This window comes from Henckelia pumila, chromosome 1 (genome assembly GCF_033568475.1).
Source record: "Henckelia pumila isolate YLH828 chromosome 1, ASM3356847v2, whole genome shotgun sequence".
Taxonomy (NCBI): Eukaryota; Viridiplantae; Streptophyta; class Magnoliopsida; order Lamiales; family Gesneriaceae; genus Henckelia; species Henckelia pumila.
The window spans coordinates 119650995-119711942 of NC_133120.1; the positions used below are offsets into that span (position 1 = coordinate 119650995).

The 60948-nt window shown below is 36.7% G+C and overlaps 2 protein-coding genes and 1 long non-coding RNA gene across 4 annotated transcripts; 2 read left to right on the plus strand and 1 right to left on the minus strand.

The window, feature by feature from the left end:
* The first annotated feature begins 1122 nt into the window (after window positions 1–1122).
* LOC140877273 (GDT1-like protein 4) lies at window positions 1123–6796 on the plus strand. The gene is made up of 12 exons (XM_073280817.1): window positions 1123–1326; window positions 1407–1475; window positions 2015–2074; window positions 2177–2224; window positions 4622–4707; window positions 4828–4864; window positions 4935–4982; window positions 5595–5663; window positions 5746–5790; window positions 5874–5935; window positions 6329–6401; window positions 6486–6796. Exons 1-12 carry the CDS (start codon window positions 1306–1308, stop codon window positions 6558–6560), a joined length of 693 nt encoding a protein of 230 aa, XP_073136918.1. The 5' UTR covers window positions 1123–1305; the 3' UTR covers window positions 6561–6796.
* Window positions 6797–9539: 2743 nt separating this feature from the next.
* Window positions 9540–12879, minus strand: LOC140884052 (lysine histidine transporter-like 6). The gene is made up of 8 exons (XM_073290720.1): window positions 12738–12879; window positions 12431–12570; window positions 11347–11730; window positions 10841–11234; window positions 10665–10773; window positions 10436–10527; window positions 10245–10313; window positions 9540–9785 (listed from the first exon to the last, which is right to left on the minus strand). Exons 1-8 carry the CDS (start codon window positions 12765–12767, stop codon window positions 9687–9689), a joined length of 1317 nt encoding a protein of 438 aa, XP_073146821.1. The 5' UTR covers window positions 12768–12879; the 3' UTR covers window positions 9540–9686.
* Window positions 12880–36074: 23195 nt separating this feature from the next.
* On the plus strand, window positions 36075–39010 carry LOC140875915 (uncharacterized). 2 transcript variants are annotated; one of them, XR_012148611.1, is made up of 7 exons: window positions 36075–36409; window positions 36668–36844; window positions 36942–37014; window positions 37108–37178; window positions 38255–38358; window positions 38662–38776; window positions 38876–39010. It is a non-coding gene; the product is annotated as an uncharacterized lncRNA (long non-coding RNA). The 2 variants fall into 2 exon arrangements; XR_012148610.1 differs by having other exon boundaries at window positions 36678–36844.
* The last annotated feature ends 21938 nt before the right edge of the window (window positions 39011–60948 follow it).

The window sequence follows — 60948 nt, forward strand, 5'->3', positions numbered from 1 at the left end:
TTATTAATACCAAAAGCTTATTGTACATACATATTTATGCACAAAATTAATATTTATACTGAAGCACTCGTTCATTATTAATCAGTACATACATTAATATTTTGAGAATCACGAAAATTAACAATTTGTGTGCATTAATTTAATAAATTTGAGTACAAAAATATTTAATTTACTTATTGATTTATATATTTATGACATCAATTACCTCAAATTGAGTACAGAATCATGATATACATTTTCAGCTTTAGAGAGATGAAATATAACACAAAAAAGTTTTATACCAAGAAAATCTGTTTTTATACCAGATCTGAAATAGTCGGTACTGAAGTTTCATATATTTGTACCTGATTTTCAATTTTTTATACCTATTTTTTACTTCGAAAATGATTTGTGAGCCCAAGAAGTACAAACAAACTTTTCATCAAGTGCAGAAAAAATAAAATTCTCACGGACACTGACTGAATCCTAATCAAACATATGATATGGGAATTTTTTTTTACCAATTAACTCTTTTTTTAATTAATAAGTTGTCAAACTTTTGTATATTACTCGATCATACCGTTTATATTTAAATAATATTTTAATATTAAATTACATGTAATAAAGACTAAATATTTTTATTTTCTAATTAAATTTTTGAATAAAAATGGATATTAAATTACAGGTGAAATTAATTAAAGTAGCGATATATTTTTATTCAAAAAGTAAAAATGATTTTATTAAATTGAATAGATAAAGATAATATTAAAGTAGCTAGGTTTTAACCTAACATATGGTAATACCTCAATGATAGATCTAATATCCCATGATTTATCACGTCAACAATATATAATTAATTACGGCTATGTGTAAAAATACAAAAGTAAAATAAAAATGAATCCCATAAATATTATGGTTTGTGAGATAATTGAGTTGTAGATATTTGATTGATGACATGGAGCATGCGACCCGTAAATAATGAGGCCACCGTGGATGCCCTGATCTGCAGTTCGAGTTCCGGTTCCAAACCGTTGACCTTTCAACCGGGTTTGGACCGTTGACTAATGTCTGGCCGGTTTCCAGACCGGATCTTTTTTCTAACGCGCCTTGTGGGAGAGGGGCATTGGTACTGTTCGACTGGTACACCTGGGTAGGAAATCTAAAGAGTCTACAGATTCGAGTTCACCACCACTGAGTGAACTCGGATCTCAAGACTCCCAGGTACACCTACTAGTTTTCCTTCCCTCGTCCACCAATATATATATACGAGCATAAAAGATCCTTGATTTTTTCCAGAAATCTTCTGCCTTCCGGGTTTCACTCGAAATGGGTTCCTCTGTTGTTCAAGTAATACTGGGTTCTTGTCTCTGGTTCCGACGTTTTTGTTTAACTATGTGAATATTTTTCTGGTTTTTTTATTGCTTCAGGGATTCACGAAGTCGTTGGCGATGACCGTGTTATCTGAGATCGGGGACAAGACATTTTTTGCAGCTGCTGTAAGATTATATCTTTTTTCTAGTTTCTATTCGACAGCTATTATTGGAGTGATATTACTTTTTTATGATTGGCTGTTTTTGGAGAATTTGATTTTTTTAAGTATTTTGTCTATTGATATCGAAAATTCAATCTTGAAATAAGAGTTGATGTTGAGATCACTATCATTGTTATGATTTATTTATTTATTTATTTTTGGTGTGAATTTGTCTATCATTAGCTTGCATGTTGGTGGCAGCCTGAAGCAGAGGTGTTTGGGATTAATTTCAGTGACAGAAATTTTTACCGTAGTCGTGGAGTCTGCCCATTTCTTTATAATTTAATTGAGTGTATTAGTAATGTAATTGGACTGGCTTTGGATAAAAGCAATGGCGAATTTTAAATTTTTTCTTTCTGGAATAGAAGGAAATGACCCTTTGGAATAGACACTCTAAAGTTAGTTCTCCTTTGCAGAAAGTGTACCCTGGTTTAATGTAAACTGCCTTAGTTTTTGCATTAACCTTCAGTTTTTAAAATCTTGATGTTAGTATACTTGTTTCAGATCTTGGCCATGCGGCACCCCAGAAGACTTGTGTTGTCTGGATGCCTTGGAGCTTTGATTGTACGATTTTCTATACTTATCCTAGACTTCAACTCCTTAACCTTTTGTGCTTGTCCATTTTTCAAGTCCCTGAAGTGACCTGGAATATTTGTTGGTTTCTAGGTCATGACTGTTTTATCAGCTGTTGTTGGCTGGGCTGCTCCAAATCTGGTAAGCATTTTGAAATCCTATTTACCTTCTTTTTAAGAGAAATTGAAGTATAAATTCTAATTTTAGGTGTTTGAATGCAGAATAGTTGTATAAATGTCATAAAAGGAGACCACTATACACCACATGTTTCTGTGGTTCGGTATCAAATGTCTACATCTACAGGAAACCAGACCATAAGGCTAACACTATTATTACCCTAGTTTAAACACATTAACATTTTTATGTGATGTGAAAATTTCTTGAGATAACATTAAAGTTTTATTGAAGATGTATAATAGTTTTAATGTTTACATCTGATTCTAGAATATATGATTTGACTTCTATCCTGAGTTTAGTTACGTGTCCTTTAATGTATTGAAGACTTGAAGTACAACTAGTATTACAGCAAAGCATGTTGATATTTACCTTCTTTGCTCACATTTTCCTACAAAAGTTGTCTGTCAATCTTCATCGAGACGATTTATCCTTATAATCACTCTCCAGGTTATCGACTTGAGACGTTAAGCCAGTAAATATTCTAAGTGACAGTAAAAGGTATTGTGCCCTTGGGATTAACATCAGATTGACTTTATATTAAAAACATGCTCTGGAGTGTGATATCCTGACAACTGTGTTTCCCCTTCTGTGGGGATGAAGGATCCCCCAGGGAAAATCTTGGGTTCTGTTATGTTCAAGTGAGTGCCTGGCCCTTAAGTTTAACCTTTTAAGCTCTGATCCTTCGAGGATCACAAACAGAGCATCTGGTCATGATCATTATTCATTGTGCTCGACTATGGGTGCTTTTGTGGGCTGGTTGATTCCTTGATTCTATCCACTCTATGTTCCCATGTTTAGGCATCACAGTACTTGGCACATTCATGGATTTTCTTTGAGTGGTTGGGGATTTTGTCTTTATGGTCATAATCTTCCGTTTGGTGTTCATGCTGGCTTCATAATCATGGCATGTGTATGACACCATGGGAGTAAGTAATCTCTTTCCTTTTTTTGGGGACTGTTGACTATTCATTATGTTATATTTTTGTAATGGGCAAGAATTAAAGACAAACTACTGATATCAAGGATGATATGGTGGAAGGTTCAAAAATAAGGAATTGATTAGAAGGATTTTATTTAGTTTTCTTATTTAATATTGCATGCATTCTAGCCATGACTAGGGGGATTACAACAGATTTCTTGCTAGGGAAATTAATTGTCTTCCTTGTATTTAAATGACTATTGTTGCAAGGAATAAAGACATCCAGAATTCTAAATCAAATAGTGAATGTGAGATCGCGAGGTTCTCTCAAAACGGGCCTCGAAACCCTATCCAAAAACACATTGATCATCCCATAACATGATCCAACCTGGGACCATAACAAGTGGGTACCAGAGCCAGTCATCATAGGGGATTCCAAGCACTACAGCCACAATTTGAAGCTTTTGTGAAGCTGTATCAAGAGGGCACGACAGCCAATAAAATAAGGCAGCAAGCTCTTCTTGATCAATTGGAGGAGATATCCAAATGCTTGTCAACCATGCTATCGGAAGAAGATCAGGGCAAAGACAGCGGCGTTCAACAGGGTCCTACCGACCAGCATTCTGAAGGACATCAAGACAGCGAGGATGTCTTGTCGAAAGTACCTCAAATTTGAAGCTAGATTTTCCCCGGTGCAATAACCAATCAGACCTGATGAGAGATCTTAGTCATTGTGAAAAGTCTTTTCGACACCAACACGGACCGTAGAAAGACAAGGATTGGCTTCTTTCCACTTTGAGCGTGATCGTGAACCATGGTTCCTCAAATGGGAACGAGATCGTTTAAAGTTGAAGTGGGAAGAATTTAAGAATTACCGTCATTTGCGCTTAATCCTTGAAACACTCCTACAACAACAGTTGTTCTTGTAGTGGTGGAGAATTTTTCAGAATAACAAGAGAGCGTCAACAATTTGGAAGAACCTCGAATATCTCGTTCTAGTGCTTGAGGACAAGCACGATTTCGAAGGGGAGGCAGATGTAATGAGCAAGAATTTAATGACAAACTACCGATATCAAGGATGATATAGTGGAAGGTTAAAAAATAAGGAATTGATTAGAAGGATTTTATTTAGTTTCCTTATTTAATATTGCATGCATTCTAGCAATGAATAGGGGGATTACGTCAAATTTCTTGCTAGGGAAATTAATTGTCTTCCTTGTATTTAATTGACTATTGTTGCAAGGAATAAAGGCATCCAAAATTCTAAATCAAATAGTGAATGTAAGATCGCGAAGTTCTCTCAAAACGAGCCTCGAAACCCTATCCAAAAACACATTGATCATCCCATAACATGATCCAAACCTAGGACCATAACAATTTTATTGTTGATTATCATGATTCTAGGGTAAACATAAAAATGGTTTATACTCTTATCCATGCAGATCTCACGCAAATGGACTCATCATATCACGACCTTGTTGTTTTTGGGGTTTGGCTTGTGGTCTCTATGGGATGCATTCAATGATGGGTACTTGGTTGTTTTCCATATAATTTTGTTTTACTGCCCTGCAGCTTGATAAAAATTTGATGCTGTTCAATGTTTCCCTCATTAAGGGTGTTTTGTGGATGTTTTCACTTTCATTAACAGGGAGACCGGGGAATTTGATGAAGTTGAAAAAGAACTGGTTAGTTTGTTTTGTCTCATATTTGAAATTTTATTTGAAGTTCACTCATTTCACCTTAATGTTGTGGTAGGATGCTAATTTTAAAATCAATGGTGGAGCAACCAAAGAGCACGATAAGGTAAGGCAGCAAACCTTCTGCTTCAAGTTCCATAAATTACTGTATATTGGTTATATTTTAATGCTAAAGATCATCCTTCTTGGTGAGAGTGGATTATAACTGCAGTTCACTTGGTGAACCTGGTTGGGTAAGTGGTGGTTAATCGCTCTATAATTTAGCGTCATTTGTTTGAAAATACAAGTGCCCCAAACTAAATTTTCAAAAATATTTTATTATTCTAATATTATATTCGATCAATACGTTGGAAACACACAATACTCCAGAAACACATTATGTAGCAAAATTATACAATAAGATTCTTGACTTGTTTTGGAATTTTAGAGTATTTAAAGGCAGCATTTGTATATTCTATATTCTCGTCACATGCTTCACAAAATTGGAACTTATTATGTGAGTGGAAATGATTGTTGCAAAAAAAGGTATATAATCTCAATTATGTTCTCTAGTGATGAGGATACAATTTACATTTGGTTGACCAGATTCCTCCTTTATTATTTAAGGTTCTCTTCTAATTGAATTGAGATCTGACATTTTCTTTGATGTTGTGGGATCTGCCATTTCACATTTGATAATGGATTAATTCCAGGATATATTTCTTGTATTCTGTTCCAGGATGCTGATGATCTGAAGAAGCAGAATCGACCTTTGCTTACTCAATTTTTGTCGCCTATCTTGCTGAAGGTTCCTTACCAATTCTTTTATAAGCGGAATGTAAAAAAACAACATATTGATAATTAAATAATTCAATTTCTTTTTGCTGCAGGCATTTTCCATTACTTTCTTTGGGGAATGGGGTGATAAGAGTCAGGTATGTACATACTGAAGAGGCAATCTTTTGGTTACTTTGGACGGTAAGGAAACTTGTTTAACATTAACCACAACATTTTCCAGCTTGCTACGATAGGTTTGGCTGCAGATGAGAATCCGTTAGGTGTTGTTCTCGGTGGAATCCTGTAAGTTTGAATCAGATGCATCTCTTAGGGACTAAATCACACACATAATTCATGCTATGCGTTTTAGTGGCATTTGTGGACTCGAGCATAAATTTTTAGACTAATCGGTACATCCACCTCCCTTTTGCATGCAATGTTTCTTCACCTTTTTTTGTCATTTATTTCTAATAATTTGATACCTTTTTGAAGTTTACTTGTGCTCGAGTTTACTGTGACAAAAATAACCTTCATCTGCATAACTGATTGGAAAAAAGTACTTTAATCTCGTGTGGGCTTCCGGCCTACCATTTTATTTATTTTATTTTATTTTTTACTCTTTTGCTGGTAGTAAGATGGTAAAATTTACTTGCTTTGTATAGTAAATTATGTTTGATTTTGTTCATATTATGTCAGAGGACAAGCTCTGTGTACCACTGCTGCAGTCTTGGGAGGGAAGAGTCTGGCGACTCAAATATCCGAGAAAATAGTAAGTTTGTTGACATTTATCATACCCTATATGTAAGAAGACTCTCCTGGTGGCCTTTACTTCAAAACTATATATTTATTGTAGATCGCACTCTCTGGTGGCGTTCTTTTCATCGTTTTCGGAATCCAATCTTTTCTTTCAACCGTTGATTCATCGTGACTTCAAACAAAGGCCACAACGAACTTCTTTTATAAAGTGAAGCTGTTCTACAGACTTCCTTGCAGCTGTTTATTCAGAGACAGAAACTGCAGATAACTTATTGTCGTATAGAAATACATGATTTGAACTTCTAACTAGAATATACTTACGGAGCAGTCCTATCCACTAACCGAATCAATGAAGGCCTTATCAAAGGCAATGCATTCCTTTCTTTTCATTTGAGTGATTTGATCTTACTTGGCTGCTATTTCATTCCAACTTGGATAACTGAATGTGAGGCCTCTATCAGTTCCCCGTTTATGATTGTGTCCTACTTACTATTTACTTCATGGTGAAAAGGTGCACGCGTGTGAGCCTATCCGCTTCATGTCCTAGAAGCACAATTAGTTTCGGTCGTCTGTATGTTTCTTTAGTCATCCCTCCGTTGCATTTTCTTCTTCTCTCGTGTGACATTTGTTCTGATGCACATTACATGTATGATTGAAACCAGGAGTCGGAGCGCTAAATCGTTCTGCGTGCAAAGCCTTTAGGGTTCAAGAATTTACTGTGTTTAAATTTGCATATCTAAAGAGTACTCTAGCTAGCCTGTTGTTCATTGCCCTCCCCTGCTCATGCCCATGCCCACTATGTATGTTTCTTCCAGTGATATAATCTTTATATTGGGAAATTAGGTAACATCAGTAAGCCTTTCTCTTCTCTAGTGATTGGACGATCGGTAAGATCAGTTTCGTCTCACTGAGGCTTTTCCTTTGGCTAAGAGTATTTTTTTTTAAAAAAAAAACTAATTTAATTTATTAAACTGGAATTTAAAAAATAATCCTTTTTTAAAAGCTGAGCTCTAAATTCAGTTATATGCAATAATTAGAAAATTAGGGATAGTAAGATTAGAGTTATTTAAAAAATTAGGTCTAACAAATGCTTCTCAATATATATAATTTTACTAAAAACATCACGTAAATTAAACCAATGATGAAAATACTCATTTTTTCTTTATGACGTGAGAATCTGCAGTTGTTATTTTTTGGTGCGCATTGGGTAAACTCTTGGACTAACGTAATAGCCTGCAAAACTTGCTAGTCGGGTAAATTGTACTAGACAAGTCAGTTGGGTAAATTGTACTAGACAAGTCCAATAAGTCAATTTTGTGAAATGAATCTCTTATTCAATAAAACACGTAAATGTTTTTTTATATGTCAACAATATTATTTTTTATCGTAGATATATATTAGATCGGCCCGTTAGGAGACCTACTCTTGGTACAATAATGTCCGACTTTGATTGAATATTACTATATTAGCAACAAAAATGCAAGAAATATATAGTGAATCGACTCGGTTTATACTTAAAAGTCAAAAGTAATATTTTTCTATCGATTGATCAACTAAGAGATATGTTTTAAAAAATTGGCTTTGTAATATATTTCTTTCAGGGAATATAGTCAAAATGGTCCTGTAAGTTTGCCCATTTTGTGTTTTGGTCATGTAAGTATTTAATTTTGGGTTTTGATCCTATAAGTTAAGTTATAATTGGTTTTTAGTCATTTCTTCATAGAGTGCTGAAGTGACAGCAGAAAATGCTGACTCACCAGCTAAAAATTCTTGAGTGATATTGAGAAATAATGATGTGTCTATTATGACATCAACAATTGTTATGTTTTCAAAAACCGGACCGTACCGACCGGTTTAACCGGTTCTATCTGGAACCGGTCACTGATTTGATCTGAAACACTCCAAAAACTGTTTTAACAATTGAACCGGTATAACTGGTCAAGAACCAAAAAATTGGTTTTTCAATTTTTTTTTGAAAAATTAGTTTTTTATTTTAAAACCTTAATTTAATATTTTATTATATATATACATGATTATCTGAAATTTTTTCTTCGTTAAAAATATTATTTATTAATATTAGAGTTTATAATTTTTTTTAATATATTTATATAGCTATTTAATTTTCAAAATACGATAAAGATATATGTATTTCTATTTATATGAATTTTTTAGGTTTTTATAATTTAAAATATATTATTAATTAATAATTATATTATATTATATAAACGATTTTTCGATTCGACCATCCGGTTAAAACATTCCAACCAGTTAAACCGTTTTTTTAAGTTAGATCAGTTTGATCATCGGTCCGGTTATAAATTAAAAACATTGCTTAAATGAAAAAGGACTAAAAACCAAAATATAACTAAACTTATAGGACCAAAACCCAAAATTGAATACTTACAGGACCAAATCACAAAAAAAGTAAACTTACAGGACTATTTTGGCTATTATCCCTTTCTTTCATGACTTAAAATTGTAAATCTTTGGCCATAAAAAAATCAAGGGTTAATTGCATACATCACTATTATGAAATCTCGAAATTACTAAAAACTTCTTATGAAAAAAGAATGATCTATTAACTTCACGTGTTTTTAAATTTTGAACATTCACCCCTTGTCCGTATCTATTTTCAAGGGTGTTTGTGCTCAAAATTTAAAAACACAAAAAATTAATAATTATAGAGAATTTTTAGTAATTTCGTGATTTTACTGTTACATGAGTAATGTATGCACTTAGCACAAAATTCAAACTTACCCTCAAATTTGTTCGAGGACATCCAATCAATTCCCGATGCTTTAACTAAACGATAGTGGTCATTTGTCCAGGTTCATTTGGAGATTGGAATTGTTCCCCGTGCTAGTCAATTGTGTCGTTGTTGCACCAACTCAATAATTATATATGATATTATGTGTAAGAATAGAACGTTTGTCAAAAATTATAGTTACCGGTAATATTGTATATCAAATTTTTTAAATTGTATGATGTTTCAAACAGCAAGGTTGGATTGATCGTTCCCACAACATCATGTTACTAAAATAAGATCCTTATTATAATAATCAATTTTAGATATCTAAATATATACTTTTTTTCCATAAAATATGTTTCAACACACGGCTTTTGTTTTTATGGAAAAAGAAGCAGCAAAATAAAAACTTCAGACAAAAGTATATAGACTCCTTCCACCATTATTGCAATCCAACACATGCAAGATATTTATATCTATAATGATAAAAATATATTGGATTAATTGTTTACAGGGTTGCATAGGAATGAACACATAAAATCACTACTCACTCTACGAATAGAATTCATAAGTGGATGCATCAATTACAATATTTCTCAGGCCGCCGATGGTTGATGCCACCATGATGAACACTCCCACAACTATGCTTGCCTGAAGGAAAATTATTTGGAAAAAAAGAAAAGAAGACGAGAGAAAAGCGAAAACGAATTAAAAATTTAATTTTATGGGGTAGAAAAGTTATTATATCATAATTAAGAAGATCATGTATCCTAAAAGGATCTCATATCCGGTGAGATAAATGACTGACACATATTTACAATCAAATATAATAGTTTTGACATAAAATAAGATATTTTTTCATGAGTTGAGTTGTTGGGTAAAATTTTCATTTGCTAATTAAATGCAAAATATCACTCTATGTTAAGTATTTTTTTTATCCAAGACGCCATATTTATGCAAAAGAGAAAAGTATGTAAAACCGAGTATTTGTAGATTTAGCAAAAACTATAGCTGATGATAATAGTTTAAACATCACGTTTTGATTGCTCTCCAAATAGGACAACTATAACACTACAATCAAGTGGGTTGTTTACTTCTAATGTGACTTACCCAATTCGTAAACCAAGAACGGCTGAATCTCTGTGGTTTCTTCAACTTTAGCCATATTATACTAGGTAGCTGCAAAACATAAATCCAATGGTACTCTGAATTTATATCTAATCTATCCAACACATAAAAAATTTGGAGCTTCGACAAAAATAAAAGCATAAATAGAGTATTAATTTGGGGGGCTGGCTCACAAAGTAAGAAGTTGGAGCAAATCCAAATCCACCAAAGAAGCCAAGAAGATCACCAAAGAAAGGGAATGTCACACCAATGAAAAGGGTAAAAGCTGCAAATATTTTGCTCTTCTTCGTTAGTAAACATAACCACCACAAATCTAATGTATACGAAAATTCATGTTTCAAAGGATTATTATTCTTTAAAACCGTCGGCGGCGACACAATTAAACCATGATAAGATTCTCACCTACATAGGCAGAGCGGACAATGAGCCTAAGCACAAATCCAGAAGGGATGGTGCTAAATCTCTTCGAAATTGTTCTCTCAACCAAGTCGAATACCGGCATTGCATAAACCTGTAGGCACAATCTTTTTGTTAAAGTTTACTTACGCGTGAAAAACATAAAACATATAAAATTGTACCTGATAGCTTCCAATGACATGAACCACAACCATCAAGTTAGCAGAAGCAATGAGCCAGGCCGGTTTCTGAAGTGCGACGAGCACATTGTCAGCAACGTCTTGCCCGAAGGCCCAATATCCGATGAGTGCCACGGGGAAATAACAGATGCCATTGATGAAATAGGCCCAAACGGCTCCTTTCCACATTGGAACTCTGGAGGGCTTCTCAGGGGTGGATGGTATAGTGGCCTGGATTTCTAGCACCACCGCGTGTCCAGCATAGGCGAACGTAACCTGCCCTAAGGCGTTGAACACGCGGAACATGTAGTCGATGGAACTAGTTTTCTTGTACCCGTAGCTCACGTTCGGGACCCGGCCATGGCTCAGGCTACCTATCCAGGCTATGGTTGAGTAGCTGCAAGCAACCAAATGCATGCAAGAAATTAACTGAGTGAATAATATTGGACAAGTCTTTGGTCAAATTCATGCAAGTAAGAAAAAAGAAAGTGTGATTTACTTTGGTTTACCTTAGTGACATGATTGCAGCAGCCAATGAGACACCAGACACGGAATTGAAATCTGGCAATTGAGAGAGGAAGAAATGGAGACCTCCGAAGATGCAAATCCAGTAAGATTGCCTGATTGGGGTGCAATTAGAGCAGGCGATTTCCATGAACTTCTTGAGGCACTTTCCTCCGGTCACCATGTAAACGATGTCACATCCCACCTGTACAATGAGCTGCTGAGGCAGTACTATCCACGGCCCCAGCTTCGGCCCGAAGGCGTGTCGTCCCAGGTCGTAGTACCGGTCGAAACGGACACCAGGCTCGCTTTCGTGGAGCTGGATCATCTGCCACATGGTGTTCAAGGTGATGCACCAGGACAGTGCCAGGACCAGTGTTCCTGGACCCCTGTTTCCAAGTCATAGTTTAGCCAAATAAGTTGATGAAGCTATTAAAAATCGCAAAAACTCTTATCAAATAATCGCACGGGTTATTTTTGCGAGATAGATCTTTTATTTAACTTGGTTCATAAAAAAAATATTGCTTTCTATGTTAAATATTAGTCTTTAACAAACAACTATATAAGATCCATTATTTATAAGTATGAACTTCCAAATTCAATAGTTCCATTGTATATATCTATGTATTAAATGGAGCTACGGAGGACACAAAATATATCAAACCTCACTTCCTTTAACTCAAATAACATAACTCATCTGCTCTCTAAATTTTTTTTTTTTTTTAAAAAAAAAACACACACACACACACACACCATAACTCCATTAAAAAAACATATATATAACCTTAAAAAAAAAATTAAAAATACAAACTTAACGAGGAGTGATTAAATAGTTATTGTATAAAATCAACAATTTTAATGTTGACGCAAATCAAAACATGCATGTACGTTTAATTAATAAAGACCTCGATGAATCATTCACACAAAGTAGTCTTGATCAGTCAACACGGGAGAACAAATAATTATTACATTAAATAAAAAATTATTAAAATTTTATTTATACTTCTATGTGGGAAAAAAACCTTGATATATATAATATATATCACCACACAAGCTTATACATCCACTCAAGAGCAGAGAGCGTCGTACCATCCTAAGTAAGCCATGGCATACGGCAAACTGAGCACGCCCGCACCAACCATGGCCGTGACCGTATGAAACGTCGAGTACCACCATTTCGCCTCGCGCGAGGGACTCTTTCCTGCCCATGTTTCATCTGATGGAACTTCCTGTACGCACAATCCAAATTTAACATGTCCTGAAAAAACTATGTATATCTCATATCTAAAACTTTACTATTTTTCGACCTCGGGCGTCTCTGATAAATTACAAGCTTTAATTAAACCAAAAAATATAGAAAAAAACAAAACAATGAAAGATGATCGGGAAAGTTCACCTTGGGTTGCTGTGGAGTGGATGACACCATCTTTTTCGTTTTGCAACAGAAGCAAAGCACACCAAGAATGCAGGAGTTGAGTGCCTATATCATCTTTGTAGTGCTAAATTGTTTCATTTTAATCATTATTTTGGTGGAATATTATTAAAGGTGATTGGTGACCCTTGTATATTTCTATTGGATACTTGTTGCCTTTTTTTTTCGCCCAGTGAGTTTATTGGCATGTTGCATCATCAAAAAGCTAGCTTTATATTATTATTTAAAGAGATAATAAATAAAGTGGATGGTAAAATAAAACGCACTACGAGCTGATCATGCTCAGTCTTTGTTCATGAGTAATACATTTAATGATAATTTGGAAGGTATGATACGTTGGTGATTATTGGATGAAAATAAGATTATGAAATATATTATATAAATATTAAAAATAAAACCATTAAAATGTTATTAAATTCAATATCACTTATGCTTGTGCTAAATTTAAAACCTCTTATGGATTTTGTTTATTTTTTTCTATTTGTTTTTTAGAATTATATATTATAGATAGTTAATTTTGTATCTAACTATTTTTTTAAAATTTAATGTGAAAATGATATGAATCAAATGAATACGTGTAATACAGCACATATTTATAAAAGATAATGCGTTAAATAATCAGATAAAGATATAACATGTTTTTTTTTTTTTTTTAAAAAAGGGTTTAAAATATCATATGCAAAAGTTAATCTCTAACAAATGTTAATAAATTATCCTTATAAATCATGTTTATTATAAAAAAATCTCATACATTGAATTCAAAAGTAGATAGTAATTTCCATCTTTTTAAATGTCTCATAAATTTATTTTCTTATGAATAAAATTGAAAATAAATAAAACTAATCAAATTATACTGCAAATTAAAATTACAAAAATGTACAAAAGACACTTAAAATCCATATGTTCAATGCCCAGTTTCATTATATAGGCTGTAAAAAAAAAGGAAAAAAATTTGATCTTATATGTTTGTTTTGTTGCGATTTTCGTCTTCTATGCTATCAAATTTCTGTTATAGTCTCTCTTTTTTTGTTGTTGCAATTTTAGTCATTTTTCTGACACTGACATGGAACCAATGCAGTGAGATGTCACACTGATATTTATAGTGTCACATCAATACTTTCAATGAAAAATGACTAAAATTATATTTAAAAAACAAAAAATAGAAATAAAAGTGACATTCGACAATACAGATGACCAAAATCGCAAAGTGACAAAATTAAATAAAAAAAATGCAGTTTTCCCTAAAATATAAAGAATATTTATTGATGTTTTTTCAAGTGAACTTGTGGAAAATATTGTCATCTTAGAATTAAAAATTGAATAAACTCCCATATCGGGGTAATTTTTTTTAAATATTCTTAGTCAATTCAACCAAATAATTAAACACGGTACTTCCGATTTCCAATCTCAATTTCTAAAATAATCTTTTTCCTAAGTCCAACCTAGTTGTCACCACTAGGACCAATGTCAATAAATTTTTTTTCAGAAAAAATTAATTTAATAAAAGTACTACCATTATGTGTAAATTAAATAAGTTACTTTGTAATGATTTGATCGTTATTATACTCAATTTCAACTCCTAACCAGAGGTGACGCTACATAGAGGCAAGAGAGGACAATTGTCCTCCCTTAAATTTTGATGAGTAGAAATATCTTGAAGTTTTTAAAATTGTATACATAATTTCACCGTTGAAGAGTGAAATTTTTTTCTCCTTTGTTATTATAATTCATTTATGTTGCTCTTTATCGTTACTCCAACTACAGTCTTCGCTAATTAATCAAATAAAATATTAATATTTTAATGATAGTTTAGTTACTTATATTAAAGGGGATATGTTGTGTCCGAAAATACAACCAATTTTGATTTTGATGATAAAAAAAACTTGTTATATGTTTCTAACATATTTACTCAAGTGTGTAGTTGGTAAGATAAAAAATTGGAAGTTTTGAGAAGCCGTAACTCAAATTTAGTCAAACTGAAAATTTGGCGCTGTTGATTATTTCAAACATATTTCATAGCTCGATGGTCCAAATGACCAAAAGCCAAGATGGCTAAAAAGCAAACTCAAAACTCTACAAGTCATATAACAAAACAGATCGATTAGTTCAAATGTTATCTAGGCTAAATAGTGGTCGCAAGATCAAGTTTGATGCAATTTATACAGCGATCAGCTCAAAAATAAGCTCTGGTATTTTGGCTATATCTCTCAGGTCTTGATTGAAATGGAATGATTCAGTGTGTGTTACGAAGCAAGACAATATCTAAATCATATTGAGAAGTCAAAGTCTGAAGAGGATCTTAAGAAGCTGAAAATTAGATATTGAAGTTTAAGGTTCTACACTCAAATTCATCTGAGCTAAATTTCTGGCCCCAGATGAGTATTTTAAGCATATCTCTCGTACGAACTTGAAATCAAGTGATTCTTACTTCTTTGGAAAGATAAGACAAAGGACTACAACTTTTGTATTCATAAATTTGCTCAGAAATCAATGAATAAAGAGATATAGTCAAGTAAAGAGATCAGCCTGAATTTGATAAGCTTGAACGGACCAGCTTGAATAGACCATATGAGTTTGAATGATCAACTCGAAATTGGACCAGATCATATCAGTTAGATGACCAGCTCAAAATTGGACCAGACAAGATCAGACCAGATCAGTCAACAAGCTTATTCAAACCAGCCCGATGAACAGTTAAATCGGTACAACTTCAGAGAATTTCAGAAACTCAACTATATATGACCGTTTCAATGTCAGAAAATATCTAAAAACTTCCCAAACGATTGTATTCTTGAATCTAACGTTCATATAATTCTTGGAGGCCGTAAATATATATAAAAATTTGAGGATCATTTACAAGTTTTTGATGAGGATTAAAAGCATGAGCATATATATAAGAAAAAACAAACTAGAATGAGAGCAAGCCCAACAAAGTGAGGTGTGAGGAACAAGAAGAATGATGAGTTTTCAAAGTTAAATCCTCCACACCAAATCAAGTTTTTAGAACACTCTTCCATGTTCAAGTATTGAAGAATACATCATTTGAAGATGTTGAAGAATTTTGAAAATATTATAAAGGATTTTGATGAACTCCAAGACACGTTTTAAACGCTATCTTTTAAGAGATATTTTACGACTCTCTCAAGATACAATGGAGCTAATAAACTGATTCAAGACATGTAGTAACTCAGAAAATATTTTAAGATAATAATATGTAAAACATGATTAAGGGTTAGTAATTAACCAATTCCGAGGCTTAAACGGACTTCAGAATTAAGAATTGGGCTTTCAAAGTTTTGGCCAGTTCGGACGGTCCGAAGAGGACTTCGGACGATCCGAACTCAGCAGTCCGGGAGCTCCGATCGTGGTATTGATGACTTCAAGGTTAAGGAAGTTTCGGACGATCCAAACCCTAGATCAGACGGTCCGAACTCTTCAGCCAACAATGCACGATGACTAAGCCTTGAGTTTTGACAAGTGTCGGACGTAGAGCAGTTCGGACGGTCCGAACCCGACGTGTCTTGCATGCATGCATTAAGCTGAAACGGACGCTCCGAACCCGAGTTCGGAGGATCTGAACCTAGGCCGGGTCTTGGCCTATAAATAGGGGTCTCCGGAGTTCATTTTGAATTATGAATTCCCGAGTTTTCTTCTTCAGTTATATAGTGTGAGATATAAACTTGAGGGCCCTATCGGTTATAATAGAAGTTCTAGAATAACCAAGGTGTGGTTATAGTTATCTGGGACTAGCAACTTCAAATGGCTTACTACGGACGAAAGTATGGTCCGGAAATCTATTTAAGTTTTGGGAGTATTTATTAGCTTAGTTAAGGCTTATAGAACTTGTGTAGTGATACGGTGAACTTTTGAATATAGGCTTGGAACCTAGGATCCTACTATACTTGAACTAGCCTAGAGGTACGTACACATTGACTGAGATTGTCAGCAAGTATACATGTTTATATGTTGCATTTATTTGACATTATTATATGGCATGATATATGATTTACCGCTTTCTATACTCATATGTCATGTGAATATACACATTGAGCCTATACCTTGTTATACCTGATTATATAGCCGCTCAGCTCTATACTCGATAGTCTGTCACTAAGAGTACCGCGACGGCGGGGACATGTATGTATGACTACTCTGGTGTACTGGAAGAGTGTGGTTGCACCCAGAGGTTGATCCTTGCGGTGGCAGCACTCATGTGGCGCCGGTACTGAGCATGACTTTTCAGATGACCCTTTACCAGTCATCATGTTGCATGCATTATATACATATGTTTACTCATGTTTATGTACTGGGCGATAGTTCTCACGTCCTAGTTGTTATCTTGGACACCCTATTCCACGGGACAGGTCGCAGGATGGACGGAGCCGGTAGTTCGAGGCAGGACTAGGGAGCCGGAGCTTTTTCAGGGAAATTTTATACAACATGATTTGTTTAGCTGTATAAATGTTTTAGACATTTTATTTTTGAGCTTTTTGATTTGGTTGTATCACTACAGTATTAAGCCTGGACTTGTTTTGCTAAGCTGATATGTAAATTATGGATTATGTTTTCGCACGTTTTACTCTGTTAAGTATTTTGTTGTATTAAGTTTAATGCTTGTTATTAGTTTTCAGTTAGTAGGTGATTCCATGCAGGGTCACTACATTTTTGGTATCAAAGAATGCTTAGATTTTGATATTAGTACTTGGGATTTAGTCTAGTCTTGAATTTTGCGCATTTGGAATTTTTAATGTGCAATTCTTTTTAGGATATGGATGACGAAAGTCACGGTAGTGTTGGCCAGGGAGGTGGTCATCATCGTCATCATCATGAGGATCGACATCGTTCTCATGAGGGTAGACATCGCTACTCTATTAATAAGTTTATGCAAGTAGGACCGAAGCCTTTATTAGGTGACGAGAATCCTGAACAAGAAAGAGATTTGATGTCTAAACTTGATAGTGCTTTTCGAGCTTTCGAGTGCACTAAAGAGCATAAATTGGAAGTTCTAGAATTTGTTCTAGAAGGTCGAGCACGCTTATGGTGGTATGCCAAGGCTACTCAGGCACGTACGGAGAGAGGACAGGTGACTTGGGGGGATTTCTGTCAGCAGTTTTAGAAACTGTATTTTCCTCTAGTTGTTCGTCAAGCACGATATATGGAGTTGCTGACTCTGCGGCAAGGATCAATGACTATTGATCAATATCAGCAACGATTTCTTGATCTGTTACCTTTTAGTCCTCATATCAATGACAGTGATGCGTCCAAGTATGATATCTTTCTGCAAGGTCTGAATCAAGATATCTATTCACAAGTTGTCGTCTGTGATGATCCGACATCTTATGAGACTTTGGTGAACCGTTTCCGTCAAGTTGAGAACAGCAATAGGCGGGCAAAGTTGATGATACCAGGACAGCCTAGTGGATATCTTGGGCCAAGGGCTCAATCTGTTGTGCAATCTGGACCTATGTCTTATTCTACTACTACTTCGTCTGGTTCTCGTGGCTCACGAGGTACGTTCCATTTTGGGAAGAAGAAGAAGAAGGAGGAGGAGTTTTGCAGCCACTGTGGTGGGAAACATCCTGCATCTTCGTGTTGGAAGGCTACTGGTGCTTGTTATATTTGTGGTGAGCAGGGACATATGCGGAGAGATTGTCCTCAGCGTATGGGTTCTGCTAGTGGATCGGGATCACAGGTTGGATCTCAGACTTCTACTTTTCCACGTCAGCAGTCAGCACCACAGAGTTTTTCTGGTTACCGTCCACAGACTCAAGAACATGTGTTTGCTTTGTCTCAGGAGCAGGCTACTGAGGGAAGCGATCGCATGTTGGCAGGTACCTTTTTGTTATGTGGTATTCCTGCACTTGTTTTAATTGATACTGGAGCATCGCATTCCTTTATTTCTAGTCGCTTCGTTAAGAGACATAGATTACCATTTGTATCATTAGATATGGATTTAGTTGTATCTACTCCGCTGGAGCAGGAGGTGGTAACTAAGCGTCTAGTGATGGGTTGCCTTCTAGAGTTTGAGGGTCATGTGTTTTCTTCTAATCTGATGATTCTAGCGATGGCAGATTTTGACTGTATTTTGGGAATACATATGCTGACATTATATCACGCTACTGTGGATTGTTATCAGCGTTTGGTACAGTTTCATCCTGATGAGGGTGAGAGGTGGTACTTTTATAGTGAGGGTGAGCGACCTCCGATGCCACTTGTATCGGCTCTGAAGGCATGTCATGTCTTAGAGTCAGGTGGGGAGGGCTACCTCATTTATGCAGTTGATATGTTCACGAGTAGTTTGAGTATTGATCAGTTACCGGTTGTTAGCGAGTTTTCTGATGTATTCCCTGATGAGATTCCTGGTTTTCCTCCGGTTTGAGAGGTTGAATTTGGTATTGATCTAGTACCAGGAACTACGCCTATATCCCGAGCACCTTATCGTCTGGCACCGTCAGAGATGAGGGAATTGAAACAGCAGTTGCAGGACCTGCTTGATAAGGGATATATTCGTTCGAGTGTTTCTCTGTAGGGAGCACTTATGTTATTTGTCAAGAAGAAGGATGGATCGATGCGATTATGTATTGATTACAGGCAGCTGAATCGTGTCACCATCAATAATAAGTATCCTTTGCCGCGAATTGATGATCTGTTCGATCAACTACATGGTACTTCTGTCTACTCCAAGATAGATATGAGATCAGGATACCACCAGATGCGGGTATGAGAATCAGATATTTCTACGACTGCTTTTAGGACCAGATACGGGCATTGTGAATTTCTGGTGATGCCATTCGGTTTGACAAATGCACCGGCAGTCTTTATGAATCTGATGAATTAGGTATTTCGAGAATATCTGGATAGATTTTTCATCGTCCTTATTGATGATATTCTTGTCTATTCTCATGAAATGGATGAGCATGCACAACATCTGAGGATTGTTTTGCAGACGTTACGAGAGAAGCTGTATGCGAAATTGAGCAAGTGTGAATTATGGCTTGATCGGGTAGTGTTTCTCGGTCATGTGATTTCTAGTGAAGGAATATCTGTTGATCCAAGTAAGATAGAGGCAGTGCTGATCTGGTCTCGTTCGATGACGGTTGCTGAGATTTGTAGTTTCTTGGGTCTAGCTGGTTATTACCGTCGGTTCATCGAGAATTTTGCACAGTTGGCCAGGCCTTTGACACAGCTTACACGAAAATATGTTACCTTCATTTGGTCCTCGGATTGTGAGGAGTCATTTCACGAGCTGCGTAGACGTCTTATTACTGCACATATGCTCGCTCTACCTTCTGGATCGGGAGGTTATGTTTTCTATACTGATGCCTCTGGTCAGGGGTTAGGATGTGTTCTAACACAGCATGAACATGTTATTGCCTATGCTTCTCGACAGTTGAAGATGCATGAGAATAATTATCCAGTGCATGATCTCGAGTTAGCCGCCATTGTATTTGCGCTCAAGATTTAGAGACATTATCTTTATGGCGAGAAATTTAAGATATTCACGGATCACAAGAGTCTGAAATATTTATTCACTCAGTCGGAGTTGAATATGTGACAGAGACGTTGGATGGATCTCTTGAAGGATTATGATTGTGAAATCAAGTATCATCCAGGTTCTGCAAATCTTACTGCTGATGCCTTGAGTCGGCAGGTAAGACTTTCTGCACTTCAAACTAGTGAAATATCTCATATGATTCAGGAGTGCTGTTCATTGAGTTTTACGCTCAAGCACAAGAAAGGGAAAAATGAGATTCGTTTGTATACTATACTATCTGAGCCATCATTGTATTCTCGGATCAGAGATGCTCAGATATCTGATGTTAAGACTCAGCGTTTGGCACGTCTAGTCAATGGAGTTAATACATCTGGATTCCTTTTTCAAGCAGATGGTTTATTGTGATTATCAAATCAAGTGGTTGTACCTGATGTTGCGGAGCTCAGGAATGATATTCTATCTCAAGCTCACAGGAGTCGATTGTCAGTTCATCCTGGAAGCATGAAAATGTATAAGTACTTGCGAACTAGATTCTGGTGGAAAGGGATAAAGCGGATTGTATATCAATTTGTTTCAAGATGTTTGGTTTGTCAACAGGTCAAGGCTGAACACCAACGACCAGGTGGATTACTGCAAAATCTTGAGATTCCCAAATGGAAGTGGGAGCACGTGACTATGGATTTTGTCACCCACTTGCCTATGACTTCACGTCAGTGTGATGATATTTGGGTCGTTGTTGACCGTTTGACGAAATAAACACATTTTATTCCTTACAACTGGGAATATTCTTATGATCACATGACACGTTTATACATCCAGGAGATAGTGCGATTACATGGAATTCCAGTAAGCATTGTCAGTGATAGAGACCCATGATTTACCTCATATTTTTGGGGTAGTTTTCAGCAGGCGTTGGGTACCACTCTGAGTTTGAGCACTGCATATCATCCAGAGACTGATGGGCAGTCAGAGCGCACTATTCGTACGCTGGAGGATATGGTATGTTCTTCTGTCATGGAATTTGGATTATCTTGGCAGGATCAATTACCTTTGATCGAATTTTCTTACAATAACAGATATTATCGTAGTATTGATATGACACCTTTCGAGGCATTGTATGATCGACGGTGTCGTACTCCGTTATTCTGGGATGAGATAGGAGAACGAAAAGTCGAGGGTCCTGAGTTGGTGCAGCAGATTGTAGACAAGGTAGATTTGATCAAGCGAAGGATCAAAGCTGCTCAAGATCGGCAAGCCAGTTATGCTAATATTCACCGCAGGCCACTGCAGTTCGAGCCTGGTGAATATGTGTTTTTGCTAGTATCACCTTTCAGGAAGGTGATGAGATTTGGTCTGAAAGGCAAGTTGTCACTTCGTTACATTGGGCCTTTCCAGATACTGGAGAAGATCGGAGATGTTGCATATCGTTTGGCGTTACCACCATATCTTTCCAGTATACATGATGTTTTTTATGTGTCGTTACTTCGACAGTACATAGCTGATGAATCTCATATTATTCAGCCTACTGATGTTCAGCTAGAGCCAGATCTGTCTTATGTTGAACGACCACTCTGTATCCTAGACAGGAAGGAGAAAGTTCTTCGAAATAAGACTATACCACTTGTGATGGTACAGTGGCAACGTCGAGGCATTGAAGAAGCAACTTGGGAAACCGAGATTCATATGCAAGCGGAATATTCTGAGTTGTTTGCTTTGTACTTTTGATTACCTTGTAAAGATGTAATTACAGTTGTTGTAATAAAACATGGTTTGATGTTTCATATTGTTATCTTGATTTGTCTTTAGATTCAATTTCGCGGACGAAATATCTAAAGGTAGGGAGAATTTAGTAACCCAGAACCCATTTTAAGATAATAATATGTTAAACATGATTAAGGGTTAGTAATTAACCAATTCCAGGACTTAATAGGACTTCAGAATTACCAGATGGAGCGCTACATATAAAGGTAGTAGCCAAGTTCCACTTTACATGCTATGATATGGAATATAATTTTAAAAGTGGCAAAACATGATTAAGGAGTCCTTATTTGGTGAAAATAAGTGGAAAATCAGCTCCGAAACGTCCGAAAATGGTAGGAAGGGTTCCGGGGGTCTCAGATAGTTCGGAGGCACCAAAATGAATTCGGAGCATCCAAACTCAGATACCAACTTCGGAGGATCCGAACCTGGGTTCGGAGGATCCGAACTCTGCCAGTTCGGAGGCTCCGAACTCCCTCAGACAGCAATGCTAGATGACTAATCCGCGATTTTTGACAAGTGTCGGGCATGCAGGTTCGGAGGCTCCGAACTCAGGCAGATTTTGCCTATAAATAGGGCCATTCGGACGAAGAATTAGATATAAATCAAGTATTTCGAGTGTTCAGTTTATAGTAAGCGTTATACAGAGGGCCTTATCGGTAATAGTGAGATTTTGCAATAACAAAGAAGTTGTTATAGTCATCCAGAGTCAGCGATATCAAAGGGCTTACTACGGACGAAGGTATGGTCCGGGAATCTATTTAAGTTTTGGGAGTACTTATTAGCTTAGTTAAGGCTTATAGAACTTGTGTACTGATACGGTGAACTTTTGAATATAGGCTTGGAACCTAGGATCCTACTTTACTTGAACTATCCTAGAGGTATGTACACATTGACTGAGATTGTCAGCGAGTATACATGCTTATATGTTGCATTTACTTGGCATTATTATATGGCATGATATATGATTTGCCGTTTTCCATATTTATATGTCATGTGAATATACACGTTGAGCATATACCTTGTTATACCTGATTATAGAGCCGCTCAACTCTATACTCGATAGTCTGTCACTGAGAGTACCGCGACGGCGGGGACATGTATGTCTGACTACTCTGGTGTACTAGACGAGTGTGGTTGCACCCAGAGGTTGATCCGTGCGGTGGCAGCACTCATGTGGCGCCGGTACTGAGCATGACTTTTCAGATGACCATTTACCAGTCATCATGTTGCATGCATTATATACATATGTTTACTCATGTTTATGTACTGGGCGATAGCTCTCACGTCCTAGTTGTTATCTTGGACACCCTATTCCACGGGGGAGGTCGCAGGATGGACAGAGCTGGTAGTTCAAGGCAGGACTAGGGAGCAGGAGCCTTGAGGAGTTAATTATACAGCAGGATTCGACATAGCTGTATAATGTTTACTTTTAAGTTTTTCGATATGGTTGTATCACTACAGTATTAAGCCTGGATATATTTTACTAAGCTGATATGTAATTTATGGATTATGTTTCCGCACGTTTTACTCTGTTAAGTATTTTGCTGTATTAAGTTTAATGCATGCTATTAGTTGCCATTTAGTAGGTGATTCCATGCAGGGCCACTACACATGGTGTGCCGAAGTCAATCGTTTCAGACCGAGACCCTAGATTCACTTCGCACTTTTGGCACAGTCTTCAGGAGGAACTTGGTACTCGATTGCATCTGAGTACAACTTATCATCCTCAGACCGACGGACAGTCAGAGCGGACTATCCAGGCGTTAGAAGATATGCTTCGAGCAGTAGTGCTAGACTTTTGCACTAGTTGGCAGGATTCTTTGCCTCGTGTCGAGTGTTCTTACAACAACAGTTATCAAGCGAGTATCGGTATGGTGCCTTTTGAGGTTTTGTATGGTAAGAAGTGCCGATCTCCTTTGTTTTGGGACGATTTGTCTGAGTCACCTGATTTGGGACCGGATATGCATAGAAACATGACAGAGCAAGTTAAGATCATTCAGACTAGAATAAAGTCAGTTCAGGATAGACAGGAGAAGTATGCGAATATCAGACAAAGATCTCTGAGTTTCGATCAGGGAGACCGAGTCTTCTTGAAGATTTCTCCTTTCAGAGGTACCGTTAGATTTGGGAAGAGAGGGAAGTTATTTCCGAGATTCTCGAGAAGTTAGCCGATATTGCCTACAGACTTGCACTTCCTCCATCTTTATCTGGTATTCACGACGTTTTTCACGTCTCTATGTTGCGGAATTATCATACAGATCCTTCTCATATTCTTCAGCCTGACAAAACCGAGCTTGATGAGACTCTGATCTACTTTGAGCGACCGATTCAGATCCTTGACCGAAATGAGAAGAAGCTCAGAACCAAGTTGATTCCTTTGGTGAAAGTGAAGTGGAGCCGTCACGGAGTCGAGAAAGCGACTTGGGAGACATAATCTGACATGAGACAGCGATTTCCAGAGTTATTCGGATGACATGAGTTCTTCTTACTATCTTTTGTCCTTTATTCTATCTTATGTGATTGACTCTTATTTATTTCGAGGACGAAATCTCTTCTTAGAGGGGGAGAATTGTAACCCCAAATTTATCTTAATTGAGTTTATTTGAGATAATCGGAGATTACAAATTTCAAGAGCCTACTTGATTTTGAGCAGGGTTTATTTTGCAATTTTTGGATTTTTCAAGGACTAAAACGTAAATATGGAGTTTTATATATTATCTTGACTTGGTTGACTATTCTTCATTCATCCATCTTCTTCCCTTAGCCGTGTTCCTCCATTAGAGACGCCTCCAAGTCCTTTCAAGCTTTCAGATTTCAGTCCGAGCTCGATCCGTCCGTTAGAATTTAATTCTAAAGGCAGATTAGCGATCACAGCAGCGAGAGCTTCTGTAATGAACCGGGTGCATCCCTCTGCCTCTGGCCCATCTGGCCTCAGCTCTGGATGGTACCAGGATTGAGTTGAATTTGGATATATGCCTGGTGGTCCAAGTTCGAATCCTGGGGAGGCAAAAACTCTCATTTCCAGGTGGAGAAAAGATCACGAGTATGGTCGCGGGCCCCCAGAGCTGAGTCCAGATGGGCCAGAGGCAGAGGGATGCACCCGGTCCATTACATAAAAGGGCGCCCTTTTTTTGTAATGGACTGGGCTTTTCTCTCTGCTGGCCCAGCCATTTTTGCTACTCATGGGCCTTCTCCCCACCTGGAAAGGGGAGTTTCATGCCCTCCCCAGGAATCGAACATGTGCCACCAGACTTAAGTACATATTCTTGCTGATTCCTGGTACCATTGAGCTAGTCAGCTTAGTGGCACCAGGATTGAGTTGAATTTAGATATATGCCTGGTGGTCCAAGTTCGAATCCTAGGGAGGTCAAAAACTCTCCTTTCCAGGTGGAGAGAAGATCATGAGTATGGTCGCGGGCCACCAAAGCTGAGGCCAGATGGGCCAGAGGCAGAGGGATGCACCCGATCCATTACAGCTTCATTCTATCGTAAGTTTTTCTTCGATCAGCTAGACTTCTATTTTCAGATGTTTTTATAATCGATTGAGTTTCGGTTATGTTGTTCTTGAACGAGTTCTTATCGTTTATTCTTAGTCAGTTTTGAAATAGAGCGTCGTTCGGAATTGTTATGATTTTTGGAAGCATAATTCGAAAATGGAGATTTTGAGATGTGTTGGATTTGAGTTGTTATTGGTGTTTTAGCATTGATTTGAGTTGTTTGCAATGTTGTACTGCTGTCTGTGTTTCCGATTTGATCAGTTATAGTCGTTATGCCACAGGTTTGAGTTTTTGGATTTCGAACCGTTTTGAGTTGTAGAACTTTGGCATTTTGGTTGATCGTCATTGTTAATCATCTTTTGTCTCCATACAGATTCGTTTGAAGTTTGTCGAGCCCAGAGTTAGCAATAGTCGATCGTCGAAGAGTTGGACGAAGAGAGGTAAAGAGTTTACCTTGAGCGTTGTTGTTTAGGTTGTATAGATTTTGATATAACGTCTTTTGTAGAGTATCCAGAGTTGGAGCTACTCAATTCAAAAGGTACAAGAAGACATCGTTTTAGCAGGATAGCACACTCAAGACAGTTGTTTCTTGAGTTTTCCTTAAATCACATACTTGCATCAATACTTGTTCTAGAATGTGGAACTTGTATTTTGTTGTTTGAGCTTTTGTTATGTGGCTTAATGCTTTATGTTTTCTTATGAATTCATCTTGAGCCAAGCCTTTGAATTCAGCGGGCAGAATGACCCTTTTTGTTTAGACGTTTTGGGGGCTATACTGTGAGTGGCCTAGGTTGTAGAAGTTCACCTAGCATCAGCATACTCCTTATAATCACACCAAGGTCTAGGGGATTGGGATACGTGACACCACCTCGATTGGGAGAGTCGGTGAGTCGTTACGTGATCTCATCCTCGGGACCCCAAAAGCATAGCAGCAATCCCTTGTTTATCAGAATTGATATCCCAATTTTAAAGACATGCATTTCATTTGTATTAGCATTGAATATGTTGTCTGGATATCATGTTATTGATATATTACTTGTTATTCATGTTTTGTTGCTTTTACTGGGAATATCATTCTCACCGGAGTTATCCGACTGTTTTTTTGTTTTGCATGTGTACTTGGCAACAAGTGGGGCAGGATAAAGTCAGAGGAGGCTTGGTTAGCTTCGAGATTAAGGGATAGAAGTGAGACTCGGTATAGAAGTCGAATCAGCATGTCAATCTAGTTTTAGCAGACCGAGCGCACCCCTTTGAGCAAAACAGCACCCGCACCCGAGCGGTAGTTTTCTACCGCCCGAGCGTGGTACCCTTTTTAAAAAAAATTAGTATTGCTTTTAATCTTGGATCTTGTATGCTTAATTGTTGTTTAATTCAAGATTAGATTTTTAGAACCGAGGTCTCACACTGTGCCACGGATTCATTCAGAGTTAAATCCTTGAATGAAGACATCTCTTAAAACTGTTGAAGAATTTCGAAAATATTATAAAAGATTTTGATGAACTCCAAGGCACGTTTTAAACGCTATCTTTTAAGAAATATTTTTACGATCTCTCTCGGGATACAATGGAGGTAATAAACTGATTCAAGACATACCATTGAATCTGATGATGCACATATTTATAGAAATAAAGAGACGATGTCGAAGAGTTGCGATTCGATCCCCCGTAATTTTCGCAGCGGAAATCATTATTCGTCAAAATTTTTGAAAATATTAAATGAATTCGAAAAATTATTCTAACAGAAGAGAGCTCAATTAATCACACAAAAGAGATATGTGTTTCATAGAATAGTTGAGTGAGAATCTTTGCACAAAGACATTAAAAAATATGTAAATATGTACTATAAAAGAGCATGTGTGATGCACGTATACAATGTATAATTAGATATATGTTTATTAATATCTAATACCTAGAACAGATATTTGATTGACAAAAATATTAATTAATACACAATATGATTAATTAATGGTGGGGTAATAAGGTAAAAAATGAAGGATAGAAATTACGTAAATGCACAATTCAATGTGATATATTTATATGTATGCTAGACTAAGAAAGAGCGTGTGTGTTGCACGTAGGTAATTAACCATTGAAAACATGAGTAAGAAATTTAAATAATATTTAAATAATTAATTGTGGACTAACAAAGAAGAAGATAAGAGGGTTTCATTAACACATAATTAATATGAACAAAATTAGGAGTACAAGAGAAAATTCACAATTGAAAGTAATATATTTATATGTAAACGAAATAAAATAATATGTATGCATGTATATATATATATATATATATATATAATATGTTTTTTTAAAAAAAAATTTGAAAGCGTTTAGTCACTAGACAAGTTATAGGTATGCATATATGTTAGATGTTAGATAGACTGTTAGAAAAATAAATATATTAAAGCGTATAATAGTTACCAAATTACGTATTATAATTTGGTAGGTAGTGTACACTAGTGTTTTGTGAAATTTTCGATAGAAAATTTGAGGATGCAATTAAATTCTAAGATGGTGTTGATTGAGCTGCTATTTTAAGAGTACTTTAAAAATAATTAAGATGTTAAAGTGTTTGGATAAACTTATTTTTAATAATTTAAAGATGTTGATGTGCTTGGTATTATAAAATCTTTTATTATCAAAATTACCAAAAGGGTATAATATACTATGAAAGTAATGTAAATAGTTTTATATATATATATATATATATATATATAGTTTTAGATTATTTTATCATAAATTTTAAACATATATTAAAAAAATAAAACTATTTTATATTTTAATTTTTTTTAAAATGATAAATTATGTAAAATGATGGGTAGGAGGTATGGTGGTTATTTAATAAAATATATAAGGATAATATGAAAAGGTAAAATATCAACAAAAAAAATAGATTTTTTCTAAAAAAGCAGGGGTAACCTTACTACCTTACTAGTTACTACCTTAATTTTTTAAAAATAACTTATTTTAACAAACAAATTTGACCCTCTAATTCCGATTTCAAAAAATTATGGAAAATCATGTATTTGTATATAATATAATATGTACATATACATACTTTGTACTTTGTAGAATATGCCTACCTTTTAATATGGACTGGTGTATTTCGTTATTGGGATCATTTCGTGCACTTGGTAACGCTTGTGAACAAAGGGATACCTGGAGAACAAACAACTCAGGAAATATTTGGCAGGCTCCAGAATCAAATATGCTAAAACTAGATGTGGATGCGGATGTCATTGAGAATTTGAACCAGATTAGTGTGGGAGCGGTGCATGATCCGAAATTCTAAGGGATGTATAGTGGGAGCTAAAGCTGGTGTTCTTCGGTATTTGGGATCGATAGAAGGTGCAGAACTAACAACTATCAGATTTGGGATGGACTTTTGTTTATGTATGGGCCTCAAGAACATTAAAAATTTTTCAGATTCATTATCGACGGTTCAAGCAGTAACCAAGCAAGTTGAGAATCTTGGGCCGGAGGGAGTGATAGCTTTAGAGATTCGGGGAATGTTGGAGTTGTTGGTTTGAAAAGTCAAATGGGGCAAGTGGCAAATGAAAATGAATTGGTTGTGTCATACGAACAAATGCTCATTTATGAGCCACAGACTTTGACAGCACAACAGCAAATTCATATTTGAATTTGCATGTTCCACCGAGGGTTCAGGCAGTGATTGACATCTATAAATAGATGCATTCCTCAATTCATTCAGAGCATCCCTCAGCCTCGAGCAATATCTCATTCTCAAGTTCTCTTATCTGATTCTTGAGTGTTCTTCATCTCCTTGTTTATTTCTATATATATTTGTGAGATAGGTTTTTCTCCTGTATAAAAAAGTGTGTCTTTTTGGAAACACAAAGAGAGGTTGTAATTCTCCAAATATTATAGTGGAATCTTTTGGTCTTGCCCGTGGTTTTTACCCTAATAATTTTTAGGGGTTTTCCACGTAATTCTTGGTGTCTATTTATTCTTCAATTTCTATAGTTTCTATCTCGTAATGCCGCACCTAGAACCAACAAGTGGTATCAGAGCCTTGGCATAAAATTTCTTAAAATTCTGAGTATGCTCTGTGGTTGCAGCTGTGACTGATCTTCCATATCAGAAAAGATTTTTTGAAGATTTTATAAGGCAGGATTCTTGTAGTCAAGATGACGGCAAAATACGAGATAGAAAAGTTCAATGGGAGCAATTTTTTGCTATGGAAATTGAAGGTGCAAGCAATTCTAACAAAGGAACGTTGCTTGGCAGCTATTGGAGATAGACCGGCGGACGTCACGGACGATCAAAAGTGGAATGAGATGAATCACAATGTTGTTGCCAATTTGTACTTGGCTATAGCGGATGAAGTTTTGTCAAGTATCTCTGAAATAAAAAGCGCAAAAGTTATTTGGAATACTCTGACAAAATTGTACGAGGTCAAGTCACTACACAACAAGATTTTCCTAAAGAAAAAGCTTTATACTCTTCGGATGGCGGAATCCTCATCGATGATCGACCATATCAATACACTGAATACTCTATTTTCCCGGCTCACGTCTATGGGGCATAAATAGAGGAAAAAGAACGTGCGGAACTTCTACTTCAAAGTCTACCAGATTCATACGATCAGCTCATCATCAATGTTACCAACAATGTTCTTTCGGATAATTTAAATTTTGACGACGTCTTAACTGTGGTTCTTGGAGAAGAGAGTCGTCGAAGGAACAAGGAAGATAGGTTGGCAACGTCGAAGCAAGCAGAGGCTTTACCGATGACGAGAGGAAGATTGACGGAGCGTGACTCCAGTGGGAGCCACAGATATGGTAGATCCAAGTCAAGAATTAAGAAGAAGAATATTTACTGCTTTAAATGTGGCGGTAAAGGGCACTTCAAGAGAGAGTGTACGAAGAGCATGATAAGGGATCTCAAGGAAATGTGGCCAGTACTTCAGGCGGTGGTGAAATATTATTCAGCGAAGCAGCAACGGTTGCGAAAGGCAGACACAAATTTTGTGATGCATGGATTATGGATTCAGGAGCGACGTGGCATATGACATCAAAGAGAGAATGGTTTGATCAGTATGAACCAGTCTCAGAAGGATCTTTATTCATGGGAAATGATCATGCCTTGGAAATCGCTGGGGTAGTAACCATAAAAATCAAAATGTTTGATGGTACTATTCGCACCATACAGGAGGTACGACATATGAAGGTTCTGACAAAAAATCTTTTGCCTTTGGGGCAATTGGATGATATTGGGTGCAAAACCCGTATCGAAAAAGGGATCATAAAGATTGTGAAAGGCGCGCTTGTGGTTATGAAGGCAAAAAAGGTTGCTGCAAATCTTTATGTATTGTTGGGGGAAACACACAAAGAGGCGGAACTAGCTGTTGCATCAATTGGTTCGGGAGAAGAATCAACAGTGTTGTGGCATAGAAAGCTTGGACATATGTCAGAACGAGGAATGAAGATTCTTTCTGAACGGAAGCTGTTGCCAGGGCTTACAAAAGTGACTCTACCCTTTTGTGAGCATTGTGTTACCAGTAAACAACACAGATTGAAGTTTGGCACGTCTACTGCCAAGAGCAAAGGAATATTGGAGCTGATTCATTCTGATGTTTGGCAAGCACCGATGGTATCCCTAGGAGGAGCGAGATACTTTGTCTCGTTTATTGATGATTTCTCTAGGAGATGTTGGGTGTATCCAATCAAGAAGAAGCCAGATGTTTTCGAAGTCTTCAAAGTTTTCAAAGCGCGGGTTGAACTTGATTCTGATAAGAAAATCAAGTGTTTGAGGACTGACAATGGAGGAGAATATACCAGTGATGAATTTGATGCATTCTGTCAGCATGAGGGCATCAAAAGACAGTTCACGACGGCTTACACGCCTCAACAGAATGGAGTGGCGGAGCCGATGAACAGAACTTTGTTGGACAGAACAAGAGCCATGTTGAGTACTGCGGGTCTACCAAAGTCATTTTGGGCAGAAGCAGTCAAAACCGCTTCTTACATCATCAATCGTTCTCCTTCAGTGGCGATTGATTTGAAGACTCCGATGGAGGTGTGGACTGGCAAGCCAGCCGATTATTCTTGGTTACATACATTTGGAAGTCCGGTGTACGTTTTGTACAATGAGCAAGAAAGATCGAAGTTGGATTCCAAATCCAGAAAGTGTATCTTCTTGGGCTATGCTGATGGAGTAAAGAGGTTTCGCTTGTGGGATCCTACTGTTCACAAGCTTATCATCAGCAGGGATGTTATCTTCGAGGAAGATAAAGTGAAGGGAGACAAAGGCACACAGAATTCAGAAACTACTATCATTCAGGTGGAAAATAATACAGACGAAGATCAAGTTTCTTGTGAAGCAGTACCGGAGCACGAGGAACAAGAACCAGTTGAGTCAGAGGTTTCCAAAGTGAGGCAGTCAACTCGAGAGAGAAGACCACCAGGTTGGCTTTCAGATTATGTCACTGAAAGCAACATTTCATATTGTCTATTAACAGAGGATGGTGAGCCATCGAGTTTCCATGAGGCTACTCAAAGCTCGAATGTATCCCTGTGGATGACAGCGATGCAGGAAGAATTGGAAGCATTGGACAGGAACAAAACTTGGGATCTTGTTACACTACCACGAGGGAGGAAAGTTATCGGTAACAGATGGGTCTATAAGATCAAGCGTGATGGAAATAACCAAGTGGAGCGGTATCGTGCAAGATTGGTTGTCAAAGGGTACGCTCAGAAAGAAGGTATTGACTTCAATGAGATATTTTCTCCTGTGGTTCGACTTTTAGCAGTCAGGGTAGTATTGGCATTGTGTGCTGTGTTTGACCTACATCTAGAACAGCTAGATGTGAAAACGGCATTTCTTCATGGAGATCTTGAAGAAGAAATCTATATGATCCAGCCAGAAGGTTTTGCAGAAAAGAGCAAAGAGAACTTGGTTTGCAGGTTGAACAAATCTCTGTACGGTCTCAAACAGGCGCCGAGGTGTTGGTACAAGAGATTTGATTCCTATATCATGAGCCTTGGGTACAACAGACTCAGTGCAGACCCTTGTACGTATTTCAAGAGGTCTGGTGATGATGATTATATCATTTTATTGTTGTACGTGGACGACATGTTGGTAGCAGGCCCCAACAAAGATCGGGTCCAAGAATTGAAGGCACAGTTGGCTAGGAAATTTGATATGAAGGACTTGGGACCAGCAAACAAGATTCTAGGGATGCAAGTTCACCGAGACAGAAGCAACAGGAAGATTTGGCTTTCCCATAAAAATTATTTGAAGAAAGTCTTGCAACGCTTCAACATGCAAGATAGTAAGCCAGTTTCAACCCCTCTTCCTATTAACTTCAAGTTATCTTCTAAGATGTGTCCTAGCAGTGAAGCAGAGAAGATGGAGATGTCTCGAGTACCGTATGCATCAGCAGTGGGAAGTTTAATGTTCGCCATAATTTGTACAAGACCAGACATTGCACAAACAGTGGGAGCAGTCAGTCGATATATGGCAAATCCTGGACAAGTGCATTGGAGCACGGTTAAGAGGATCCTTAGATACATTAAGGGTACCTCGGATGCTGCATTATGTTTTGGAGGATCAGATTTTACACTCAGGGGCTATGTTGATTCAGATTACGCAGGTGATCTAGATAAAAGAAAATCTACTACTGGTTATGTGTTTACAGTTGCAGGAGGTTCAGTCAGCTGGGTTTCAAAACTGCAAACAGTTGTGGCATTATCTACAACGGAGGCAGAATACATGGCAGCTACTCAAGCTTGCAAGGAAGCAATATGGATTAAAAGGTTATTGGAGGAGCTTGGACACAAACAAGAAAAGATTCCTCTGTTTTGTGACAGTCAGAGTGCCTTGCACATTGTAAGGAATTCAGCCTTTCATTCCAGGACTAAACACATTGGAGTTCAATTTCACTTTGTACGAGAAGTAGTAGAGGAAGGAAGTGTGGATATGCAGAAGATCTATACAAAGGATAACATTTCTGATTTTCTGACCAAGCCAGTGAGTACAGACAAGTTCGAATGGTGTAGATCCTCAAGTGGCCTCGCGGAAACATAAGCAGCGAGAATGGCAAGATTGAAAGAATGTGTGGAGATGTGTTTGATTCTCAATCAAATCTCCAAGTGGGAGAAATGTTGGTTTGAAAAGTCAAATGGGGCAAGTGTCAAATGAAAATGAATTGGTTGTGTCATACGGACAAATGCTCATTTATGAGCCACAGACTTTGACAGCACAACAGCAAATTCATATTTGAATTTGCATGTTCCACCGAGGGTTCAGGCAGTGATTGGCATCTATAAATAGATGCATTCCTCAATTCATTCAGAGCATCCCTCAACCTCGAGCAATGTCTCATTCTCAAGTTCTCTTATCTGATTCTTGAGTGTTCTTCATCTCCTTGTTTATTTCTATATATATTTGTGAGATAGGTTTTTCTCATGTATAAAAGAGTGTGTCTTTTTGGAAACACAGAGAGAAGTTGTAATTCTCCAAATATTATAGTGGAATCTTTTGGTCTTGCCCGTGGTTTTTACCCTAATAATTTTTAGGGGTTTTCCACGTAAATCTTGGTGTCTATTTATTCTTCAATTTCCATAGTTTCTATCTTGTAATGCCGCACCTGGAACCAACAGGAGTCATCAGAGTTTATCTCTGTCACATATGGGGAGGAAAGCAAATGGGGTAGCTCACAGACTTGCGCGAGAGGCACGAATTTCTCATTCTAATTTCGTTTGGTGTCATGGTCGTGTGCCTTCATGGCTTTTTGACATTGTACTGATGGATTATATGAATTCTACTTAATGAAGTTTGATTTTTTTTTTTATAAAAAAAAAACATTAAACTACGTGAGTAAAGCCAAACAAGCAATAGTTTATTTTTTTTAACGGCTGAAAAATATATTAAAAATATTCGGAATAATTACATTCGAAATAAAGATGGTATGACTAGGGTGGACCAAGATTCTCGAAATTTCGACTCTTCCCGATAGGTGTGTGCATTAAATGGTTCAAATTGAAAAAACTGACCGAATCGTAAATTTTGATTTTTTTGGTTCGATCTAAACGTATTTTCGGTCAGTTCTGGTTTTGATTTTTGATAGTTTTGGTTTTATGATCCGGTTTCGGTTCTAAATTTTAAAAAATCGAGAAAACCGAACCGACCATTTGAAATATAATAAATAATAAAAATAATTAATATATGTAATTTTCATTAGGTTTACATATTTACTGCCTTCCCACTTGACTTTTCACTGTCAATCTCTAACCTGATAACCGTCAATCGCTATATTTTTTATTATTTTGTTTTGAGACTTGTAAGATAACTAACAAATTGGTTGCATGTGATACTCATGATAAATTTTTCGATTTAAATAAACTATATTTTTATAATATTTATTTTTACATATTAGCAAAACAAAATTAATATTTTATTATTTTAGATTTAAGTTGGTACTTTTTCTTAAATATATAGTATACGTTTTGTTTTATTTTCTATATATTTTAAATGATAAGTATAATTATATTCTTAAATAATATAATTTTTGATTGGATAGTTAATTAGACATTATATCTCAATTAATCAATAAGACATAACTTCTTTCTAGAATTTTAAGGCCCCTAGTCATAACACACATCCTATCATTATTTCATCCGTCCATATCCATAAAATCGCATTCTTGTAATTTGATCCTACCTTTCATTGAAAGATTTTTATTTTTCAAATTAGATTATTAGTTTATTTTAGATTAATATCTTTCATGTTTTAGTTGATTTTATCCAAATTTTCATTATTTTCGGTCAATAAAAAAAATACATACTAATTGTTCTCTAACGTATTATAATTATTAATTAGGTAATTAATTGGTCTTTATTTTTATTTACATCTTTGAAATTCCTAATTTTCACTAAACATGAACCCACGTTCAAGGCTACATTATTGTCCATTAAATTGTATTCTTTCTTCAAAAGTTTATGAAACTCATTTGCTTTTGTAGATTAACGTATTTTTTTGTATTTAATATAGAATTATTATTATTGTAACTCATTTTCTTAAATTACTATGAATATGAATAATAACTTCTCCTAATTAATTTTTTTAAACTTTTCGTCAACCTTGTCTTGTGTATATAAATCTCCAATTACAACAATTCGTGCAAATTGCCATTCTCATTATCTAATCCAACAACATTGCTCCTACACTACAAGAAAATCAACTTTTCGTAGCATGGTATCAACGGCGTAAATTAAAAGTACGCTGCGGATATTATTTTTTACGGCGTGCTCCAATGACTGCGCTGTTAATATTGGGTAACCTTACAGAAATGACAGCGTGCATTTAATGCACGCGGCAGATATCACTTTTTTACGACGTGCTCTTAAACGTGGGCCGTTGATAATGTTATATAAACTATAGCTTACATCTAATGCACGCTGCCAATTTTCTTTATCTCAGCTTGAACTAATGTGTGCGCTGCTAATGTTAATTTTAACATAGCACAAAATATAAGAGACAAGATACCGTTTTATATTTTATTTTATAAAATAAAAAACCCAAATCCCTCTCTCATTTTCATCGATCTTTCTTTTCCTCTTCCTTTGACCTTCGATTTCATCTGCACAACGCCGCAGAGTAGTCGCCCGACCATCCTTAGCAGTTCATACCTTTCTTGATCCCGTATGTGGCTTGTATTGGACGAATTGAGCACCAATTTTTGGTGGGAACCTTAGTCGACCGCGAGTGAAGCGGCACACTGTTCTTCTTTTTTTATTTCGGTGATTCACTCTGGTTTTCGGCTGTTTTGTGGTCATCTAGCTATAATTAGAAGCTTAGAATATTATCTGAGACAAGCCCGAAGTTTTTCAGTTGAACCAGAAGGAATTTGGGCTTTTTCTGGTGAGTTTTGATGGTTTTGTTAGATTTTCTTACATATTTTTATGGTATTTTCATGGTATTGAATTAGGGAATTTTTAACAAATGTTTTTTTTACTCATGATACTGAATTTTGAAATATCGAGTTTTTTATTATTTTTTCCCTTCGTGTTTGCTAGTGTGTGGAAGAAAAAATCGAAGAAAGTTTCGATTATGTTATCTTTGTTGCTTTCAAATTAATATTTTTGGTCACTTGTGAGTATGGAGTATCTAATTTTGTAGTTGATAGCAGTGGACAAGATATAACACATGATTGTTACTCGGTGGATTGATAGCATGAAGACTCTACTGGTTTGGTTGCAATGTGTGCATTTACAGATCATGGTGTGAAAACAAGCATAGGGTGTGAATCAGGTTTTCTTAATGGTGCTAGCTAGAGTTTATTGGAGTAGTCGAAAAGTGAGTTTTTGTTTTGTCTTTTATGTTTTTCGATTGTTAGTTGCTATAGATGCAATGGTTGAGCCGATTGTGTTTAAACTTCAAATGTTCTCATTAGATTGGGTGAATTGGAGTACGAGACTTAAGATTGCTTTGGGCTCCGCAAAAGGCTTTGCTTATCTTCATGAAGAGTACTATAATTTTCTCTCATTTTCTTCTTTTATTATTGCTTTTATAAATAATAAATTTATATGTATATTCAACTATCTAATGTATTTATATAGGTAATCCTTGCATTATCCATCGAGACATTAAAACAGCAAACATTTTACTAGACCACAACTTTGAGGCCAAGGTACTGTCGTATAAATATTTTTTACAAAGTATTTTTGATGTTAAAGTGATTTTGTATGAAATTATTTATGTGGCGGATTTCGGGTTGGCTAAGCTTTCTTCAAAAAACTGTACTCATGTTAGGATCATTGGACATTCGGGTACGAATATCTCATCCCATCACGTCGAAACAACTTAACAAACACTTGATTTTTCAATTTATATATTTATGTATCCGAACTAGATTCAAGAAAACAGATGTATAACTAGTTCGAAACACATAGGTATCTAGCACTTGAATACGCGTCAAGTGGAAAACTCACGGAAAAATCAGATGTGTACTCGTTCGTGACCGTAAGTTCAGCATTCGCTGCCTACTGGTCAAATATCCCTTGGCGCTGACTATGAAAGTGTTTCATTCTATCATAATTTGTTGTTTGGTCTTATCACTGACATTGATATTAATTTCATTGTAATTCTTCACTAAAAGATGAACGATAATCGGAAATCTCTACTGATGTGATTTTATTGCTCCGAAGTTCTCGAGTGATCTGGGGATATGGAATCCTTGAAATGACTATTCAATTTTTTGATTGTGTGCTGATGCTTGGCTGAAAACCTTGTCATGTCAATCTTTCATGATATTTTTATCTGGACAAATAAAAAATTGTCCAACAGTTTTTAGAATACTATAAATTACATTCATGATTGATTATCATTCTTTTCTGTAGCTAAAATTCTTAATTGTAGATGGTTATTTATCTACTTCATGGTCCACCGAAATAATTGTCTTATGTTCTTTCTTTACGACAATGAATTTCTTAACTGTTTCAGAACATATTTTTTTGTAATTTTTTATGGAATTCTTGAGACTTGGATGATATAATTGTCTCAAAACATAGTGTTATTTTTATACTGTTGACACCTGAATGATTGAACATAACCAGACATTTCTCAAATGGTCAAATCTGTCGTGATTGGAGTGCATTAAAGGCACTCCCAAATTTTTTTTTTTTTGGTGTTTACATTTACTTAGAAATAGACTAGTATCTGAGGACGTATAATTCCTCCTTATCTCTTATCCTGAAAATTTTGCAGTATGAGATGGGTGGTGGAATTGGGACTGGTGGATATCGGCATAGAGAGAGCTACTGAAATTGTTTGGAATATAGCTGGTGGTACTGATTTAACATCATTTTGAGGTAGTTCTCTCACTCAACTACTTTTTATTTGTTTTATATATGCGATGTGTGCATTTGTTTGTTTCAATAGGCATCATTAATTACCTAATAATGTTATACTATACCTCAAGCATGTGAGCTTATTTATTTTGAATATACTTAAGATCGTTTGAGTTTGACCAGCATTAGTTTTGAATATCAAAAGAATCATATTTGAGTAAACTAAAAAAAAAAAAACGCATGATGCATCGATTCAGCCACATGATTTCATGGAGTTTTCAAATAAACTCCCATTATGGTAAATGTGATGTGATGTTTATACAGATCTCTTCCGGCTGAGACATCTTCAAAGGCTTATGGTTTTTTGGATATGGAGTTAAACTCAAAGATGTCCACTGTAAAGAATGAGGCTGGTTCATTCGATCTTTTCATTCCCCAGGCATGAAATCACTCATTTTCATGTTCCAAGTTTGATAGAAATATGTTTCACTATGCATATTCAGTGCTTGCACTTTCTAATAGATTATTTTTTTAACAGATTGAGTTGGATGAATTTGAGGATAATTCCTTTCTATGTGCTACACTAGCGTGGGATGACTCTTTGATATGAACCTTACTCAAGCTGTTGACAAAGAGAATTGATGTTATAGGTTTTGGAAGCGATTACTTCAAGTCTTTGATATATATATATATATATATATATATATATCTTATTCAGATAATAAAAATTAGAATTAATTAGTTTGTATGATATACTATATTCTTATATATATATATATATATCTTATTCAGATAATAAAAATTAGAATTAATTAGTTTGTATGATATACTATATTCTTTTGTTTAAATGTGTTGATGATATGATAATTGTTTGAGTTTGAATTTATTTTAATTTGTACGGGTATAATATAATGAAATAATTAAATATAAAAATACAAATCAACAACGTGCATTGTGCGCTGCAAAATTGTTTTCGCGGCGTGCATTGCGTGTCGTCAATAGTTTTTCCACAGCATGTAGTGTACGCTGCCAATAAATTTTTCGCGGCGTACTTTGCGCGCTGCCATTAACTATTTCGCGACGTGCATTGTACGCTGCCAATAACTTTTTCTCAGCGTGCTTTGCGCGCTGCCAATAATGTTTTTCGCAGCATGCTTTACGCGCTGTCGATGAGCCATGAATTTCAACAGCTTATAGTTGTGCAGCTTGCGATGCACGCTGCGAAAAAGCATTTTTGTTGTAGTGCTACCACTTCATATATTCTTCCCTTTAAATTTACTATATAGTTATTCCTTCTAAATGATCTTAGTGGTAGGAAGGTGTATTTTTCGGAATAACTACACGAATTTCCATTTGCTAGTAGAATTGACAGTAGTGAATATCGAAAGCGTAGAGATCGATTGTCATAGGAATACTCAATTATGCAATTGTTGACATTTGAGAATTCTTGGATATATAGCTCTTAAGTTTTGTCATAAAGTTGATGATTGATGATGATACATGTTAATCTCCACTATATGCATTCGAGGTCAATGGAAGAAGGTAAGTGGACTTATGTATATATTGTTTTAAAACATTTTAGTTCATGTCTCTTTTCGAAAACTCGATCGACATATTTTATACTCGTTTCCATGTTTCTTTGAATCTATTCGTTCCTTCGACACTTGATGTAATATCCGAAAGAATGTTTGAATTATTTGAATTGCACTGTTAAGAGTCGATTTGTAGTGACCCGCGCCGTGATCACCTCTGGTATTTGACTTATTTTAATTCCGCAGCTTCTCTGATTAAGATTATTTTATTGATTAATTGCATGCTTAAGTTCTGATTAGTAGGTGATCACAGCGCGGGTCACTAAATTTATGGTATTAGAGCATGCAATAAGATTCTTTGGGACATAGTATTGATTTTGGGTTATCCATTGTAGGATTACAATTTGGTTTCAATGACGATAGCAGTATCAGGAATTGGAATAGCAGGATGTCTAGGCTTTTCCAAGATCGTCATTGTCAAGGTTGGCAGCAGAGGATCGTATTATGTGGATCCCAGCAGGATAGAGCTGGAAGAGAAGATCCAGTTTTCAACGCCAGGTGCTTCTCAGGGTTGAATGAAATGTGTGACATGTAGTCATCCATTCTGAGTCGACCAAGGAAGCCACCTCGGAAGACTCTTCACTTGTAGTTGGAGAGATTGTTAGGGAAATCTTGCCTCATCTACCAGATTAGGAACCCAACAATATTGGAAGGATCCGGTAGATTAGCAAGATTTTATCTTTTAGATCTTGAGATGAAGAAGTTCTGCTGACATGAGTAGCAGACAGGAAACTTCATGTTCAAGATCAGTAGACGGAATGAAAGACTTCCGCATGAATTTAAATACTGTATTTTGTTGTAAACAGTATTTCAGTTGTAATCAGATGTATTAAAGATTTCAGTATTTGATGTACTCAGTTATTATTGTATTGTACATCTTTCAGTGTAATCTTTTGATTAAGTTATGTATTACATGTGATTGTAATATAGATTGTATTAGAACCTGGATTTGTGATTCAAGTGTTGTAATCTTTGAGATTAACTTGGTTATTTTGAATAAAAGATTGATCATTGTTTAAATGAGTACTTGGGAATTTTGCATGTTTTCAATGAATAGTTCTAGATGTTTTACCTAGAATATTCTAGTAAGTCAAGTGTTTCCCAGAGATGATGCGATTCATCAGGGGGCATGAGTGTTTGTTCTAGGCGGGTTTCCTTAGAGCAATTGGTTGTTTTGATCTTTTTAGGTTGTTACCTAGTGATGATGGACTTTCATCAGGATGACAGACTAAGGAATACCAAGAGTTGTGTACTGTAATCAGGACTAGACGTGAGAAAGCACGACCCTTAGTCGGTATTACTCTGGAAGTTTTCATACTTCAGAGGTTGTTTTGGAGGTCTTGTACTCCAGGGACTATATAGGGAAGGTTACTCAGTCTGAAAATTTGGCAACAATCACAACAGGGTATGACTTTGGATAGGACAGATACCAGGTGTGGTATCAAGGTTTAGTTAACGTCTGTTTGAGATAAAAACGTTCCGTTGACAGAACAGTCTTGGAATGGATTTTTTCTTGACAAGTAATTGTTCCGAGTAGACAAGTTTTAATCTTGATTTGTGATTTCGGGATTTAATCCAGGAGATTAGTTGAATTGATATTCAACAGGATTTAATTATCAGATGCTTGCAGACTCGGGATTTGAGTTGTGCCTCTACAGAGAATTTTCCTTGACCAATGATTTTGGTCCTGAAAGGAAAATTTCATAATATCAGAGACTCAAGGTTGAGTTATGCCAGGGTGCTCTTGACTGTCGGGTTCCGAGATGGTATAGTAAGTGCGACCTTATGTCGGTGTATTCTGGAAGGATTCTTTTGTTCCAGTTTGGCATTATAGGAAGATTTACCTCAGTCTCGTTGTATGTACAGTCATAGCAATGGGTATAACTATCAGGAAAATATTCAGGATTTATTTGAGTCTTCTGGAATTATACTTGGTACTGGATTAGTTCCAAGGGATTTGAGTTATCGTTTGACTTCATCAGAGATACAGACTTTGGTTTCCGTGGACATAATAGTCTTGGAAAGGATTCCTTGACAAGTGAATATTCTGGACGGGTAGTTCTCGCACGTGATATTGGGGGAGAAACATGAGGTTTTACCAGTATTGTCTGATTCTATCAGAGGTATATTAGTAATCAGGATCTTGATTACGAAATGAACAGGAAATTCTAAGTGATGAGTTTACTTAGGTAAGTTTTCCTGTAAGAATTGGAATTCGACTAATGGATTGTCAAGCAAAGAAGAATTTTATCAGGGCACTGTGATGACTTATACTGGGAGACGTGAAATGTGATCAACGATAGACATGAGAGAGTATATTTCCATTGATATTCTGGAAGTCTTTTGTACTTCAGAAGGGGATGAAAAATTTACTCAGTCTAGAGATCATTGCAACAGATACGTTAAAATATAATATGGTGTCAGTTTGATAACCTTGAAAAGATACTCGATTCTATTGACAGATGTCATGAGCCTGCTAAGTTACAGCATGGATTCGTCAGTATGAGAATTCACTTGGATAGTGAAAGCTGAGCACTTAGGTGTTCATGTATGTTTTGAAATGGTCAGTTAAATTGGTGAAAGTTTGGTGCCCAATGACTATTTACAACTATTTTTCTGAGATAGATACAGATGTTATAACCCCGTGACGGGGAAGCTAAATATTCTTTTGCATAAAGAACGATTGAAATTGTTCATTTTTTGGTAGACTGATAAGATGAGTATAGTACTCAGATATTCAGTTCTCAGGAATGATTTGCAGTAATTCTCGGACTTCAGTGTCAGAAATTGATCTAGCAAGCGTTTGAATTTTAATGAATACTAACATGATAGCATCAAGTCTTTAGACATGGAAAAAGGATAGCAGCTGAGATCTAAGGTTATCAGATCTAGCGGGATTGTTATCACCAATTTTTCGGGATGTCTATTAGATGTGTTAGGTCATTTATAAATCTGATTCAATGAGATTGAATCAGGGGTTAGGTAGATTGTTTTGGTTTAAGGACTTTGCTAAAGAATGATGAAACAGTTTTGTTCATCTAATAACGTAAGTCTGAATTCAGCAAGAAATTGTTATCTGTGGCAGGATAATCAGTATTCTCATTTTCACATGTTATCTCAAGTTATGAGATGGATGTCATTATATTAGTACTAGATATTGTACTGATCGAATTTTGAGTCAATAAGAATATTTGTATTGATATTTCCAAGAAGAGAACCTGAGGGGTTCAGGAAATCAAGAATTGTGGACAACGACGTTGTCACATGTGTTATGACAAGTATTAGTCATAAAATATGAGAATCCTTTCGGTATACAAAGATTTGCATACGAGATTATTTCTGGTGGAAAGGAATGAAGAAAAGTGTGTATCAGTATGTTTCTAGATGTTTTGTGTATCAGTAGGTCAAGGCAGAACACCAACGACCTGGAAGATTGCTTCACAGTTTATCCATTCCTGAGTGAAAATAGGAGTTAATCATGATGGACTTCGTGACCCATTTACCAGTGAGCTCGAGGAATTGTGATGCTATCTGGGTTGTGGTGGACCGACTCACCAAGTCAGCACATTTGATTCCTTATAATCGGGACTACAGTTTTGACAGGATGGCACGGTTGTACATCCAGGAGATTGTTTGATTGCACGGAGTGCCTGTGAGCATAGTCAGCGATCGAGATCCCAGGTTTACTTCCAGGTTTTGGGGGAGTCTTCAGCGCGCTATGGGTACTACTCTTAGCTTGAGTACAACATATCACCCAGAGACTGACGGACAGTCAGAGTGCACAATCCGTACTTTTGTTGCGAGCGTGTTCTATGGATTTTGGTCCAGCATGGCAAGATCAGTTGTCATTGATTGAGTTCGCGTACAACAACAGTTACCATCGCAGTATTGGGATGCCTCCGTTTGATGCGTTGTACGGGCGACGATGTCGTAACTCCACTGTTCCGGGAAGAAGTGGGGGAGCGACAGGTTGAGGGACCAGAGTTAGTCCAGCAGGCTATTGATATTGTTGGACAGATCAAGAAGAGAATTAAGGTTGCGCAGGATCGACAGGCTAGCTATGCAAATATTAAACGCAGACCTTTGCAGTTCGAAGTGGGAGAGAAAGTGTTCCTGAAAGTCTCCCCATTTCGCAAGATTTTGAGATTCGGTCTCAAGGGTAAGCTATCTCCTAGGTACATTGGTCCATTCGAGATTCTGGAGAGTGTTGGAGATCTGGCTTACAAGTTGGCGTTGATGCCGTATTTGTCAAGTATCCACGACGTGTTCCATGTTTCGCTATTGCGACGGTATGCAGCAGATGAGTCTCACATCTTACAGCCGTCTGAGGTACAGTTGGACTCGGATTTGACCTACGTGGAGAGACCTTTGCGTATCATAGGTCATAAAGATAAGGTGTTGCGCAACAAAATCATTCCTTTTGTTCTAGTTCAGTGGCAGCGCCGAGGCACTGAGAAGGCCACTTGGGAACTTGAGAGTTGTATGCGTACAGATTATCCAGAGTTATTTTGAATTGTCGTATTTTCATATTGTAAATTGTAAAATAAATCAGTTTGAATAAAAGATGTTTATTCAGTATTTTACTGCATTCAGTACTTAAGATTGTTTGAGTACGAAATATCTTAAGTAGGGGGAGAATGTAGTAGCCCGGTTCTATTTTACAAGATTAAGTTATTTTAAACATGTTATAAAATGACACATAATTTTAAAAGTGTCAAAATATGTTTAAGGAGTCCTTATTTGGTGAAAATAAGTGGAATATAAGATCCGGAACGTCCGAAAATGGTGGGATAGGTCCCGGGGGTACAAAAATGACTTCGGAAGGACCAAAACAGTTCGGAGCACACAGACTAGTTCGGGCCCTCCGAACCCGAGTTTGGACCGTCCGAACTCAGCAGAGCCCAGGTGTCAAAATGGCTCGGACAAGTGGCAGTTCGGGCCGTCCGAACCTAGTTCGGACCGTCCGAACTTTGCCTATAAATAGGGGTCCGAATCCCTCATTTTTAAGTGCAAAAATTCCTCTACTCTCCCGGTAATCGCTCTATTTAAGGGCTTCGGGACTCTTTCTTTAAGAGTTGGAGTAGTAAATAGTATATTTTTATAGCGGACAGTGTCCGCAGTAGCAGCCAGGCGGCGGAGCTCTGACGAGGCGTCTAGGGGTCGTAGCTAGGCTATGCCCAGGCTCTGGGGCATACGTCATCAGCGGGCTGACGACGGACAAATGTATGGCTTTGGTTTCCTATAGTAAATAGGGAGTAGACTATAGTTTAATTAAGGATTTTCGAGCCTAGTAGGTGATGTTTGGCATGCTAGGTAATGCATAGTTATTTATGTTGTAGTGTTGCATGGTAGGCTTGGACCTAGATGGGAGCTTCTAGGATCTGCCGTAGAAAGGTACGGAAGTATTATTCCAGATATCCAGATTGAGTATGCATGTATTATGTGTTTGCATGGATTATGTGATTGCATATTTTATATGCCTTTATATACAGCATGTCACGACTGTACGTTGCATACATGAGCATATTGAGCATTGTATCCTTGTGATATCCGGTATTGGGATATTTACCTTGTCAGTAGATGGTTGGACAAATAGGCTCGTGTCAGGTCACCAATATTAGTTGGACACATGAGCTCGTGTCAGGTCACTGATATTTGGTTGGACACGTGGACTTGTGTTAGGTCACCATCAGGGCATCTAGGTATGTCTGTCACCTCCTGTAGCGATAGCTCAGCGTGGTACATACCAAGGCCCAAGTTATTCTCTATCAGATATTCTTGACCTCTTGTCTTGATACCCAGTTCATTTGAACTCATGCGCATATAATAGTGTATACTCATACTCTCGTACTGAGCATGTTAGGCTCACTTTCGGTTATTTTCTGTTGGCTAGATGTCCTATTCCATGGGGCAGTTGCAGGTAGTTCTCCCGGAGACAAGGAGGTTAGGTGGTGACCAAGGCTGGATAGCGGAGTTGACCACTAGGATTTGCTTACCTGGTATTTGACTTACTTTAATTCCGCAGCTTCTCTAATTAAGATTATTTTATTGATTAATTGAATGCTTAAGTTTTGATTAGTAGGTGATCACGGCGCGGGTCACTACACGATTTAGAAATGGTTAAGAAATTTTTGATGATTTGATTTGATATGGCCCTGATGCGGTGGGTTATAATAAACATTCCTTTGGTCTCTCCCTTTGGAGGAGTAACATATAGGGGACTGATCAGTAAACCATGCAAAATGAGATGATTTTCAGTGCTATGTTTGCTTCTTTGTTCGTATTAGATTTAACATGCTTATCTTTTTTGGAAATCGTGATTCTGTATACTTATGTATGTAAAATATGTCTTTGGTATTTGTTACGATCGGCCCCCACTTGCTGAGTGTTTCCCAAAACACTCACCCATTTACTTCCTTGCACAGATAACAATGAAGAAGAACTTGAAGAGGAAGAGCTTAGCTAATATTGGACTGATGAAAAAGGATAAATTTAGAAGTGCTGCTATTATTTGAGTTTTTTATCCATATGATGATAAGTTTTAGCTTCTGCTGATGTATTTGGTTTATGATTTTCTTTATGGGATGTAAGAACAAATTTTGATGCCCCAGTCTGGGATGGCCCTATTAGGGAATGAGCTCATGATCATAAATTCATGGTCTTGAGCCTTAACTGGTATGGTTGGAGCCCGAGCCGAGCCCAGGAAGGGCCCAATATCTAGAACCTTCTAGTACTCTCGGACACATGAAGATCTGCAACAGATAAGGACAATATCTTATGAATTCAAGATTTGATATGATTTTAGACTCATCAATTAGAGTCCTACTCTAACACATGTTCTACCTTGACAAGGTAACCTACCCCTCCAAGCCCCTATAAATACAGGTATGGCTCATGATTTATTCATTCATCTCTTCTATTCACTTCTTGTTCACACACTCACGCACACATATTCTCTTGTTCTTACTTTTAGTCAAGCTATTTTCATTTTCGAGCACTGACTTAGGCATCGGAGGGGTCACGCCGAAACACCTTCGGCGCCCCCTAATTTAGCTTCTGTCTGTGCAGAACTCCGTTGTGCCCGACCCGACCTGGTTTATTGAAGATTTGGAGATCCACTCTACTAGACCGAACCCGGAGGAAAAAATCGACATCATCAATTGGCGCCGTCTGTGGGAATTTGAAAACAAAGGGTTAGGATGGTGAGTACAAGAGAAGAAACAAATTTCGGATTCTCGCATGGCTTGCACATCAGAAACTTGAAAAAATCATTGAACTTAATTGAACCGTAGGATCGGGTTCAAATTTTGCAGAAATGTTTATTAATATGTTTTCTAGGATCTGAACGGTGGAGATCGTGATTAGTGTCTTGTAGAATCAGATCTGGACCACTGAACAGACACTGCTCGCCCGCACAGCTTCTATGTGTTTTTCGCATGGCTTGCGCATCAGAAACTTGAAAAAATCATAAAATTTAATTGAACCGTCGGATTGGGTTAAAATTTTGCAGACTTATTTATTAATATGTTTTCTAGGATCTGAACGGTGGAGATCGGGATTGGTATCTTGTAGAATCAGATCTGGACCTCCAAACAGACGCTGCTTGCTCGCACAGCTTCTATGTGTTTTTCTCATGGCTTGCGCATCAAAAACTTGCAAAAATCATAAGAATTAATTGAACCGTCGGATCGAGTTCAAATTTTTCAGGCATATTTATTAATATGTTTTCTAGAATCTGAAAGGTGAAGATCGTGATTGGTATCTTATAGAAACAGATCTGGACCACCGAACAGACGCTGCTCGCCCGCACAGCTTCTATGTGTTTTTCTCATGGCTTACTCATCAGAAACTTGCCAAAATCATAAAAATTAATTGAACCGTCGGATCGGGTTTAAATTTTGCAGACATATTTATTAATATGTTTTCTAAAATCTGAACAGTGGAGATCGTGAATGAAGTCTTATACGATGGGATTTTGACATCCGAACAGCAGTTGCTCATTCGCACAGTTTCTGTATATTTTCGCATGGCTTGCGCATCAGAACCTTGCGAAAATCATTGGAATTAATTGAACCGTCGGATCGAGTTCAAATTTGGTATGAATATTTATAATTATGTTATCCAGTATGTGGACGATGAAGATCATGATCGGAATTTTGGGACTTGGGAAAAGGTGGCTCAGACCGCCGAACTGCAACACAATCTGCTTGCATAGTTTCTGAGCAGTGTTCTTGAAAAAATCATTCTGAAAAATCTAACCGTTGAAATTATTTGAAATTTTTATCATGAGTTCAGAGCATCTTGACACACATTCTGGACGGTGGAGATCAATTTTTGATCCCTACATCAAGTCGGTTCTTTGATCAAAGAATAAAAGATGTTATCTTGCTATACATCCAAAGTCATGTCATCGACAACACATGAACGAGATAAGTATTTCAATCATCTTTATCTTTGAATTAAATTATTAAATTTTTATTTATTATCATTATTAATAATATTCTAAGGCATCTTATACTATCAAAATTACATGTTTGTTTTCTTGTGATCAAATTTGTTGGACTTCTCTTCCCATGTATTTTTCTTTGGGTTATTTTATGTCATTGGGCATGCAATCTTGCAGTAAGGCCCAATTATATCACATCGGGCATGCAATCTTGGAGTAAAACTCAATTATATCACATCGGGCATGCAATCTAGCACTAAGGCCTACTCTACGACTTGACACTTTATAAGCCCAACACAATTTGGCAAACTACAAAAGCCCGATCAGTTCGGCACTCACCACGCCATACGTGGTCAAAATCAAAGTCCGATCAGTTCGACACTCACCATGCCACTCGTGGTTATCTCAAAAGCCCGATCAGCTCGGCAATATGTAAACCCACGCCACTCGTGGTTATCTCAAAAGCCCGACCAGCTCGGCAATATGTAAACCCACACCACTTGTGGTTATCTCAAAAACCCGACCAGCTCGGCAATATGTAAACCCACGCCACTCGTGGTTATCTCAAAAGCCCAACCAACTCGGAAATATGTAAACACACGCCACTCGTGATTATCTCAAAAGCCCGACCAACTCGGCAATATGTAAACCCACGCCACTCGTGGTTATCTCAAAAGCCCGACCAGCTCGGAAATATGTAAACCCACGCCACTCGTGGTTATCTCAAAAGCCCAACCAGCTCGGCAATATGTAAACCCACACCACTCGTGGTTATCTCAAAATACCGACCAACTCGACAATATGTAAACCCACGCCACTCGTGGTTATCTCAAAAGCCCGACCAGCTCGGCAATATGTAAACCCACGTCACTCGTGGTTATCTCAAAAGCCCGACCAGCTCGGCAATATGTAAACCCACGGCACTCGTGGTTATCTTAAAAGCCCGATCAGCTCGGCAATATGTAAACCCACGCCACTCGTGGTTATCTCAAAAGCCCGACCAGCTCGGTAATATGTAAACCCATGCCACTCATGGTTATCTCAAAATTTCGACCAAGCTCGACACCTACCACGCACTTCATGGTCAAATTCAAAGGCCAACCAGCTCGACACCTACCACGCCACTCGTGGCCTCCATCAAAAGCCCATCCGGTTGGGAAATGTTACTTGTACTTGGTTAATATAAGAGTTCTTACATGGGCTCGGAATCCGACCAGACCACATGGTATAAACTTCATACTTCTTTTAGACCAGTAGGAGGAGGTACTATTGATGCCCCTAAAAAATATACGAGTCTAATCCGACCCGAGCCCAATAATCCATATTTTTGGAAATATACTTTGAGACCCATCTAGTCTTATTTTATGAGAAGCCCAGTCTGGGATGGCCCTATTAGGGAATGAGCTCATGATCATAAATTCATGGGCTTGAGCCTTAACTGGTATGGTTGGAGCCCGACCCGAGCCCAGAAAGGGCCCAATATCTAGAACCTTCCAGTACTCTCGGACACATGAAGATCTGCAATAGATAAAGACAATATCTTATGAATCCAAGATTTGATATGATTTTAGACTCATCAATTAGAGTCCTACTATAACACATGTTCTACCTTGACAAGGTAACCTACCCCTCCAAGCCCCTATAAATACAGGTATGGTTCATGATTTATTCATTCATCTCTTCTATTCACTTCTTGTTCACACACTCACGCACACATATTCTCTTGTTCTTACTTTTAGTCAAACTCTTTTCACTTTCGAGCACTGACTTAGGCATCGGAGGGGTCACGCCGAAACACCTTCGGCGCCCCCTAATTTAGCTTATGTCTGTGCAGAACTCCGTTGTGCCCGACCCGACCCGGTTTATTGAAGATTTGGAGATCCGTTCTACCAGACCGAACCCGGAGGAAAAAATCGACATCATCAAATTTTGTCATGAAATAATATACTGGTTTTTGTTTAAAGTCTGTACTATGAGGCTTGTTGTTTTTTAATGTTATTTGAAAAAAACGCCGATGTCAACCAACCCTGGTTTCGAGGCGTGACATTACAAGAATCATAGCTATGCTTATTTTTATTACTTAATTTGAAGTTTCAAGATAATCAAAAAAATTGGTTTGATCACTGTTTTTTTTATTATATTTGTTTTAAATTTTTTAACATACAACTCATTTATAACTCAACTTCTTACTCAAATCGTAACAACCGAAACCGTAATAAATAAATAAAAAAACCGAACCAACCCGAAATAAAATGGTTTGTTTCATATTAAGAATTTAAAAAATCGTAAAACGAACCGAATTTTGTTAAAATCGAACCAAACCAAATCGAACCGACCATTGCACACCCCTACTTCCCGAATCTCATCATATTCCCGTCCTGAAAAATAACCCCAACCCGACATTTTTATTACCCGACATTTTTGGGATTTTTCCCGTCCCGATTAATATCGGGAGAGAGATCGGGAATAAAACTTTATCCCGAAACGTTTCGAATTAATATTATAATATATTTTATTAATAGATTGGAATAAATGTTATTGGGCTTCAACCCATATAACAATTAATTGTGTAATTAATTCGTGTAATTGTTTATTTTTAGAACGATCGAATAGTAGAATCACGAAATGAAATTTTATTCTTGTGTATTTTTAAATAAATTAAATTAATAATTAAATTAATTCATATTTATAATTATTTAATTAAAAAAATATGTAGAATAAGATATACAATTGACCATCTATTAACAAAATCTATCTAGTAATTTGTATCCGATGGACAGTAGGATGTTCTTCTGTTGACAAAACATTGAAGCATTATCCGAAATATTAATATTATATGTTTTAGGTTGAATATTTATTTTTTTTTCTTTAGAAATATAAGTTTCTAAATAGTATTTTTTTTAAAAAAATAAAAATAATTTTTTTTTTGTTTTTTGAACGAAAACTTGAACATGAAAAAAATATCGGGATGTCCTCTCCCTACCCGACGGGATCCCGAATATTTGTGTCCCGAAATATATCGGGTATGAGATCGGGAGAAAAGAAAAATTTTCCGATTCTTTTCGCGATGAGAATTGGATAGGAGGATTACGTGACGGATCTCAACCCTATCTCACCTCTAAGTATGACCCATACTTTAGGCAAACTTGATCTGTTTTATCTTTTCTTTCACAAAATTTAGTGAAAAAAACTAAAGTTGAATTTCGTTTGAATATATCAGAAATTTCTGACATGAAATTTGGGAAGGCCTGTTTGCTTTATGAAAATGATCCACACAGACATATAAAGGTGTTTTATGTCTTAATTAATTAATTTGGCCTTAAAACCATATAAAGTTAATTTTCAAAAAAATGAAAAGAAAAGAAAGCAAGAAAGAAAGAAAAGAGAACCATGTAAAGTTCAAGTTCATCAACCGACCACCAAATCATGAAGCATTCCGATTCATTAAAATATTTGGTCACCATGCTGGTTACTTTGCTTTGTTTTAGAAAAGGAAAAACAATTATTATTTTGGCACCATTAATTTTGGTTCAGAATTGACTAATCATAACCAGAAAGCTAGTAAATTGTCAAATTCGTTACTTTAAGTATGTTTATTCCCACAATTTTAAATTAATTCTTAGTTTAAAGGGGAAAGGAAAAAAAAAATAAAATTCCATCTTTTATAAATAGAATCCTAAGCTCCGCCTGTCTTTTGCTTGAGGCAGGTCTCATTGGAATTTGGATAAGCATCGAATCCTCTTTATCTTTGATTAAAATGTACATTGTAATACCCAAAAAATCCATTTATCTACTCAGAATTTTAAATAAATTTTAAGTTATTTATTTTATTATGATTTAAAAGTTATTTTTATTTAAATATTTTTATGTGACGTTTTAATGATTTAAAAGTTGAGTTTTAGGGGTATTAAAATTCGTGTTTAAGTGTTGTATTAAATGATTTAATATTATGTAATTTATCTGATGTTTATTGGTTTCAAGTTAGCTTTTGATGTTTTTCAGGTGTGGGTTTAATTCTAGTGACGAAGAAATCGAGACTAGCCTACGAACGAGGTTTGAGGATTTTAAATAAGTAAATGACCATTATGCAGCTTTTGATTTAAAAAATTATGTATGTTATTTAAGTTTTAAGTTAAAAGCGTTTTTGGTGCAAATTATTTAAAGTTGAGTAAGGTTTAAGAAAAATATAAATCAAGTATGTTTTATGAATATTTTTATTTTAATAGTGCTGCACGATATTCAATTTTTGAAATTATATAGATATATTTTAAAAGCTGTATTTTTAAGTTTTATGGGCCGATGTCCGGCTCATGAGCTTGTCTTTTAAAGAATTGAGAGTCCAACTTAACCAGTCAACATAGCTTCAAAATTATTCTTCCTTCCTCTCCCAATTCATGTTGCAGCCGCCATTGTAACACCCGAAAATTTCAATACATAAATTCGCATGCATAATTAGGAAAAAATAATTATTTAAAATTTTATTATGGGGTTAAATGACATTTATTTGTTATTATGTGAATTATATGCATGATTTAAATTTATTTTAGCATTTAACCCGTAATTATTGCATTTTCAGATTTTTGAGTAAATAAGTTATTTTGATCGCGTAGACGGGACCGTGGACGGACAAAGTATTGATTTTTCATCCCAAATATTTTAAAAGACTTTTAGTGGCCAAAAATAATTATTTTGAAATTTTTAGTCCCAAAATTTATGATATTTATTTATATATTTTAGAAATTCCATTTTTAGCCAAAATAAGTCATTTTAATGACTTTTATTAATTTTTAAAAATTTTCTAAATTAATATTTCGGGATTTATGTTTTTATATCAGATTAGTATGTATTTCAAGAGTTTAAAATTTTATATTTTATGTTATATTATCTACCTAATTAATTTATATTAATTATTAACCTAAATCTACCCAAAATAATTCCAAAAATCACTCCCTACCCTACGCCCAAAACTTTATCAGCCGACACCCCACCTCCCTCACCTCCACTCACGTTCCCAGCAGCTTATCAGACCCTCCATAGCCGATTCTTCAAGAATTTTTGTGGTTCTTCGTTCGTTCGTCGTCTCGGAGCCCTGTTTACACGATATCCTACGAGATTAAATACAAGGCATTTCTAAATTCTTTTATTGGCCACCATATAAGCTAATTATCGTTTAAGTCAGATTTTTTTTAATGGTTTGATGTTGCTTTATTCGTATCTCATGATATTTTTCCCTGTTGGATCATAAATCGTGCATGAATGCTCATTTTTCCTCTACATACTCACGTTTTCATGGCATGGGACGGCTCAAGGCTGCTGGATCAAGTTTGAGGGGCATCCTAGGAGTCTAGTTTTCAGTGTTGCTTGGTCTTTATGGGCTGGGATGGTCAAGGCCAATTGTTTTTTTTATGGGGTTACTATAAGTTGGCGGTTTCGGGTTTCCCGAAAGCATGGATCGCCAAGGCCTTGTAGTGATCGGTTGGGGCCGTGGTTGGTTCCGTTGGAACCACCCAGACGTGGGCTACGTCTGGGAAGTAGAGCTCCGGGCAGGGGGTGGCCGGAGCTGGCCGGCTGCAGGCCTACACGGCCGGACCTGCACAAAGATGTGCAGGTCACGCATGGGCTACGGGTTGGGGTTGTGGGTGGGTTTCAGGTTGGGTTTCGGGTCTGGGTCAGGTTTAGGAAGTTGTGGGTCGGGTCAGTAGGGTCTGGGTCCGGGTTAGGTGGGTCGGGCTTGGGTATTTTAATTTTTAAGTGTTTATGAATTTAAGTGGTTTTTGGGCTTTAATAATTAATTAAAAAATTATTTGGGCCTCCAAATAATTTTATTTGGGCCTTAAATAATTTATTTAAGTTAGCCCAATGATTTTTATGGGCTTGGAAGCCCATGGGAATTTTTGGGTCAGTCAGTGGATTTTTGGGTTAGTCTAGAGTTTTATTGGGTTTAATTAGGTTAATGGGCTTAATTATTTTATTTAGGTCCGGTTAAGTTTAATTAAGTTATTTGGGCTAAAATATGATTTTTGGGCTTAGCTTAAGTTAAAGGGCTTAAATATTTTTATTTAGGCCCATTTATGAATAATGACATTTAATTAAGAATTTATTTCCATTGGGCTTTGATTTAAGTTTAATGGGCTTAGAGTGAGTGACCAGCAGTCTTGACCAACCCATAAAAAATTATCTAAGTCCGGAATATATATTTAATTCTTTGCATGAAGTTTATTTTAAGTATAAGTATATTTATTACTAAAATTAATTAAATATATATTACAGACATATTTTAAGTGCATGCATTATTTTATCCCTTGTTACAAAGGTTTAGGCATGTTGAGCCCCTAGTCTCACTACGCTTATATGGTGCAGGTGAGTAAGATGATTTCTATGTAGCTCCTATCGCGAAAAAAATGATTATAAATGTTTCATAACGAGCACGTTTCGCTCCTTGCTCGCGGAGCGGCATACCGAAAAAAGGAAAGCGTTGGCGAGGACGTATGAGCTTGCTTAGCAGTGGACCCCGTGACCGTCGCATGACACAGTCATTATTTTGAGATACTTTATTAGGGCTTTTAAAACATGTTTCAAGTTTTAATTATGATTATTACAGCATGCATGGGTTTTGAAATTTGGGTTACAGATTTTTATTAACATTGCATATTTCAGGATTTTTATTTATTATTGAGTTTTTTTTATTTAAGTTATTATTAAAAGAATTTATTTGTTAGTATTATTTCTAAAGTTATACATATATGTATGGGCGTATATGTATAGTAATATTTTTAGTATTTCTAAAAAAAAAAAAAGTTTTCCGCATTTAGTAGTAGTAGGCGTTTCAATTGGTATCAGAGCGCAGTTCTTGGAGGGTGTCCATCTGCCACGTGAAGCTCAGAAATCCTACTACCGGTCTGTAAGTTTTAAATGTTTTATTATGATTTATCAGGAGCATATGTTATGACTTAAGACTTTATGTTAGCAAAGTTTTAGAACCCTTAAGTTATGCATTGCGATTTACGTAAAGAAACACGTGGTGGTGCAGAATGCCTCCGAGACAGATGAATAGACGCGGGGGACCTCCACCTCCACCACCACAGAACCCGCTTACAGCATTGGAGCAGGCCAATGCTAACATGATGGCAGGGATCACTGCTCTGTTGGAGCAGCAAGCTGCACGACCAAGGCTTACACACGATGAGGATGTGGCTGAGCGGTTTCAGAAGAAAGGACCAAAGGAGTTTACAGGCACCACTGCTCCGCTCATTGCGGAGGGTTGGATCCGGTCAGTGGAGTCTATCTTTGACTACATGGGGATTACAGATGCTGACAGGGTCAAGTGTGCGGTGTATATGATGAGAGGGGATGCAGCCTCTTGGTGGGAGGGCGCTGTTAGAGGCGTGAACCTACCTACTTTGACTTGGACAGAGTTCAGACGTATGTTCTATGCCAAGTATTTCACTGAGGATGTGCGCAGCCGCATGATCCGGGAGTTCATGAGTCTCCGTCAGGGGGACAAGTCTGTGGTGGAGTACATCACACAGTTCGAGAGAGGGTATCTCTTTGTGCCCCTTATTGCTGACAGTGCACCGGATAAATTGAGACAGTTTGTTGATGGGTTGCGGGCTGACATTAAGCATGACGTTCGCATGTTGGATGTCGCTACTTTTGAGGCTGCAGTCAGTAGAGCATTGCGCTCTGAGGAGGGCAGAAGAGATATGCAGAAGTAACAGCAGCGTAAGAGACAGATACAGCTGGAATCTTATCGGCCATCTTCGCAGCCACCTGCGAAGAAACAGTTCACGGGGCCATCTAAGGACCCTAACCAGCAGAGACAGCAGGGACGGCCGCAGCAGCCACAACAGCAGCAGAGGGGCGGGGCCCCTAAGTCAGGAGGAGTTCCACTTTGCCCGAAGTGTCAGAAACCACATTCGGGTCAGTGCCTGAGTGGGTCGAATGTGTGTTTTCATTGCAAGGAGCCGGGGCACATGTCCATGAATTGTCCCAGGAAGAAGAACACCACAGGGAGGGTGTTTGTCATGCAAGCAGAAGAGGCAGACCCAGACACCTCCTTGATCACCGGTATATCCTAACTTATTCTTTTAAGAAATCTTTGGTGAATTTAAAATGTTACTTTATAGAGGCTAGTATATATTTTGGGAATTTAGTCCGCATTTGTCAAATTATGCTAGTTGGGTTCACATATATCATATTGTCCTTCATTTAACTATTAAGTTTTTTCATTTGACAAAGAAGTCATGATTTTCTTGGAGATGACACTTGTACCATAAAGTTATAGTTGATGGGTGGTGGTATTAAGTTTGTACTCTTAATTATATGAGGTATAAATTGATGATAAGTATGTTTTGTATTAGGTTCTTGAATCTTTGAGAATAAAAATAATCGTGGAGTTAATTTGATAAAGAATTGGATAATCTTTGATAAGACTTAAGGATTCGCATGGTTGGTGTTACCAAGTAAGCTGTATTGAGTTTGACGTTCAAGTCACTACATTTAAATAAATAGATTTGGGAACTTGTCAACCTGGCTTATAGATGATGTGATAACCGAATGATGAAGGTGTAAATTTTTATAGGCTTGTGTAATTGGTCAGGTGTGGCATAACACAATTGTTAAAAAAATTTAGGTTTCGATGTCAAGTGTAATATAAGCTTTAGATATGGCCTAAGAGTTGACGATATATATATATATATTTTATGGAGTGAGTTCTTTTGTTAAGAGTTGAGTCATTTGAGAATTTGGGTTGTTGGTTGTACGCTTGTCTGGGTAGTTGAAGCACTTGGAATAATCACGAGTCAGTGTAATGACTTGATATTATAACGGTTATCTCGATACTTTCGTTTTACGTTGGGGTTAATTATATATAAGTATTTGTATTGATGTTCTTTCAATATCCTTGGGTTGTATAAATTTGAATTACGGGGTCATGTTATAGGAGTGTCTCCACAAAGATTTTTTGTGATGCATGAGCAAAAAGGTACTAGTTGTGTTTTGACTGTACATGGGACCAACATGTATCACTTGTGAGCGGATTATTCAGTTTATTAGGTAATTGACCTAGTATTTTGATGTTGAGGAGTTTAGGTTCCATGGACTATAAGTAGAGGCAACTATGAAATGATATGGAATTAACTACTGAATGTTATATGAATACGCTATTTAGAGACGACGACATGTAAATACTGTTCGGGGAATTTCACTCCTCCAATAGGAAAATCTAAGTGCCTTAAGCCTAAACTAACCGCGGAAGTAGAATTCTTATATTTTAAACATATTCCTGACGTTAGGAGAATTTATGTTGTACATGACGTTTGACACTAAATTCACTTTTTGGGTTTCATGGATTTATAGAACTCGATATTTAAGACTTTCAAGTGTTCGATAGTTGGAAGTGTAGTGGTAAATGGATGAGTTGAAGAAAATTGCGATGAATGACAAATGTTCGACTCAAATATGTTTAACTTATTATAGAAGGCTAGTGTGTGGATAAGCGTTACAAGTTGAATTTAATGGAATATATATTGTAATCCTATAATAAGTAAATTTGGGAACAAAAGTTTGGCTCACGAATGTTGGAGGATTGATAAGTAGGGTGTATAAGCATATGAAATCAGTCAAGTTTTGGCATAGTGCGATTGTTGTGTTTAGGAAGACGAATAGTAGAGTTAATACTTGAGTTGTACGTATAAGTTGAGGTAAGTATGTGAGTGTACTTTCATTATAGTACTAAGATTTGTATAAAACGTCAGATTTTGTTTACAGTAGAATGTAAGTAAATTATAATGATTCTCTTTACGAGGTGTTTCAGCAGCGAAAGTTTATAAATGTAGGTTTGATGGAGATGAAGAGGGCAACTGGGAAGGATAAAATATTTTGTTTATCAGAGTGCGCAGCATAAGCATGACTTTTCGGATACCGAAACTTGGGAACTAGATATGTAATCGTGGATTTAGTAAATTGGATTTTTCAAGGACTCCGTTATTAGAGTTTGATCAGTCGAATTTCGAGGACGAAATTCAATTTAAGGGGGGGAGAATTGTAACACCCGAAAATTTCAATACGTAAATTCGCATGCATAATTAGGAAAAAATAACTATTTAAAATTTTATTATGGGGTTAAATGACATTTATTTGTTATTATGTGAATTATATGCATGATTTAAATTTATTTTAGCATTTAACCCGTAAATATTGCATTTTCAGATTTTTGAGTAAATAAGTTATTTTAATCGCGTAGACGGGACCGTGGACGAACGAAGTATTGATTTTTCATCCCAAATATTTTAGAAGACTTTTAGTGGCCAAAAATAATTATTTTGAAATTTTTAGTCCCAAAATTTATGATATTTATTTATATATTTTAGAAATTCCATTTTTAGCCAAAATAGTAATTTTAATGACTTTTATTAATTTTTAAAAATTCTCTAAATTAATATTTCGGGATTTATGTTTTTATATCAGATTAGTATGTATTTCAAGAGTTTAAAATTTTATATTTTATGTTATATTATCTACCTAATTAATTTATATTAATTATTAACCTAAATCTACCCAAAATAATTCCAAAAATCACTCCCTACCCTACGCCCAAAACTTTTTCAGCCGACACCCCACCTCCCTCACCTCCACTCACGTTCCCAGCAGCTTATCAGACCCTCCATAGCCGATTCTTCAAGAATTTTTGTGGTTCTTCGTTCGTTCGTCGTCTCGGAGCCCCGTTTACACGATATCCTACGAGATTAAATACAAGGCATGTCTAAATTCTTTTCTTGGCCACCATATAAGCTAATTATCGTTTAAGTCAGATTTTGTTTTAATGGTTTGATGTTGCTTTATTTGTATCTCATGATATTTTTCCCTGTTGGATCATAAATCGTGCATGAATGCTCATTTTTCCTCTACATTCTCACGTTTTCATGGCATGGGACGGCTCAAGGCTGCTGGATCAAGTTTGAGGGGCATCCTAGGAGTCTAGTTTTTAGTGTTGCTCGGTCTTTATGGGCTGGGATGGTCAAGGCCAATTGTTTTTTTTATGGGGTTACTATAAGTCGGCGGTTTTGGGTTTCCCGAAAGCATGGATCGCCAAGGCTTTGTAGTGATCGGTTGGGGCCGTGGTTGGTTCCGTTGGAACCACCCAGACGTGGGCTACGTCTGGGCGGTAGAGCTCTGGCCAGGGGGTGGCCGGAGCTGGCCGGCAGCAGGCCACAAGGCCTGCTGCTACACGGCCGGACCTGCACAAAGATGTGCAGGTCACGCATGGGCTACGGGTTGGGGTTGTGGGTGGGTTCCGGGTTGGGTTTGGGGTCTGGGTCAGGTTTAGGAAGTTGTGGGTCGGGTCAGTAGGGTCTGGGTTTGGGTTAGGTGGGCCGGGCTTGGGTATTTTAATTTTTAAGTGTTTATGAATTTAAGTGGTTTTTGGGCTTTAATAATTAATTAGAAAATTATTTGGGCCTCTAAATAATTTTATTTGGGCCTTAAATAATTTATTTAAGTTAGCCCAATGATTTTTATGGGCTTGGAAGCCCATGGGAATTTTTGGGCCAGTCAGTGGATTTTTGGGTCAGTCTAGAGTTTTATTGGGTTTAATTAGGTTAATGGGCTTAATTATTTTATTTAGGCCCGGTTAAGTTTAATTAAGTTATTTGGGCTAAAATATGATTTTTGGACTTAGCTTAATTTAAAGGTCTTAAATATTTTTATTTAGGCTCATTTATGAATAATGACATTTAATTAAGAATTTACTTCCATTGGGCTTTGATTTAAGTTTAATGGGCTTAGAGTGAGTGACCAGCAGTCTGGACCAACCCATAAAAAATTAACTAAGTCCGGAATATATATTTAATTCTTTTTATGTATGAAGTTTATTTTAAGTATAAGTATATTTATTATTAAAATTAATTAAATATATATTACAGACATATTTTAAGTGCATGCATACATGAAATATTTTATGATGTGTTTATGATTAAGAGTTGAGCATAAAAAATATCTTTATGGAAATTGAAGTGATGTGGCGGCACAGAGGTTGTTTACCACCGGCACAGAGGTAGTTCTATTATCGGCATAGAAGTGGTTTTACCACTGTCACAAAGGTAGTTTATTACCAGCATAAATGTGGATTTATCCACCGCCACGTACGATGGTTCTTAGACTGATCAGTCGGCACAGTTATTAGTCACATTCATGGATATGACCATACTCAGTTTTTATGATTATGACATGCTCAATTATATTATGTATGATTAGTTATGATGTATGTATGATGATCATAGTTATGGCTAATAAGAATTCATGGTGCATTATTTTACGAGCATGCATGCATATTCATGATGATTATATGTATTAGTATGATTATGTGATGCATTATTTTAACCCTTGTTACAAAGGTTTAGGCATGTTGAGCCCCTAGGCTCACTACGCTTATATGGTGCAGGTGAGTATGATGATTTCTATGTAGCTCCTACCGGTGGCGAGGACGTATGAGCTTGCTTAGCAGTGGACCCCGTGACCGTCGCATGACACAGTCGTTATTTTGAGATACTTTATTAGGGCTTTTAAAACATATTT

Bases quoted from the DNA above. Each gene is read 5' to 3' on its own strand.
- LOC140877273 (XM_073280817.1), top strand. From the start codon at position 1,306: ATGGGTTCCTCTGTTGTTCAA. The intron at 2,225-4,621 runs GTAAGCATTTTG...TTATCCATGCAG, and splicing joins GCTGGGCTGCTCCAAATCTG to ATCTCACGCAAATGGACTCA. The intron at 4,865-4,934 runs GTTAGTTTGTTT...ATGTTGTGGTAG, and splicing joins ATGAAGTTGAAAAAGAACTG to GATGCTAATTTTAAAATCAA.
- LOC140884052 (XM_073290720.1), bottom strand. From the start codon at position 12,767: ATGGTGTCATCCACTCCACAGCAACCCAAG. The intron at 11,235-11,346 runs GTAAACCAAAGT...GGTTGCTTGCAG, and splicing joins GCTGCAATCATGTCACTAAG to CTACTCAACCATAGCCTGGA. The intron at 9,786-10,244 runs GTAAGTCACATT...ATTTTCCTTCAG, and splicing joins GTTCTTGGTTTACGAATTGG to GCAAGCATAGTTGTGGGAGT.